Source organism: Schistocerca cancellata, chromosome 4 (assembly GCF_023864275.1).
Source record: "Schistocerca cancellata isolate TAMUIC-IGC-003103 chromosome 4, iqSchCanc2.1, whole genome shotgun sequence".
NCBI classification, from domain to species: Eukaryota; Metazoa; Arthropoda; class Insecta; order Orthoptera; family Acrididae; genus Schistocerca; species Schistocerca cancellata.
This window is the reverse complement of record NC_064629.1, coordinates 309,335,396-309,407,484: the sequence shown is the minus strand read 5'-3', so window position 1 is coordinate 309,407,484 and position 72,089 is coordinate 309,335,396.

The window sequence follows — 72,089 nt, the reverse complement described above, 5'->3', positions numbered from 1 at the left end:
AGTTCAAAGTTCAACATGATGGTTCACAAATTAGCACACATGAGACGACAAGTGGAAACTAATAATCTGTCTACCCTCAGCTCCGTAATACAAGTGAAATAGCTAGAGTCTTACTCTGGAGCACTTTCAGAACGCTCGAAATATGAAGTCCCTTGAGAAGTATGGTAGTGACCGTTTGCCACCCATAATCTATCACGTACTCCATCAAAAATCACATGATACCGTAGGCAGGTCTTCCTTCTTCCATAATGAACATCCAGATATACGGAATCGCTACTTTGAGCTCTCCACTTGTAAAGTTCCAGTCTCCACTTGACTCTCGTAGAGTTCCCTACTGTACGCTTTTCCACTGGCTGAAGGCCGTCAACACCAAAAATACATCGTCCTTAACATCTGTGGACATGATTTGAGTCAACTTGATCACTTACTGGACTAAACTAATGCATTTCTACGATATTTAAGCAAAGAAATATTATAAATATTTGGTTACCCTCAGATCATTAACAATACTTACAAATAAAGGTTTGTTCATAAATAAATAAGGTAGTATTCTTGTGCAAGTGCGCTTACATTTAAATGACAACGAATCATCGTTAAATATTGTTTAAACAGGTATTTTTGCCTTCTTGACAGAAGAGTCTTTTGTTTCTCTTATAAGTGTTCATTAAGACATCTGACTGACCAATTTTAAATTAGCACGGTATTTAATAGCACTTGCAGTCAGCGTATAAATAAAGTTACTGGCAAAATAGCAAACTCTTTACTAAATAGCTACACAAATATGACGATATGTGAGGTATTCATGCTGTATTCATTTGGTGCTTATTTGTGGAAAATACGAGATTCTGACAAACATTGGTGTAATAAGGAGATATAAAAGACGTTGTAAGTCAATAAATGTAATAGATACAGATGAGTGGGTTTAAAGGTTGACAACTATCACGCAATGCTATAATTTGAGATATCATTTGTTGAAATCGCAGGAAGCGTTGAGAGTTGTTAATTCAGAGGTTCATTGAGAAAATGTTTATTCAGCGTGGAAGATATTTAAACTATTGATGTGTCACTGGATGCACCTCATTTTTCTGAGATTGCAAATGTATTCAGATTTGCTTTACTACTTGAGAGTAAATTATTATAGATTCTTAAAGAGCAGTAAGAAGTCGTCTCTCAGCTGGTATAGTACTCCGTCATGTTTGGTGCATCTCCTGCAAAAAGGCCATGCGAATAACATCCGTTCAAATTCTCAGCTTTAAGATTTACCCGTTTCCTGCGACGCTGCTCGTTTCTGTACCTGGACTTTCCCGTAGCGGTCGCCTAGCCGGACCCGCAGCGGCGACCCCTGCGCCCTCAACCAGTTACCGTTCACCCGTACAACTTCACCTCCCCTCATAACACTACTGGGCGGCCGATTAGCTCGTCTACATATGCGTAACGTTACATATGCAAGGAATTTGTGTGGCATTCGTGTCTTTCCGACTTGCGGTGGTAAATGCGGAAATGGGAACTATGGCGAAGGAGGGTGAAATTATGGCGAGATTGTTGCCAAATGCTTCAGTTCTTTGTTTGGCAGCAGAAGGAAAAACACCTTTAGATATCCAACGGACAATGAATAATGTGTATAGATCAGCATGTGTGTTGAAAAGCATCGTTGTGGAATCGTGTGCGACAAGGGGTGCTGCTGCTTCATCATAATGCACGTCCGAATATCTCAAATGTCGTAACGAAGTTACACCAACTCAAGTGTGAATCAGTCGAGAAACCGTCCAATTCTCCTGACCTCTCCCCATGTGACTGTCACGCTTTCGGTCCCTTAAAGAAGACCCTGAAGGGTCGACGGTTCCTATCGGATAAAGATTTGCAGCAAGCAGTTACGGACTTCTACATGCAGCAGGACACGGTGTTTTACCAAACGGGTGTCTTCAACCTGTGGGATCATTGCCTCAATGGTCACGACAATTTTCGTGACTGGCGTACCGATTATGGACTGTACGGCCTTCGAACGGAAACTTTCTGATCGCAGCTTATACGTAAATGGAGAAGAGAGGAATAGAGAACCATTCTGGCAACAATATGGAGAAATCCACTGATAGAAACGACTTTGACAAAAGGCAGAGTGTTATGGGCCGGCGCCTGGGAACAAACATTTCAGAAAGGGTAGAGCTCGTAGGCTGTTCGCGTGCTACTTCGTGATAATCTATGGAAAGTGAGTGCATGACGGTGAAATCACCAGCAGGTGACAAGGTGGTGGATGTTCACGCCTCATCACAGAACGTGGAGGTTGTAGGCTTGCCCGCTCTGTGAAGCAGGATTGGCGGCATTCTGTGGCGGATCTGACGACAGAGTACAACGTTGGTGCAGGCACAAATGTTTCGGAGCAAATTGTTAGCGTTCAAGCCGAGCATTAATACGGACTACCTACATCCCCTCATGCTTGATGTTTCCCCTGACGGCGATGGCATCTTCGAATAGGATAACTGCCCGTGTAATTTGACCAGAATCGTGCTACAGTGATTTTAGGAGAGTGAAAATAAACTCACGTTAATGTCAGGGCCACGTAATTCGCCTGATGTGAACTTTGTGGATGTCATCAGGCACCAGCTCCGCGCCCAAAAACCATCGGCACACAATATACGACATTTTCTGACACGTACGTATAAATCTGTTGTCACATACCTCCGGAAACATTACAAGGACGTGTCGAATCCACGCACAATCGATGCTTCATTGCGTTCCAGAGATGTGCGAATACGATATCAAGCAGTTGCTCATGATGTTTTTGGTTCATCAGTGAATGTAGAACAAGAGAAATACCCTCTAACTACAAGAAGAAAGTAATAATTCCAACTCCAAAGAAAGCAGATGCTGACAGATGTGAATATTATCGAACCATCCGTTTAATAAGTCATGTTTGCAAAATGCTGACGCGAATTATTAACAGAAAAATGGAGAAACTCGTAGAAGCCAACTAAGGGAAGATCAGGCTGGTTTCGGGAGAATTTTAGGACGTGTTTTAGATAAAAGATAAAGAAACGGCAAATCCTCATTTAAAGTATTTATAGATTTAGAGAAAACACTTGACGACATCAACTGGAATGACATCTTTGAAACAACGAAGGTAGCAGGGATAAAATATAGGCAGCGAAAGGTTAGCTACAGAGTCACTAGATAACCGGATTGCAGTTATAGACATCGAAGGACATGAAAGGGAAGTAGCAGCTGAGAAAGCGAAACGGGATCCTAGCCTAGCCTCGATGTATTTCAATCTGAACATCGAGCACGCAGTGAAGGGAACCCAGGCGAAATTTGGGGAAGAAATTAAAATTCAGAGAAGAAATAAAGTCTTTGAGATTTTCCTGTAAAACTCTAATCCTATTAGAAACGGAAAAGACCTTGGAAGATCAGCTCGACGGAGCTGATAGTATCTTGAAAAGAGATTATAAGATGACTGCCGACAAAAGTAAAACAAGAGTAATGAAAAGTAGTCTAATCATATGAAGCGATGCCGAAGCAACTGGGTTAGGAAACGAAACGTTAAAGGCATGAGGGTCAGTCGAAAGAAAACGAGACAGATGGAAAAAAGTAAGCAAAGTGATCAGTATTTCAAAAGTAATCGACATAACTGTTAATAAATTTATCCTACTAAGAGACAAGACGGTCAATGCCTTTACATAAAAATGGTTGCGGTTACCTATGGAGCCACGATTGTACCCAGGCATTCACCTCTTGAAAGCAAATCGGCGGGTACGAATGACTTTCTTCAGGGGTCCAAAATATGGAGAGAGTGGGACTGTACGATGGATGTGTAAGGGCTTTCCAGGAAAACTTCTGCAACGTACTCGAAATAACCTAGGCTACATATGTCTCTCTGTCCGTCTGTTAAGAGCTCTTTTCATAGGAACAGGGATAAGTATAAAGTTGAAATTTGTGTCAGCTACTAAGGTTCTATGGTCCCTTAGCGGTGTAAAAAATTTAAGCTTATAAGTCAATGCAATCAGAAGATAAGGCCAAACATGCCACATATTTTGATACTCGCAAACTTAGTCATCAAAACCTGCAGATGAACCCTCTATTTGCATATCGGGCGTGGTGCTCCAGTGCCGCTTCGCTTGCAGTGCCGGACAATACTCTAAATTCGAATTGGTCTTTGTGTTCGTTTAAGTGTGGTTTTGGTAGCTGCGTTGTCCGCTTCTTTTGTTTGAATGGCGTCCAGGTCTATTCCACGAGAAGGTATAGTGAGTTTTTCTTTTGATAAGTCGATCCATCATGTGCAGTCTAGTTCTCTGGAAATCCACGTTTGTTTGGTAGATACTGCTGGTTTGACTTCGTATCAGGTACACACAGTGTATTTTGACACTGAAATTTATGTTTTCTTTGTTAAGTTTGTGAATCACTTACAAGTAGAAAAATTACTACTTAAACATGATTCCCAGGTTCCCTTCCGTCAGAGAGATGATTCAGTTAGTACAGTCCTTCTTACGAACGCTGACGATGAATTCACGAATGTTCATGTGTTCAACCTGCCTTCCGAGGTAGATAACGTTTAACTTAAAAACGTTTTGCTTATGTATGGTGAGGTTAAAAATATTCGCCTTGAACGATGATTCACCCAGCACAGACTTCAGTTCGTTCCGTAGAAATGTAGGTGAAACAATATCCCGTTTCATTTATAAGTATGTGGTTACCGTAAACACGTTACACACAGCATTTAACGAGATTGGTCATTTTCGTAGCGTGAAAGCCTTTTGTTTTGCCATCTTCTTTTGAACAGTGGGGTAGGTTAACGGCGTTGGACCTCGTAATCAATAGAAATGAGTCAGTGGCTGTGCAATCTTCTGCTAACGGCGCCCACTGGACGGATTTGAATTTCGCTGCGGCTGATTTTCCGCCGTTACGGCCGAAGACAGGTTCTGATTTGACACAGATACTCAAGTGATCCAAAATAAGAGGTATCGTACGAAGATAGCGTCTGCTGATGTCGATCCCACAGTCCTGCCACCCTCCCTCCCCTAACCCCAGCCCCGAATCTCGTGCATCTGCTGATTGTGTTTATGGTAGAGATGGTGTGAGGGCTATTGATACGAGAGTTCAGATGGAAGGTTCTGGTGCTTCTTCTATTTGCGCGGTTGTTTCCCCTGAATTTCTCCAGAGGTCGGAATACTCCGTTTCGATTCCCCTGTCGCCTGTTCCGTTCGTTTTCCCTTTTGGGTCACAGAACCGTCGTGTCCCCTTGTCTAGTACTCCCAACGGCGGCTATATTTCCTTGCTCTTAGGGAAGCCGGACTAAGGGTTAGTTTCACATGATTTGTCTCCCGTGACGCTCGGTCTGCCGTCTGATTGTCATGTTGACGGTTCCTCCTGTGCAGACAGCTTTTGATTCAGGGCCAGCAGTGATCGACTTGTATGCTGTGAACGATCCGCTCTTATCGCCGGCGGCGGAGGATAGCTAGACACGGGGCTGGCGTAAATAACGAATCCAGCCGGATCGTGCTGTCGCAAAGAAAAAAACAGAAGTATAAAATTTTAGCAGGACGTGGCACCACTCCCCCTCCCTCAGATTCGCCGATGGATGTGACGAAGGATTGTGACGGACGAGGGATGGAATTTTTTTTTTTTTTTTGCCGTTTTCACCTGTTCTTATTCGAATTTATGGCTCAAGCTTACACCTTTGTTACCCTAAATGTTAGTAGAACTGAATGAAATTTACGTTTTGCTTCGTTGCTTCCGTTTATTTACAGTATGATTCTGGTACGGGAATAAATTGTCGTCTTTTTGACCTCACTTTGGTTGTTTTATATACACCTTGTTGTTCGAGTCACACAATGGCGCATACACGAGTTTAGAAAGAGGAGGTTTGTAAGTAGGCTGTGGGCAGCTGGATGTTAACAGCGCGTAGCGTTGCGCAGTTGGAGGTGAGCCGCCAGCAGTGGTGGATGTGGGGAGAGAGATGGCGGAGTTTTGAAATTTGTAACACTGGATGTCATGAACTAATATATATATTATGACTGTTAAGGTAAATAAATTGTTTGTTCTCTATTAACATCTTTCAATTGCTAACTATGCCTATCAGTAGTTAGTGCCTTCCGTAGTTTGAATCTTTTATTTAGCTGGCAGTAGTGGAGCTCGCTGTATTGCAGTAGTTCGAGTAATGAAGATTTTTGTGAGGTAAGTGATTTGTGAAAGGTATAGGTTAATGTTAGTCAGGGCCATTCTTTTGTAGGGATTTTTGAAAGTCAGATTGCGTTGCGCTAAAAAAAAATATTGTGTGTCAGTTTAAGCACAGTCATGTATAATTTGTTCTAAGGGGACGTTTCATATGTCGACCCTTAACCGAGGATACCTCACTGGAATCTTCTGATTTTTTCTTGTAGTTTGTGTAATTAGTGTAGATTTTGATTATTGCTATTGCGTAATTGTAGAGAGAATCTCCTTTATAGTTGCAGCCTTTCACTGTTGTACAGTAAAACAGTTGTGGCATGCATGTAGATTTGCACCAAGTATTTCGCAGCTGCGCTTGCAATTAACGAGATATTATTTTCAGTGCTATGTTAATGTGTTCTCTTATTGTTGCTCTTCAAATTGTGTTTTTCTGTGTTATCGTGTGAAATATTGTGACAATAATGGCGTGTGAAAAACGTAATACTAGGCTACAAAGTAAACTGAGAAATGACAGTGAAGACGAAAGCAGTGTGTTAGCGCCACCGAGTAATGAATTAACTAATGTTCAAAGTAGTAATTTGGTAATTGTACATAGGGAAATGGAGCGGGCTGCAAACAATGGTGTAGACAGTGAAACAATTAGTGAACAGGGAAGCATTATCGATCGATCGGTCGGCAACAGCTTGCCTCAGGAATCCAAAATTACAGGACACAATCTTGCAAATACTGTAGATTCAGGTTTTGCGTCCTCACCCTTTCCTCAAATAAGTCAAGACACATTTTCTGCTTTTCAAACTGCGAATATTGCCGGTTCAAATGTATTGCCGAATAGCACTGAGGAACATATTTCAGACACCAGTGCATTGTTATTACAATAAATGCAACAAATGGGACAAAAGCTTCAAAAGTTAGAAACAATGGAACAAAATCTTCAAAAGTTAGAGACAATGGAACAACACCAGAGACAAACACAGCAAAAGCTTCAAAAGTTAGACACAATGGAATAAAATCTTCAAAAGTTAGAGACAATGGAACAACACCAGAGACAAACACAGCAACAGTTAGACACAATGGAACAAAATCTTCAAAAGTTAGACACAATGGAACAAAAGCTTCAGAAGTTAGACTCAGTGAAACACAAGCTTGAACAAACACGTGAAGATTTAACTACTGAGTTACATAACATTGAATCGAAATGTCAAAGAGTCTGTAATGATGTAAAAACACAAATTTGTGAGCATTTTCAACCTATTTTTTCGCGGCATGAAAATGCATTACAGAATAACGAAGCAGCCATAAAAGAACTCCAAACTATTGTTCATGAAAATCACGACACCTTGCAAGCTAAAATTGACTCAGTTGCATCTGCCGATTCGGTTATGCAACTTGCAAAAACTCAAGAAAACTTAAAGGACACAGTAGATACGATTTCAACACAAATGGACACTCTGAAACTTGGTTCGGAAAAACACACTGAGGAAATAAGTACACTATCGGAGAAAGTAGCCGAACTTTCGGATCAGTTCACTAACTTATCTGCAAAGGTAGATGATGATCTGAATGACACAAGACCTATAGCCATCACTGACACAGAAGAGTGTGAACAAATTAGGATATTCAAACAAAATCAGAATCAAATTAATACGCAACACCAAAGAGAAATCCGGGAAGTACAAGATCAGCTGACACAGGTAATAAAAGAATTACGTATTTCAGAGGCCACTCGCGCTCCAATACGGGAAGAGGGACATAGAAATACGTAACAGCCACAAAATAATAACTCAGGGCACTTAGGAAATTATGAAAGAAATTGGCAAGGTACACCGAATTTTGAGATGGAACCGCCGACACGACGTAACAATGACCGATATGCTACTCGCCGACACGATTATTTTGACTATAAGCTGTTCATTACTACACGTAAATTCAAAACATTTAAGAATTCTGGCAACGACATTCATCCACAAGCATGGCTCCATCAATCCTCTCACTGTTTTCCTCCCAACTGGTCATTGGAGCACAGGTTAGAATTTATGTGTGGCTACTTGGAGAATGAACCAGCTGTAAGAATGCGATCGGTCATTCACAATTGTCACAGTGAAGGAGAATTTTACCATGCGTTCCTCTCAGCATATTGGTCTCAAGCTACACAAGACCGAGTAAAACATAGGATCATAATGATGAAACATTTCGAACAATCTGAATTTTCCAGTCTTGTGAAATATTTTGAAGACATGTTGCACAAGAATCAGTACCTGTCAAACCCATACAGCCCCTCAGAACTCATACGCATTTGCTTAATCAAATTACCTGAACATTTACGACATATTATTTTGGCAGGACGTTGCAAAGACGACATTGAAGCTTTTCAGGGACTGTTAAAGAACTGGAAATTGACACTGACAATCGCGGAACGCGAAAACAGGAGCACAATAATTACAGATCACATCCGTCACAATTCCGCGATGACAGAAACAATATACGACAAGGCTATTCTTACAACGCAAATCGTGACCAAAACAGACACCACCCATATGACAACCACTGGCAGAGTAATAGTTACAGAGAAAAATCGCATTTCCGTAGTAATGAATATGACAGAGACAATCATAGAAACAGACAATATGGCAACCAGAACTATTATTATCACGGGAGACAGAATAACTTCAGACGCAACGGTCCACTGTGCAGTGATAATTCAGGGAGAAATTCTCCACCACTTAACCGTCAAGAAAGAAGCTACAGGAACTACCGACATGACGACAGACGATATGATCGTAACGACAGACTTGAAGTGCATCAGAACTGGCGAGATTCAAACAGAGCAGGGTATTCTCGTCACGGTGAATTTGTAGAAATTAGGTCACCAAATCCCAATAACGACGCGCGCCAACAAAGGAACAGACAATGACTCTCACCGCAGGCTGCCGCATGCGCCGGCTGGCTCAGAGAAAAATAACATAGACGCTAACCTTGAGAAATATTCCAGTATTCTTTACCGACGTATACCACATGATAATTGCGTTAAAGTTGAAACTCTGCATACTAGGAAGAGCAAAAGGCTACACCACATTTCACATGTAAAACCATTTATTGGGAGATAATCTGCTTTTTAACTTAGTCAAATGGCTCTGAGCGCTACGGGACTCAACTTCTGAGGTCATTAGTCCCCTAGAACTTAGAACTAGTTAAACCTAACTAACCTAAGGACATCACAAACATCCATGCCTGAGGCAGGATTCGAACTTGCGACCGTAGCGGCCTTGCGGTTCCAGACTGCAGCGCCTTTAACCGCACGGCCACTTCGGCCAGCTAACTTAGTCTTTGCTATAAAATTTTTCACTTCACGTTACTAGTACTCTTTTTCAATCTTAGAAACTGTTAACATACAACTATGTTTTAAAGTTAACTATCCAGTCAAGAACCAAGAGAACTTATTTAAACAGAAATTACGAATGCATTGTTATTGTGAACAGACGACAGTGTTATTTGTACATTCTTGCTTGTTAGTTGCACGATTACGTAACGACTATAAGGCTCACATACTTAGAACATTTACCAGTACTGCTAATGAGATTTTAATGCAACATTTTGGTTTACTTAAAAATACATTCTGAATTAAAGTACTTTCAGAGAGATACCAGATGACACAGTGGTTAGTTTATGTGACAGCTACACGATTATATCACAACGTTACTAATGAGTGACAATTTACAATGTTACTTTTGTGGTGTATCTGTTTTATATCTGCACAGTTTTTCTGAATTCTTCTGGAAAGTAAAACATGTTTAATAGTAACTTTTGTGGTATAGCTACAATGAGACAGCCTTTTCCATAGCACAACAATACGTTACAGCACAGTAATTTCTTCATCACAACAATAAGCGTAATAACTAAGAAATCTATATGCAAAGCATTTCACTTTTGTTTATCATGAGGTAAGTATATTGACTTCTGCAGAACTTAGCTTTCGGAGGACAATAACTACGACACTTACACAGAGATTATCTTACAGCAAGACGCACATTTAGCGCTACAGGTCACGTATTTGAGTGATTAATTTTGTACTTAAAACATTTATTTTTAAAGATTTTTGAATTACAAAGAAAGTTTTCTGTGATACATTTCATTCCATTGCTGTAATCTGTAACACCTGAGGGCATAATTACAATAATCCTCAGGGGGGTCCACGCTTACTTTGTGTGCCATGTGTTTGGCAAGCACAAGGAGCCCTAGCTAATATGGTATTTGCTTATACAACTTTACACATCGGTACCATATTTCTCTAACACATAAATTACACAGCTATCTGATCATTTAACTGAGAGATAAACATTTTTTTTACTACATCAGTGACACATGTTTACGCAATTACACAGTTGGGTAACTTCACACTTATGAAATTGTATTTTGTCTGTGCTTTATGAACTGTTCATATTTTTTCGGAACCATTGTGATACTATGAGAGCTTTGAATGATGTGTTTGGTATGGGATCACGATTTTTGAAGTACGTTTGAGGTAGATGACACTACTGAAATCAGCAGAGAATTTTCTTTAGGTTTTGAAATTATTGGAGGAAGCTACGACGATTTTGAGAGTTGACTGAGGTGTTATGATGTTTTTATTATGACGACTATGTGTATTATGCTGTTGAGGTATGTTTATGATCAATAAGCTGATGCTATATGAGGAATCTGATTATGCTATGTATTTATTATGATGAAATATTGAAGTGTCGTCGCAAGATTGACGTGTCGACGAATATACATATGTGTAATAAGGTAAGGAGTAATGAATAGTGGTTAGGGACTCTGACTTGTGAAAAGGGATGTTGGAAACCAAGAATCGTACTTTAAGAGTTATGAAATGTATGTAAATGTGTGAATGTATCACAATGCCGACGAAAATTTTTTAGACATTGTTATATCAATACGATTTTGTTTCTACAGATTTGTAACGCAAATTCTTGACCTGTGAAATATTTTTATATGAGACTGCCACTGTAGCAGAAACTGCTGTCGTAAATATTTCAGTAAGAAAGGTAAGTGACCTTGGCGTAATGCGTTTTGGGCGCCCAGCTGAGAGGTAGTCGTCTGACCAATGAAAGCCATTAGGTGGAGAAAAAAAAAGAGGCCATTATCCTCGCCATTGACATTTCCTTTTTGAAAGCATACCGTGGAGCTCATAATTTATGATATTTACTAAAATGCCTAATGAAATGATGAGAAACATTTTACATCTATTGTCTTTGTAGTTGAGAGATCGCTCATTTTGTTTAATATCTGGTTTCCAGCTGTGTTGCAGCATTAGTTTTATAAAATAAACTTAGATGCATTTGCTAATGTGAACACTTTCTGTCAACAGATCTATTAAATAATTATTTTATTATCCACATTCTTCGAAAAAGGAGCTCTTGGAATGGAAAGAACAATAAAAAGGGACTAGTAACAGTAACTGCATACATAATTTTCTTGTCAAGTACATGGTAATATTTTTTTACGATAAGTTGTTGTGGTGCACCACTTTAATTACATAGACATTAAGATGTGAATATACATTTCCCTTATCTGCATTGTTGTTTTTACTGTAATATTTTTTCTGCTTGAGCTATGTCATGTCTAGGTATAAGTTACTGCTGTTTGCCAGGCATAGTGTTACTGAATTTGACTTTGTGTTACTCTGCTAAGCCAGTTTATTACGGATTTATTTTTCTTGTTTGCTGCTCATTGCATATTAGTTGTAATAATGCTGCTTGCTTTGCAAATTTGAATTTTTAGTCATTGCTGTTCATGTTAATTGTTTTGTGCTGCTGCATTGCCTCGTCCCTTAGTTTAGCATCTGAGCTCAGTAGATTTAAGTTAGCTTAAGAGGGGGTGGACTATATAAGAGAATGAGTTGCAATGAATTGGAAGAAATGCATTGAGAAGTTATACGAAAAAAGTACAGAAAGCAGGTATAGATAAGACTTTTGGGAATAATGATGAACCAAGGGAGATCTCCATGCAAAATACTGCAGTAAAACAAACCCTGTCCTTTCCTTTTGTGTTATCCCACTATGTGTTTGTGTACCCTTGTGTATTTGTTTTCTTCCTGTCTCTGTGTAGTTTCATAGAATTTTTTTTCCTTCTAATACTAAGCTACATTCACTATGATGAGGAATACTGTTTTCCTCAAATATAATTGGCATTAATAATATGTTATTTACCTTGTAAATATGCTTAGACATTATTTATTCTGTTTTGTTTTAATGCTCATGTGTGAAGTTGATGTTTCAAAATTTATTCGGAGTTTTGAAATTTGTATCACTGGATGTCATGAACTAATATATATATTATGACTGTTAAGGTAAATACATTGTTTGTTCTCTATTAACATCTTTCAATTGCCTATCAGTAGTTAGTGCCTTCCGTAGTTTGAATATTTTATTTAGCTGGCAGTAGTGGCGCTCGCTGTATTGCAGTAGTTCGAGTAATGAAGATTTTTGTGAGGTAAGTGATTTGTGAAAGGTATAGGTTAGTGTTAGTCAGGGCCATTTTTTGTAGGGATTTTTGAAAGTCAGATTGCGTTGCGCTAAAAAAATATTGTGCGTCAGTTTAAGCACAGTCATGTATAATTTGTTCTAAGGGGACGTTTCAGGTTGTCTGTGTTTTGCTCAAGCCTCCTCCATTTCCCATGTTAGGTGGAGATTTTAATTGTGCTTTACGTCATAGAGGTCAGTTTCCACATCATAACTGCTGAAACTTGCAGGCAGATTAGAACTGTGTGCCGGAGCGAGATTCGAACTCGGAACCATTGTCTGTTGCGGGCAAGTGCTCTACCGACTGAGCTATCCAAGCACTATTTACAGCCCGTCCTCGAAGCTTCAGTTCTGCCATTACCTGGTCTCCTACCTTCGAAACTTCTCAGAAGCTGTTCTGCGAACCTTACAGAACTAGCACTCCTGGAAGAAAGGTTCATTCTAGGTGTGCAAGGTCCGCAGAAGAGGTTCTGTGAAGTTTAGAAGGTAGCCGTGCGGGATTAGCCGAGCGGTATAAGGCGCTGCAGTCATGGACTGTGCGGCTGGACCTGGCGGAGGTTCGAATCCTCCCTCGGGCATGGGTGTGTGTGTTTGTCCTTAGGATAATTTAGGTTAAGTAGTGTGTAAGCTTAGGGACTTACGACCTTATCAGTCAAGTGCCATAAGATTTCACACACATTTAGAAGGTAGAAGACGAGATACTGGCAGAATTTCAGCTGTGAGAATGGGTACTGAGTCGTACTTGGATGGCTCAGACGATAGAGCACTTGTCAGCGAGACGTGTGGGAGCAGAAATATCCCACCTTGGTTAGATACTGCCGTCTCTTGTAGCCAAATGGACAAGTTTTATCTATCTGTTTCGTGATAGGATTTTTTCGGTTGACGTTATTCGCGCCTAATGACCTTTCCTTCGTGGACGACTACAGTTATACAGAATTTTTTGAAATAAATTTCCGCCCTTTGAGCGTTAATTGTTCATTTATTGTACATAGTAATAATTTCGGCTTTGTAGCCATTCTCAAATGCACGTTGAAATGTTAAAATATATCTGTCAAACACAGGCCAGATATATTTTAACGCCGGCCGCGGTGGTCTAGCGGTTCTAGGCGCTCAGTCGGGAACCGCGGGACTGCTACGGTCGCAGGTTCGAATCCTGCCTCGGGCATGGATGTGTGTGATGTCCTTAGGTTAGTTAGGTTTAATTAGTTCTAAGTTCTAGGCGACTGGTGACCTCAGAAGTTAAGTCGCATAGTGCTCAGAGCCATTTGAACCATTTTATATTTTAACTTTTCAACATGCTCTTGAGAATGACTACAACGCTGAATGAAATCTTGATTGTGCGCAATAAATTAAAATCAACAGTCAAATAGCGGAAATTCCTTTTAAAAAATTATCCGCATCTCCTCTCTGACCACTGTTGTGGCGGTTCCTGTAAACCTTGCATGGCAACATACGATACTGTTTCAAGAACAGTGGATGCTTAATATCTCTCACCGCACGGATTGCGCGCTTGACAACGTGGTTGGCGCCGTGGGGAAGCGTTGCTTCTGCTCCGCTGTGCGTTATTCTTCGCTGTTGAATTGGTGGACAGATTTAGCGAAGTCTAAGCTCTGTCTGTCCTTTATATTATACTGTGCTGTTGGAGCGAGGGACTCTAGGAAAACTTACGATTTTTGTTACTCTATTTTGCGTGAACTCTATGAACAAGCGGGTAACGCCCTTCTAGGGATCCAAGACGTTCGGCGAATTAAAACAAAACTGCTACAGCTCGTGCAGCATCGGATGGAGGGTTTACAGGTCAAATTTAAACCTCGGTTGCTTGTTGAAAGGAAAATGACATAGTATCAGCTGCTTCGACGTCAGTCGCGACATCGTCGCTCCCTATTTACATCTCTCACATTTGCCGAAGGCCTCCAGCTGACTGCGTAAGGTAATATTGTTCTCGCTCTCCAGCACTACCACGTGCAGCTATATGCAGTGGGTGACAATGTGAAACCATTTCCCGATGATGCTTATGGACCCCTAAGTGGGAGGATGACGCCTGCTCAGAACGTTGCATTTTTGGCCGCCTTTCAGACAGATGAGATGCTTGCTCTTGCTGATGCTTCTCTCTCACCTGGACCGGATGGTCTTCTCAGGGAATTCTATGTCCGTTTTTGGCCCCTCTTGGGTGCGACGTTTACGGTGGTGTAAAAAGAAGTTACGTGCCTGCAAGTTTCAATGTGAGTAAAATGGTATTAATACCGAAACAGTCTGGCCGTGTCACTGTTCATTCTTTTCGTCTTCTCACTTTGCTTGATTTTGACCGTAAAGCTGTTGCGAGAGCAATCAATAGCAGGTTACTTTCTGTACTAGCGAACGTGATTGGGGAGCATCAGAGTTCCCTTCCTGGTCTCTTGATTTTGACTCCAATGGCGGAGTACCGAGATGCGATTTCAGTTGCTGCAGTGACTTCTGTTAACTGTGCCCTTGCTTTTCTGGGTTTTAGCAACGCATTTGACCATGTTTCTCATAGTTACTTGTCTCGTGTGTTGGAGATAATCGGTTTTAATCCCGAAGCTTTTGTAGTTCTTTTCCACATGTCTTATGACATCGTGGATTGAATGGTCAGCTGACGCCGCCGATCGCGATTAGTCGGGGTGTGCCTCAGGGCAGCCCGCTTCCAGTGTCCTTATCTGTTCTGTTTCTGGAGCCACTGCCTCGCAGACTCTCACTTCAGTTATGAGGAATAACCCTTTCTGGTGAGATCCTCACCGTTTTGGCGTATGCCATCGACGTGGTCAATTTTTCTCCACCATAGTGAGAACATTCCCTCGTTAAAGGCAAAGTTAGATGGTTATTGTAGAGTCTATGGTGCACGGCTGAATGAGGGCGAAAGCAAAATTTTTACATTTCGAGGCTTTGATGATGTTACTGTGCCGTGGGGCTATTGCTGTAGACTGGCTTACGTCACTGGGGGTCACCGTCGATTGTTGCCATATTAAAATGGCGTCATTTAACTGGAAAACTATAACTGATGAGTTCCATGGGGCAGTAATGGAACACGAGTATGTTGTGTAAGGCATTTTACATTGCGCAATTGTGTTACAACCCCGTGAGCCCAGGGGTTATTATTTGTCAGAATGACAGAGAGGTGTGGTTTGGAAGAGAGGGGATACTGACGCCGAAGCGTGCACAGAAACACCGGAAAGTGTTTCATTGATTGCAACGAAAGTACACAGCCGGACTTGCACTGATCCAGGTGATGGTGCCGCGCGGCGTGCGTGCGTGAATCAGCACCAATGCCAATGGCCGAATCTGCTGCATCGGCGTCTGGTTGCGCAGCCCTGCAGACGTAGTGCTCCTAATCACACCACGAGTACGTGGCCGCCGCGTGTGTTGGCTGCACTGGCAGCCCGGGACACGGCTGACTGTTCCCTCAAGAGCAACTCGTGGACTCCGTGTAGAGTGCCAAAGGGAAGCAGCCGTCCGCCGTCGTCGTAGTGAGCCTTAGCGGCTCTGGCCGTAAGCCGAGAGCAGCTCGGTCAATGCAGCAGCCGGCGCCACCCATGCGGACGGCAGCTTGCTGTCCGCCGGACCATGTCACCCAGAGAGTGGAGGTCACAGCCCTCTCGCTCTTCGCACCGGTGGAACCCCAAGGTGTGGCCAACCCCGCCACAGCTATGGCGTGTCCGTGCAGCGGAGGTTGGTGGTAGTTTCAGCAGGCCGGTTGGCCGCCGATATCCATCACTAGAGGTAATCGTGGTTGGCCTGCAACTCGATAATTCGTCATTCTCTCCCTTTCTAGATGCGGGCAGAATGGCCACACGTCTGCCTGATTTGCACCTCCGGGCTCGCTTATTTATACATTTTTTTCCCGTCACCTACGACGTGGTTCCTCTGGAGGGGCCAAGTGGAATGCTCTTTAATACTGTAATTACAACGCCAGCTCCCGGCGGGGTCAGGGATTTTCACCTGCCTCGAGATGATTGGGTGTTTGTGTTGTCCTCATCATTTCATCATCATCCAGGAAAGTGGCGAAATTGGACTGAGCAAAGGTTGGGAAATTGTACGGGCGCTGATAACCACGCAGTTGAGTGCCCCACAAACCAAACATCATCATCATCATCATACAACGCCAGCTTTCCTTAGCTCCCTTCGGCCCCTTCACACGGGTCACTAGGCGCTGTTGTAACTGCAACGTATGGATTCTCCACAGCACGTCAGTGCCCTGTGCTGCCCTGATTACTTCACACTTGTATACAGGGTGTTACAAAAAGGTACGACCAAACTTTCAGGAAACATTCCTCACACACAAATAAAGAAAATATGTTATGTGGAATCATGTCCGGAAACGCTTAATTTCCATGTTAGAGCTCATTTTAGTTTCGTCAGTATGTACTGTACTTCCTCGATTCACCGCCAGTTGCCCCAACTGCAGGAAGGTTATGTTGACTTCGGTGCTTGTGTTGACGTGCGACTCATTGCTCTACAGTACTAGCATCAAGCACATCAGTACGTAGCATCAACAGGTTAGTGTTCATCACGAACGTGGTTTTGCAGTCACTGCAATGTTTACAAATGCGGAGTTAGCAGATGCCCATTTAATGTATGGATTAGCAAGGGGCAATAGCCGTGGCGCGGTACGTTTGTATCGAGACAGATTTCCAGAACGAAGGTGTCCCGACAGGAAGACGTTCGAAGCAATTGATCGGCGTCTTAGGGAGCACGGAACATTCCAGCCTATGACTCGCGACATGGGAAGACCTAGAACGACGAGGACACCTGCAATGGACGAGGCAATTCTTCGTGCAGTTGACGATAACCATAATGTCAGCGTCAGAGACGTTGCTGCTGTACAAGGTAACGTTGACCACGTCACTGTATGGAGAGTGCTACGGGAGAACCAGTTTTTTCCGTACCATGTACAGAGTGTGCAGGCACTATCAGCAGCTGATTGGCCTCCGCGGGTACACTTATGCGAATTGTTCATCCAACAATGTGTCAATCCTCATTTCAATGCAAATGTTCTCTTTACGGATCAGGCTTCATTCGAACGTGATCAAATTGTAAATTTTCTCAATCAACAAGTGTGGGCTGACGAGAATCCGCACGCAATTGTGCAATCACGTCATCAACACAAATTTTCTGTGAACGTTTGGGCAAGCATTGTTGGCGATGTCTTGATTGGGCCCCATATTCTTCCACCTACGCTCAATGGAGCACGTTATCATGATTTCATACGGTATACTCTACCTGTGCTGCTAGAACATGTGCCTTTACAAGTACGACACAACATGTCGTTCATGCACGATGGAGCTCCTGCACATTTCAGTCGAAGTGTTCGTACGCCTCTCAACAACAGATTCGGTGACCGATGGATTGGTAGAGGCGGACCAATTCCATGGCCTCCACGCTCTCCAAGTCTCAACCCTCTTGACTTTCATTTATGGGGGCATTTGAAAGCTCTTGTCTACGCAGCCCCGGTACCAAATGTAGAGACTGTTCGTGCTCGTATTGTGGACGCCTGTGATACAATACGCCATTCTCCAGGGCTGCATCAGCGCATCAGGGATTCCATGGGACGGAGGGTGCATGTATGTATCCTCGCTAACGGAGGACATTTTGAACATTTCCTGTAACAAAGTGTTTGAAGTCACGCTGGTACGTTCTGTTGCTGTGTGTTTCCATTCCATGATTAATGTGATTTGAAGAAAAGTAATAAAATGAGCTCTAACATGGAAAGTAATCGTTTCCGGACACATGTCCACATAACATATTTTCTTTCTTTGTGTGTGAGGAATGTTTCCTGAAAGTTTGGCCGTACCTTTTTGTAACACCCTGTATAGTGCGCTCTGGGCCGCGCCTTCTCGGCTGCGAGCCGTGTCGTAAACCTGTCTTGCGGAATCGTTTGATAAATATCAATATTGCCCGCGACTGCCATTCAGTGTGACAATCGGTTCCTTAACTACTACCTTCCCACCATAGCTGCACGAAATTTGCAAGGATTCCCCAAATCCACACCTGAACTTATTCTTGGTGCAGCATATGACAAGTTAGAGAATTTTATCTTGCCGTGAGCTATTTGGGTGCCGATGTAATGCAGCGGCCAATACCTACGACGTGGTCTTTGACCTTCATTGGGAGGTGGTGGCTTGTCCCAATCCCATAGAAATATTGTCGCGGCGGTTCCCCTGGAAGACAGTATTGTCAAATGGCTCTAAGCGCTATGAGACTTAACATCTGAGGTCATCAGTCCCCTAGACTTGGAACTACTTAAACCATGAAACTTCCTGGTACAGCACTTACCCGCGAAAGGCAAAGGTCCCGAGTTCGAGTCTCGGTCCCGCACACAGTTTTAATCTGCAAGGAAGTTTCATATCAGCGCACACTCCGCTGCAGAGTGAAAAATCTCATTCTGGAAACATCCCCCAGTCTGTGGCTAAGCCATATCTCCGCAATATCCTTTCTTTCAGGAGTGCTAGTTCTGCATGGTTCGCAGGAGAGCTTCTGCAAAGTTTGGAAGGTAGGAGACGAGGTACTGGCAGAAGTAAAGCTGTGAGGACGGGGCGTGAGTCGTGCTTGGGTAGCTCAGTTGGTAGAGCACTTGCCCGCGAAAGGCAAAGGTCCTGAGTTCGAGTCTCGGTCCGGCACACAGTTTTAATCTACCAGGAAGTTTCATATCAGCGCACACTCCGCTGCAGAATGAAAATCTCATTCTACTTAAACCATAATAACCAGCATTCGAACCTGCGACCATAGCAGCAGCGCGGTTCCGGACTGAAGCGCCTAGAGGCGCTCGGTCACAGCGGCCGGCGAAGACAGTATGGAACAATATTAGTCTTCCAGTTCATTCCGTGGCAGTGGCCTCTTCTTGGTAGGCGGCCGCTGTGACCGAGCGGTTCTACGCGCTTCAGTGCGGAACTGCGCTGCTGCTATGATCGCAGGTTCGAATGCTGCCTCGGGCATGGATGTGTGTGATGTCCTTAGGTTAGTTAGGTTTAGGTAGTTCTATGTTTAGGGGACTGATGACCTCAGATTTTAAGTCCCATAGTGCTTAGAGCCATTTGTACCATCTTCTTGGTATGGAGTCGTAAATAATTCGATTTCCACTAATGACCGTTTGCATCGAACGGAGGTCAGTGACATGGGTATATGTAGTAAACGTGCCCCAAAAGATAACATCTACAATTGATTTACCTGCTGTGGACATTTGGTAAACTGGTAATGGTTCCGGAAACAGTTGGCTTTCCTTACCAGATCTGTTGACACCGCCTGCACCAATGACATTGTTCTGCGGCCTGCAACTTTGTTTTTCTCCCCAACATTAAAAAAAATACAAAAATGTGGATGCTTCGTCATTTTGTACACTACGTTGTCTCTGATGGTGAGGGAGATGACCACATGGCATTTCGCCAGTATATCCATTTTGAGTACTGGTGCAACCAGCAATTTCACCGCTATCAGGATCGCTTAGCCAAAATGATCACCCTAACGTTTTAGCAGCAGGGCACTGACTGAGATCGGATGCGGGAGCCGTGGGCTTGTGATTGCGTGCTCCGTTGCCCAACTGCATAAAGGCACTCATGTGAGACACGACTCGATTACAATACTGGCTGATGGATAATGGGCACGTATTAAAGAGATGTACAGTATGAAAAAAGTATAATGGGTAGAGTTTTGCGTTGGAAGGCTCGAGTTGGATAATTCCTTTACGGGTAAAAAAATCGGTAGAGTGTCTGTGGAAAAGAGTGGTTCAGTACCAGATTACAAATACAAACGTCTCTAGTTTGATTCCCGTTCAAATCTTAGGATTAAAAAAAAAATGGCAGAGTGTCTGGGTAGAAACTGAAAGGTGATGGGATCGAACCTCAGTTGGGTCACATAAAAAAATGGAACAAAAGGGGTAAATCGCGTGCCTGGAGACAGAGAAGTCGCGGAATCGGATCTCCGCCGGACCACGATCTTTCATTCTTCGTTGTAACCTCGACTTCACGTGCCAAAGATGCCGGCACGGTAGCTCAGCATGTTCGGTCAGAGGGTTAGCTGCCCTCTGCAATAAAAAACTCAGTTAATGGATCAACGACGAACTGAAAAGGGAGTCTTGCGACGTCCTCCTCGAACAGATGCAACGAACGAATACGAACAAAATGAGGGCCGGCACGGTAGTTCAGCGTGTTCGGTCAGACGGCTGCTCGCCGTCTGTAATAAAAAAACTGAGCTAAGGAATAAACGATCAAAAAAACGGATGTCTTGTGACGTTCGAACAGACCAAACGCAACGAACCGTACCAAAAACTAAAAATAAAGTGAGGAATTAACAGAGAGACCACACGTTTCGCAGTCCACTTTAAACTGTGAGTCATCTTTCCTCGGTTGGATGGCAGGGGTAGTTAGGGTCATGCAAGCTTCTAAATTGGCGTCGAAATAGAAATACTTGTACCAGGCTACTGAGTAACACGAAGTTATTATTACTGTCTATATACACTACTGGCAATTAAAATTGCTACACCAAGAAGAAATGCAATGATAAACGGGTATTCATTGGACAAATATATTATACTAGAACTGACATGTGATTACATTTTCACGCAATTTGGGTGCATAGATCCAGAGAAATTAGTACCCAGAACAACCACCTCTGGCCGTAATAACGGCCTTGATACGCCTGGGCATTGAGTCAAACAGAGCTTGGATGGCGTGTACAGGTACAGCTGCCCATGCAGCTTCAACACGATACCACAGTTCATCAAGAGTAGTGACTGGCGTATTGTGACGAGCCAGTTGCTCGGCCACCATTGACCAGATGTTTTCAGTTGGTGAGAGATCTGGAGAATGTGCTGGCCATGACAGCAGTCGAACATTTTCTGTATCCAGAAAGGCCCGTACAGGACCTGCAACATGCGGTCGTGCATTATCTTGCTGAAATGTAGGGTTTCGCAGGGATCGAATGAAGGGGAGAGCCACGAGTCGTAACACATCTGAAATATAATGTCCACTGTTCAAAGTGCCGTCAGTGCGAACAAGAGGTGACCGAGACGTGTAACCAGTGGCACCCCATACCATCACGCCGGGCGATACTCCAGTATGGCGATTACGAATACACGCTTCCAATGTGCGTTCACCGCGATGTCACCAAACACGGGTGCGACCATCATGATGCTGTAAACAGAACCTGTATTCATCCGAAAAAATGACGTTTTGCCATTCGTGCACCCAGGTTCGTCGTTGAGTACACCATCGCAGGCGCTCCTGTCTGTGATGGAGCGTCAAGAGTAACCGCAGCCATGGTCTCCGAGCTGATAGTCCACGCTGCTGCAAACGTCGTCGAACTGTTCGTGCAGATGGTTGTTGTCTTGCAAACGTCCCCATGTGTTGACTCAGGGATCGAGACGTGGCTGCACGATCTGTTACAGCCATGCTGATAAGATGCCTGTCATCTCGACTGCTAGTGATACGAGGCCACTGAGATCAAGCACGGCGTTCCGTATTACCCTCCTGAACCCACCGATTCCATGTTCTGATAACAGTCATTGGATCTCGACCAACGCAAAGCAGCAGTGTCGCGATACGATAAACCACAATCGCGATAGGCTACAATCCGACCTTTATCAAACTCGGAAACGTGATGGTAGGTATTTCTCCTCCTTACACCAGGCATCACAACACCGTTTCACCAGGCAACGCCGGTCAACTGCTGTTTGTGTATGAGAAATCGGTTGGAAACTTTCCTCATGTCGGCACGTTGAGGTGTCGCCACCGGTGTCAACCCTGTGTGAATGCTCTGAAAAGGTAATCATTTGCATATCACAGCATCTTCTTCCTGTCGGTTAAATTTCGCGTCTGTAGCACATCATCTCCGTGGTGTAGCAATTGTAATGGCCAGTAGTGTACTTAATGAAGTGTGCACGGAACCCTCAGAGCGCGAGTCCTACTCGCACCTGTCCGGTATTTTTCTATCTCTCTCATTTTCATTTGACTGCCCTTACAATAAATGAATTTTTCTATATAGGCAACAAAATAACTGACGATGGCCGAAGAAGAGAGGATATAAAGTGCAGACCCATAGTAGCAAGAAATACGTCTCTGACAATCGGAATATATCAACTTAGAATATAAATTTTAATATTAAAAAGCCTTTCTGAAAGTATTTCTTTGGCGTGTAGCCCTGTAAGAAAGTGAAACATCGATGATAAACAATTCAGACAAGAAGAAAAGCCGGCTGGTTTGGCCGTGCGGTTCTGGGCACTTCAGCCTGGAGCCGCGTGACCGCTACGGTCGCAGGTTCGAATCCTGTCTGGGGCATGGATGTGTGTGATGTCCTTAGGTTAGTTAGGTTTCAGTAGTTCTAAGTTCTAGGGGACTGATGACCATAGATGTTAAGTCCTATAGTGCTCTGAACCATTTGAACCAAGAAGAAAATAGAAGCTTTTGAAATGTCGTACTACAGAAAAATGCTGAAGATCGGTAGATGGGTTAACCAATGAAGTGGTACTAAATCAAACTGAGTAGAACAGGAACTTCACTTGGCTGAATCAAAGACTCAGTCGATAGGACACTTCGTGAGGCATTAAGGATTCGTCGTTTCCGTAATGGAGAGAAAAGTGGGGTTTCAAAATTGTGTAGGGATAACGAGACTTGTCTGCATTCAGTAGGTCAAATGGATTACGGTTGAAATAGTAATGTAGAGATGAAGACTCTTACGAGAGATAGAGTAGCGTTGAGAGCGGAATCAAATCAGTTTTCCGACCGAAGTACAACAAACTTCATGAAGTCCGTTAAGCGATTCATTTTGGTTCCACTTAGCGCCCACTTTTGAACTTTCTTTATAACATGTACTACCTTGCAGCATGTGTTCAACCAAAACACATAAGAAACGTCTCATTTAACCTACCTGGTATTCTCGGTCGAAACACGAGGAGTTAAGTTCTAATATTTACAAAAAAGTGGAAACGACGTTTCTTGACGTCGTACATTAATGGTTCCATGAATAATAATATAAAAACCAATAAACAATTACATTAGTGCAGAGTCTGTATTTCACAGTGTCTGTAAAGTTAGATGCAATGTCCCTTCGCACACTCATGAGTGTTGGAAGGAACAAATACTTCTGATGGTTTATAGCTGTATTAAATCAAGAAATGTATTAGCAGACTGCGAATATGGGACTTCCACAGCTATACAATTTACTGGAAACAAATGAACATTTGTGCTGGGCTGGGAATCGAACCTGAATTTCCCATTTTGCGCAAATGGTCATCGCAATAGCTTCGGCTCTCAGAGCACGCTTAACGGGTAGATACAAACTTCCATATGTGCCAGTGTCTGCTACCCATAGTGCTCGCACAATGATCTGATTCTAGCACGGGGAGAAACGTATTTAGTTTTCTCTTCAGGCTGCCTTCGCTTTGGTATGAAATACTTTACTGCAGTGTCACTACTTGCATCGAACATTCTCACATTGTCAAATATACACACTGCACTAATATATTTCATACCAAAGCGCAGGCAACCTGGCGAGAAAACTAAATAAGTTTCTCCCTGAGCGGTAATCACATCATTGTGCGAGAAATATAGGAAGAATACACTGGGGCATATGGAAGTTGAGTCTATCTATGAAGCGTGCTTCATAGGCGAAGCGGTTCGCTGGTTAGTTCGCTTCGTGCTCCGAGCGGGAAGGTTGCTAGTTTTCAGCCGCAACACAGCGTCGCCCGCGTCTGGACAGCTTTTCCTCAATAGTGCTTGCATCTTCGTGTGTGTTACATCGTCGTTTGGCCATAGCGTCAGTTATTGTTATTGTTGTTGTTGTTTTGTGTGTGTGTGTTCGCGCTGGTAAGGGCGTAGTCCGCTCCGCAATATCGACCATGATTTCCAAACGTGTTGTGAGAAAAGGTATTGCAAGCTTTAGTTCTGGCATATCCACGCTTTCCGTGCATCCCAGATTTTGGACATTCATAACTGCCTCGTTGATAACATTCACGTAACGTATGATCAGGTTCATACTACCTATTTTGAAGCTGATAACTATGTCTTTTTCGTTAAGTTTTTGGATCCCCTACAAATACATAGGCTGCATTTGCATCATGGCTTTCATGTTCCCTTTAAGCATCGATACGGTTCCATAAGTATGGTACTTCTTCTTAATGTGGAACTGGGTTACATAAATGTCCGAGTGTCAGTCTCCCACCATGATTTGAGGACAGTTTACTTAAGGTGGTCTTGCTTCCTTATGGTGATGTGAAGAGTGCACGACGCGAACGCTGGCCCAATCAACACCGGTTGACATGCTTTAGCAGTATCCGTTCAGTGGAGATGGTAGTGAAACGTAACATTCCTTCTCCCCCTCTCCCCCCCCCCCCAATCTATTGGCCTGTGGATACCGCACCGCGACGGGAAATCGTACTGAATTCCTCATATGAACAGCGTCGCCGGCTACTGTGACCGAGCGGTTCTAGGAGCTTCAGTCCGGAACCGCACTGCTGCTACGATCGCAGGTTCGAATTCTGCCTCGGGCATAGATGTGTGTGATGTCCTTAGGTTAGTTAGATTTAAGTAGTTCTAAGTCTAGGGGACTGATGACCACAGATGTTAAGTCCCATAGTGCTTAGAGCCATTTTTTTGAACAGCGTCGAAAATTGACGTTAGCTGATCTCGTTTCTACTACATACTGGATTCGTGCCACGTCTTCCGAGGGTGAAATGGAACAAGTTGTGGACGCGCAGGTTAGTGCTCCTGAATTTCCGCCCTCGCTGCACTGCCCTGAAATTGTTTAGCCGACGGTGTCCGTGTTACAACACGAGAGACGTCGTACACAGACTGGCGAAGAGTCGACTGCGTCTTCTCCTCCTCCCCCCACCCCTAATGAAATAGGTTTGGTTGGTTGATTTCGAGGAGGGGACCAAACAGTGAGTTTATCGGTCCCATCCGACTAGGGAAGGATGGGGAAGAAAGCTGGTCGTGCCGTTTCAATGAAACCATCTCGGCATTTGCCTGAAGCGATTTAGGGAAATCACGGAAAACAAATAGGTTTTGTGGTTGATTTACCGATGGGGGCGGGGTGCGGAAACAGCTGCTGATGTCTCTATTCTCCATGTGTTCCTCCTGTGTTTTACGTAACACTTACGGGACCACCCACTGGTGGGGCAGTCGAGGGGCCTTCGTGGGTATCAGCGATTCAACGGCAGCAATCTGAGGCGCCCCTAAACCAGCCTGATCCCATGGTGTCACCCATTCAGGAGAGATCGAATCAGACAACTGTTCTTACTCCCGTGGAGGCGATTGGTAGCCAGGAAGTCACGAATGTTTTGTTGCCTGTCTCCCTCTTGTGCGACGATCTGAATTGCAAGGATACCAATCTGCTGCAGAGTGGACCTCTGTGGATCCTTGTTGGTCACCTTTATTGGTTAACGTTCAAGAACCGTCTACAACCACGACTGCAGGTGCCTCGTAGTTGGACGCGCGGTGGCTCGTAAAGAGAAGAAAAATAAAGATTCCAGAGGCGTCGGTGCTAGCCTTTACCCTGGGCCTCTTCAGTTGATTCAGCAATGGACCCTTATACACACTGATGTCGTAATTAAGTATCTCGGCGGCTCGAATTTTGTTTCTTGTTGTTAAAGTATGCAAGATTATACACTTCTTTATTTGAATGTTAATCTAGTGGAATCGGAACTGAGGCTCGCTTCTATGCGTCAGCTTATCTATGATTCCTAAATGGATGCCATATTTTTACAAGAAGTTCAATTCACTTGTATTTCTCTGCATGGTTGTTACACTGTGTTTAATGTGGCTCACGAATGTTCCACGGCGACTGCCTTGTTTTTACGGAGTGAATTCCCATGGAAGGGGATGAAGTTCTTGATAGTGGTAGAGGAATAGGGCCGCGCGGGGTTAGCCGAGCGGTCAAGGGCGCTGCAGTCATGGACTGTGCGGCTGGTTCCAGCGGAGGTTTGTGTCCTCCCTCGGGCAGGCGTGTGTGTGTTTTTGTCCTTAGGATAATTTAGGTTAAGTAGTATGTAAGATTACGGACTGATGACCTTAGCGGTTAAGTCCCATAAGATTTCACACACATTTGAACATTTTTGAGAGGAATAGGATATACTTTTCTTCACCTGGCCTCGATTATCCTTTATGCGCCACCCGGTCCCAGACGCACTTTGGAAGGAAGATCAGGTTTAACGTCCCGTCGACAGCGAGGTCAGTAGAGACGGAGCAAAAGCTCGGATTGTGTCAAGGAGATGGAAGGAAATCGGCCGTGCCCTTTCATAGAAACTATCTTGTGATTTTCCTGGAGTGATTTAGGAAAAAAAAAGCCTAAATCAGGGATGGCCGGGCGCGGGTTTGAACCGTCGTCCTCCCGAATGCGAGTCCAGTGTGCTAACCACTGCGCCACCTCGCACGGTACGCATTTAGGACCGTTCCCGACTTTATGAGGAAGATGTAGTTTTTTTGTTACGGAAAAGTCTACAGAGTAGTTTGATAGGTGGTGTTTTTCTTTGTGTGTTGCGTCCTGTGGATCAGTGTTACAATTTTAATTTCTGTCGGGAATTGTGAGATTAGATCGTTCCTTGAAACTGGAAGACGTTTGGGTCTGTAAATATCCGACTGTTGTCAGTTCTATCTCTTTTTTCTAGTTCTAACACTAGGTTTCACAGATATATTATATCTCACTGAATGCGTGTTTGGATTATGGTTGCTGACGTCGCCCCCACCAGCTTCACGGACCACTGCGCAGAGACTGTTACTTTAAATCACGCGCGACAGTCGTTGAAATTTTATTTCTATCGCATTGGATACTGAATGTGTTGCATTTGGAGAATCCCTTACTAGATGAGGTGACCCGGGAAGTGTGGAACCGCAGTCTCCATTCAACGGCATGGTACGGCTCTGTTTTGGAATGGTGGGTTCAACTTGCAAAGCCGTGGTGCAGACAAACAATGATGCGATTTTTCGCTGACAGAACGCGGGAATTTTGGAGTACGCAAGCATTTTAGTACTCTGTCTTACGTGATCTTTATGATGCGCTCATCAGGCTCCGATGGGACGTCAGGTGTGTAATGGCGCAATTGTTAGGCTGAAGCTGCGTCAAATGGAAGGGTTCAGGACGCAATCCAAACCGTGGTTTCAAGGTAGCGGATGAAATGCCTTCTCTATATCATCAGATTCGACACCAGACTTGTAATAGACGTGCGACGTGTGTTACGTCACTCAAGGCGGAGGATGGCAACGTGGTGACGGTAAAGAAGGACACTGATATTTTATTTTTATTTGCACGTCTTGTTCCGTAGGACCAAATTGAGGAGCAAATCTCCAAGGTCAAGGAACGTGACAGTACATGAAATTACAACATAAAAGTACTAAAAGATAAAATAATATGTTTATGCACCCAAAAAAAGTCAAGCCATAAGTTTAAGTAAACACAATAAACAATATAACATAGGAATCAGCATAATTTTTCTAGGAACTCCTCAACAGAGTAGAAGGAGTGACCCCGTGAGGAAATTCTTCAGTTTAGATTTGAAAGTGCGTGGATATCTGCTGAGATTTTTGAATCTTGTGGTAACTTATTGAAAATGGATGCAGCAGTATACTGCACACCTTTCTGCACAAGAGTTAAGGAAATGCGATCCAAATGCAGATTGGATTTCCGCCTAGTATTAACTGAGTGAAAGCCGCTAATTCTTGGGAATAAGCTGCTATTGTTAACAAGAAGCGACAGTAAAGAATACATATACTGAGAAGACAATGTCAGAATACCCAGACTAGTGAATAGGAGTCGACAAGAGATTCGCGAACTTACACCACTTATTGCCCGAACTACTAATTTATGAGCCAAAAATATCCTTTCAGAATGGGAAGGGTTACCCCAAAATATAATATCATACGACATAAGCGAATGAAAATAAGCAAATTAGACTAATTTCCGTGTCGGACGATCACTTACTTCAGATACCATTCGAATACTACAAATGGTAGCATTAAGTCTTTGAACAAGATCCTGAACGTGGGCTTTCCACAACAGTTTACTATCTATCTGAACACCTAGAAAGTTGAACTGTTCAGTTTCACTAATCATATGCCAATTTTGTGAAATTAAAATGTCGTGTTATGTTGAATTGTGTGTTAGAAACTGTAAAAATTAATCTTACTTTTTGTTTAGTTAGTTCATTTTCTACAAGACATGAACTTATGGCATGAGCTGCACTATTAGAAACAGTGCCAATGTTGCACACAAATCCTTTACTACCAAGCTAGTGTCATCAGCAAACAGAAATATTTTAGAACTACCTTTAATACTAGAGGGCATATCTTTTATATAAATAAGGAACAGGAGTGGCCCCAACACTTATCCCTGGGACACCCTCCACTGGACCATACCACACTCAGACCCCGCATCACAGCCGTTCTCAACACTGAGAATAATGACCTTTTGCTGTGTGTTGTTAAGGTAAGAGGTGAACTAATTGTGAGCTACTCCCCATATTCCATAATGGTCAAACGTCTGGAGCAATATTTGGTCATCAACACAATCAAACGCCTTAGTTAAACCAAAAAATATGTCTACTGTTCGAAGCCTTTCGTTTAATCCATCCAGTAACTCACACAAAAAAGATAATATAGCATTTTCAGGTGTTAAACGACTTCTAAATCCGAACTGTACATTTGATAGCAAATTATATTATCCTTACATACACAGCCTTTTCAATAACTTTAGTAAAAATTAATGGCATAGAAATATGATTAAAATTGTCTGCATTATCCCTTCCTCCCTTTTTATAAAGCGGCTTTACTACTGAGTACCTTAATCGTTCAGGAAACTGACTATTCTTAAAAGAAAAATTACAAATATGGCTTAGGGCTCAAGTGTGCAACACAGTATTTTAATATTCTGCTTGGCATTCCATCATATCCATGAGAGTCCTTAGTCTTCAGTGATATAATTATTGACTCACTCTACCTCTTGTATGTATCACAGAGGAGTATTTCGGACATCAATCTCAGAAATGCATTTTCCAAGCGAGTTACATGATTCCCTGTAGAAACAAAGTTTTTATTTAATTCGCCAGCAATGCTCAGAATATCATTGTTAAATACTGTACATGTATCTTACTTATCAGTAACAGAAATATTTTTACTACTAACTGACCTTATATTGTCGACCTTGTGCTATTGACGAGACACTTTCTTCACAACTGACCATAGGGTTTTAATTTTATCCTGTGAATTAGCTATTCTATTTGCATACCACACACTCTTTGCCTTCCTAATAACATTTTTAAGCACCTTACAATACGGTTTGCAATGGGCTTCTGTAGCTTGATTGTGGCAACTTCTAACATTTTAATGTAATGCCCGCTTTGTTCATAATATCCTCATCCCACTAGTTAGCCACACAGGTTGCCTTTTACAGCGTTTAGAACGTTCTAATGGAAAGCAACTCTCAAAGAGCATGAGAAATGTGTTAAGGAAAGCTTTGTATTAGTCACTTGTGTTATCGGCACTATAAATATCCTACCACTCTTGTTTCTTAATACGGTTTAAATGACTCTCTGTTGCCGTTGTATTAGCTTTCCTACATAGTTTGTAATTATATGTGACATTTGTTTGAGTACAAAAGCCTTTCAGTGTTAAAATTTGTGCAACATGGTCTGTAAGACCATTCACCCTTTTACTAACAGAATGCCCATCTAGGAATGAATAATCAATAAAAATATTGTCTATGGTTGTGCTACTGTTTCTCTGCACCATGGTTGGAAAAAAACACAGTTTGCATCAGATCAAATGAGTTTTGGAGATCTACCAACATTCTTTTTCTTGCACAAACGTATACAAAATTAATACTGAAGCCACCACATATAATTAATTTTTGGTACTTCCTATAAAGTGAAGCAAGAACCCTCTCCAGCTTGTGCAGACATGCTCTGAAGTCAGAGTTATGGGACCATTAACCAACAAAAATTAGAAGTTCAGTTTCACTAAATTCAACTGCCCCTGCACAACATTGAAATATCTGTTCAGCGCAGTGCCGTGATACATCTACGGACTCAAGTGGAATACTGTTTTTTACGTAGATGGCCACTCCCCCACTTCGCAAGGAACTGCTTGAAAAACAGCCAGCTATTCGGTATCCTGGTGAAGGAAACCTATGAATTGTAAAATTATTTAAGTGGTGCTCCGATATACCAATAATGTCAGAGTCAACGTCTACAAGCAGTTCACTAACGTTATCTATAATACCTCTTATATTTTGATGAAATATGCTAATTCCTTCTCTATTTGGATACCTGACCCCCTCTGAAGGTGATTCCTTTGTTAGAGGGACTTCCTTTAAGCAGGTACACCTATCAGTTGACTTCAGTCTAAAAGAGGTGCAGCTCTAACACCAACTACTACACGAATTTTTCCATGAGCATATTGCATGCCATCCATCAGTTGTATGCTAGGCCGCATGAAGTACCCGTTCCTATCGATGTGGCATCCGATTAGCTTCTTCGGACTCTAAGTCGTAGATTTACGCACATAATGCTGCCTTTCTAGATGATTTCCATTGCGACGATATTTATGACTTTATTGTCAGATCCCCTTCTCGTAAATAATTGGGTTGGGTAGTCTGCCAAAAGAATTTTATGTGCGTTCTTGGCGTTTGTTAGGTACTGCACTTAACGTTGCTCTTCAACGAAGTTTTGAAAGAGGATGGGGGTGGTGCCCGACTCTTTTAAGGCTGGTAAAATTGTTTTAATTCCTAAATGTTTTGATCAGGGAGAAAATTATGAATTTCTTTCAGTTACCTTATTTAATTCTGATTATAGGACAATGACGAGGGCTGTGACTAGCCAGTTGTCTTTGTTCCAGGAGAAAGTTGTTGCTGACCATCAAAATTGTATTCCTGGTTTTACTATTCTGACACCAGGAGCTGACTGTCTGGATTTCGTATCGGTAACCGCTGTTACTTCTGTTCCTTGTGCTATGGCTTCTTTGGATTTTGACAAGGCATTCGACAATGTCAGCCACGGCTTCCTGTTGCAGGTACTGACGCCCGAAAGGTGTAATATGTATATGTCAATGGCTGATACCTCCGATTAACATCCGTAGGGGATTTCCTCACTGAAGTCCTATTTCAGTGTTGTTTGTCCTATCACTTGAGACGCCGCTCATTTATAAGGATGGACACTCTTGAGCGACACCATCTCGAGGCGGACATACGCGGACGATGTTCTGGCGTTACTCCGCTCTCCTGGGAACATTACATTGCTCAAGGCTACCGTGTATGCCTTTTGCCTTATATATGGTGCCCGCCATCAACGGAGGCAAATGTCGTTTGATGAATTTATGGGACTTTAATAATGCTGTCATTTCGTGGGCAGTAGTGGTCGAGCGACATAATTCTTTGAAGCCATAACTGGTCGTTCCCCAATTAAAATGGATAAGATACTAGGGGAACATAGAAGGTACACTCCTGGAACATGAATGGCTTTCGCCTAACCTGCTTCGGGAAGTTTGGATCCTAAATACCTCCGTCTTGTGCAAAGCATATTACATTGCTCAGATCTTTCCTCTTCCCTCGATGATGGATAGGAAACTAAAACAGCTATCCAATCTTTTTTTAATGAAGCATCATATTTTTCGATTACAATACGAGGTGGTTGCGCCTGCACGTTCACTCGAGAATTTAGAACTTTCCCATATTCAAACGTGTTTCTTCAGGGCACCATGTCGACTCTCTTACATGGAATCCACACATTCACGTCTCGGTTGCTTTGCTGTCTGTGGCCGGGCATTCTTGATCCACCTGTCGATGTTCACCTATTGAACTTATGTCCATGGATTTAATATTGCTGTCATTTACTTAGGGGCTGATATTCTACAGAGGCCGCATCTCACTATCAAATTTTAGTTAATGCGTGGGGAAGGGATAGATTGTATGGCGCCTGTTGAACGAGCGTCGTCACAAATTTCTTGGAAGACGATGTGGTTTTATCCTAGCCTTCATATTCTACCAATGGCGGTAGCATCCTCGTGGTATCGAGTGGTCCACCAATGAGAGCCTATTTCGTACAGGACTTACTGTCACGGATCTCTGCAGTCGCTGTCCCTTCGTAGACACGCTACAACATAGTTATATCTGTCATGGTCACGAAGGGAACTGGCGCTGGCTTAAAAGACAAAGTCTCTGGATCGATCGGTTGAGACCAACTTTTTCCACTGATATTCTGTTGCCTCCAGATTCGTCCTGCTTCCCGAAGGCAAAGTTAAATATAACTGCATGGCCGTTGGGCCATTATACTCAAAACATTGTAGATGTAGGACTTAATACGGCTCCACTCGCCTTCCTTCAATATTTGTCCATTGCGTATTGGAAGTGTTTGTGCCACCCACGGTATCACGACTCATTAGCAAATACGTTGAACCCTGCATTTCGTCGCCAGTGTGTCAGTTGAGTTAGCTGGTGCTTGTGGCTTTCTAGTCATGAATTCTATTCAGGTATATTGTTTCACAGTTTATTTCATTTTTATGGCCCTGTTGGTCTTGTTTAAATCAAGAAATAAAAAGGTCGTGGTGTTAGACTACCAAACCGCTGGTCCGTGTTAGAGTTTTGGTTGTCGTTTTATTACGTTCGAGTTTTAATCTGATAGTATTCTGATAGTGGAAATACCATTCCTTCCATGTTATGAAGTGGAACATCGGGAGTTGTACGACTGATAATCAAATAAGTGTGTATAATGTATTGACAATTAATTTTATCGTAAGACATGACGCGCTAGATAAAAAGGCGATCAAGGGGGGAGAAAGTGGTTAAGGGAAGCGAACAGCTTGCAAAAAAAAAAAAAAAAAAAAAAAAGAAAGTTCAAATGTGTGTGAAATCTTATGGGACTTAACTGCTACGGTCGTCAGTCGCTAAGCTTACACACTACTTAACCTAAATTATGCTAAGGACAAACACACACCCATGCTCGAGGGAGGACTCGAACCCCCGCCGGGACCAGCCACACAGTACATGACTGCAGCGCCTCAGACCGCTCGGCTAATCCCGCGCGGCTAGCTTGCATAAAGCGTGAAATCAATGTTCGAGTCCCAGTACGGCAAAAATTTTCATTTGTTTCCAGTAAATTGTATAGCTGAGGTGGTCCTGTATTCGCAATTTGCGAATACATTTCCCAATAAGTCATTTACTGGTTGCTGTTTTCCGTACAGTTCTGGAATAAACTTTCCGTTCTTATTACAATGAATTTCCTTAAGGCTAAACAACTTCTCTGTTTCAATTTGCTACCAACTGCAGGAAGTATGAATATCGAAAAAGCAATTCACTGTTTGCTGTTTTCCGTGCAGTTCTGGAATAAATTCTCAATTTTTATTACAATGAATTTCCTTTAGGCTAAGCAACTACTCTGTTTCAGTTTGCCGCCAAATGCAGAAAGTATTTATTATGAGAGCAGTCAAATGAGAACCGTACTTCCACCACAATGGGACCATGGAAGGTTCCATTCAAAAGCAATCACCACACGGGTTAAGACATCTGTCCCACTGGCTTACGTGACGATCAGTTCCAGTTTCGTAAAACGCGAGCAGCCGCCGACGGATCCACAACCTCACCCTTTCTTGTACTTCCTCATCTGACTGAAACGAACCTCCACGTAAGTCTTTCTTTAGGTCACCATAGATGTGAACAGCACACGATGAAAGATAGGGCTGTACGATGATGTGGCAGTGTTTCCCAACGAAATCACTGAAAGGTATCCTTCGTCCAATTAGCAGTGTGGAAGCGGGCGTTGTCGTGCAACAGGATGATTCTCTCCACAGCATTCCTGGGAGTTTCAACTTGATGACGCCCCGTAGATTCTTCCAAGTGTCTTCACAGCGCTGCGCATTGATTATGATTCCACATTCGAGGAACTCGACGAGCAGAGGCACCCCGTAGTCAGAGAGAAGGTCATCATGATCTTACCGGAACCTATGCGAACAGCTTTCGATTCTTTCGCCAGGAAGGAGGAGGAGGAGATTAGTGTTTAACGTGTCGTCGACAACGAGGCCACAAGAGACGGGGCACAACCTCGAATTAGAGAAGGATAGGAAACGAAAGCGGCCGTGCCCTTTCGAAGGGACCATCCCGGCATTTACCTTGCTGGTTTTTCCGTTTGTCCTCGATCTCGAAATGGTGGCACCACGTTTCGTTCCCAGTGACGATATGTGACGGGAACGCATGCTCTTCGTCGTGGTACAGCGGAAGATGACTCGGACGTGACGCAATTCTATCCATATTTTGTCCCACCATCAGGTGATGCGGGACCCAAGGCGCACAAATTTTGTGGTAATGGAAGAGGTCTTTGATGATGGTATGCACGAGGCGATGACTAATGCAAACCTGAACACAAATGCCACCCACTGATATTCGTCAGTAATTCCGGATAAGGGCATCAACAAGCCCGATTACCTCAGGGATAATGGTTCGACGGGATGTGCGCCCTTCCCGGAATGTCGTCTGCCACTCGTGCTCACATGCCAGAGACATGCAGTGTTCACTGCACACAGCGGACATTCGACGATGAATTTCACATACTACAGCACCCTCTGTCACCAGAAAATAAACCACACTTGTCTTGCTTGCCTCCAAGTCAACAACTCTGCCGGCCGGGCTGGCCGAGCGGTTCCAGGCGCTACAGTCTGGAACCGCGCGACCGCTACGGTCGCAGGTTCGAATCCTGCCTCGGGCATGGATGTGTGTGATGTCCTTAGGTTAGTTAGGTTTAAGTAGTTCTAAGTTCTAGGGGACTGATGACCTCAGCTGTTAAGTCCCACACTGCTCAGAGCCATTTGAACCATTTCAACAACTCTACGAACACAGTACACCAGTCCGTTAACAACCAAAGTCATAACCCCAAAACTGCGTGCACCTTTGATGTGGCGCTATGCCGTTACACTAACACAGTGGTGGCAGTATTGAAACGTAACAATACTGCGGCCATCTGTCGCGTGGACTGTGTTTTATGGCAGGTGTTGGGTTTTCATTTAACTGCCGCTTATACATTTGTATCACATTTTCTGGCCTCTGGAAAGTTCTCGGTAGTATACTGCCTGGCAAAAAAAGTGAAGCACCCAGCGCATATAGTCGATGTCAATATAACTACATCACAAACGCACCAAACACGGTTATCCAAATGATTACAGTTGCAAATCTCTCTGACAGCCAGAACAGCCAGTAGAGTGCGTTAGTGTTGTTCGTGTTTAGTGTTGTGACCAGAAATGGTAGAGTGTATAACGGGTGTAAATATCGTCTGATGTGAGTGACCACTGTGGAAGACACAGATGCCACGTATTTGTGAGCTACAGCGTTATCAGCAACTGACAGTGTTTGAAAGTGGCATCGTTGTGGGTTGATATTTGGCTCGCTAGTCGAATCGAGGAATATCTAGATCTATGGGGCATTCGGATACGGCAGTAACCCGGTGTTGGAATATACACTGAAGAGCCAAAGAAAGTTGTACACCTGCCTCATATCGCGTATGTCCCCCGCGAGCAAGCAGAAGTGCCGCAACATGACGTGGCATGGGTTCGACTAACGTCTGAAGTAGTGCTGGAGGGAATTGACACCATGAATCCTGCAGGGCTGTCCATAAATCCGTAAGAGTACGAGGGGGCGGTGACCTCTTCTGAACAGCTCTTTGCAAGGAATCCCAGATATGCTCAATAATATTCGTATCTGGGGAATTTGGTGGTCAGCGGAAGTGTTTAAAATCAGAAGAGTGTTAATGGATGCACTCTGTAGGTTTTCAGACGGGATGTTACGTCAGAGCCGTATCTAGACATATCAGGGGTCCCGTATCACTCCAACTGCACACGCCTCACACTATTAGATAGCCTCCACCAGTTTGAATAGTCCCCTGCTAACATACAGGGTCCATGTATTCATGAGGTTGTCTCCATACTCGTACACGTCCATCCTCTCGATACAATCTGAAACGAGACTCGTCCGACCAGGTAACAAATTTCCATTCATCAACAGTCCAAGGTTGGTGTTGACGGGTCCACGCGAGGTGTAAAGCTCTGTGTCGTGCGGTCATCAAAGGTACACGAGTGGGACTTCGGCTCCAAAAGCCCATATCGATAATGTTTCGTTGAATGTTTCGCACGCTGACATTTGTAGATGGGCCAGAATTAAAATCTGCAGCAATGTGCGGAAGGATTGCACTTCTGTCACGTTGAACGATTATCTTCAGTCGTCGTTGGTCCCGTTCTTGCAGGATCTTTTTCCGGCCGCAGCGATCTCGGAGGTTTGATGTTTTACCGGATTCCTGATATTCACGGTACACTCGTGAAATGGTCGTACGGGAATATCCCTACTTCATAGCTACTTCGGAGATGCTGTGTCCCATCGCTCGTGCGCCGACAATAACACCACGTTCAAACGCACTTCAATCTTGATAACCTGTCGCTGTAGCAGCAGTAACTGATCTAACAACTGCACCAGACACTTGTTGTCTTATATAGGCGTTGTCGACCGCATCGCCGTACTCTGGCTGTTTACGTATATCTGTATTTGAAGAGGCATGCCTATACCAGTTTCTTTGTCGCTTCAGTGTATAAATAAAGAAGAAGAGTCAAAGAGCTTCCCATAGTACTATGGTAACATAGGTTATTCAACCTATGTTACCACTTCCACCGAAATATAAACTTCATATTATTAACTGAAATACAATATTAAGTACGTATCGTCAAATTTGCTAAAAATGCATTTTTTGTAACATTGTTAATTCCAAAAATAATGGTAAGTGATATAGATTTTTTTGTCGTTACATCTAGATTCAGCACACTAAACACCACAAAAGTAACCCATTTTAATTAAATCAGTTTTTTGAACGTTGGTGTGCGTAATCAGCAATACATGCATTATAATCCTGACGGCGAACAGACAATCTGTTAATATTGTTGTCTGGAAATAAAGCTTGATAAAAGTTGTTGTATCTCTCAGGTCCAAGCTGCTGTCTGCTTCATTATACATCATGTAGGAAGTTCCGGTGATGGAATAGCAATGTACTAGGATCTCCCACGTGGCGGAAGGGCCTCCGACAATCCTACCCGAGGTACGCTAGTCTTCCATGGCCTGAAAAGAGTAGTTAGGCAAGTGAACGGTGTTAAATTGCAGCAGATTTATGGCCAAAGCACGTTCAGTCAAGGACAGAGCACCTCTTAATCTCCGAGTCTGGAACCAACACGACCATTTCGCGTACCGATCATACAGCAGGGACTTCATGTCAATAACAATTTCATACTTAATACATTTATTATATCCATATTACATTTATTCGGTAGTGTAACATACACCCCCCCCCCCCCCCCCAGCATTACTATAATATTTGATACCCGGAATTTGTAGCCGGGTATGGGTACTTTCTGTTACACAAAGAATAAAAATCATGCCACCATGGCACCTTTTCCTGTTATGTAATTGTACTATATAATACTATGAATGATATTTAAACAAAATTTACGAATAATTAAATAATATGTAAATATGTAACGTAATAATCACTATGAACCATCAACATTTACTTAGAACTATAATAATCAGTATGTAATTAATTTGATTAGAAGTAGTTATAAATGTTAGCATCGTTATTACTTTCGTTAATTAACTGCAATTATATCTCGAAAGTTCAGTTTGGAAAACGTTATTGTAAATCGATCAAAAGGCAAGAACCAAATTTAAATTCACGTAATTTAAAGTGCTATGTAATTTCAAACCCAAATTTGTAAACCAAAATTAATACCATTACTAAAATAATTAATTGATCATTGTTAGCACATGTAATTAACTCCATTACTTACGTTTGGATGCATATTTCAGAGTTATGATCCAAAAGAGGTTAAACAACTTTTGTGTATATTACGTAAATGTTAGCAATATTTCCCGATCGATAATCCATTTGTATTTATTAAATTAATGAAACGCATTATTGTTAAAATGTCATATTTAATTTTCAATCTTAAGTTGTACAATTTCTAACCTAAAACTCATCTGTAATGAACTAATATTTTATGCTGCAAGTAATCTGATTGTCAACCTTTTGTATATTTGTAACTTTTAATTGTAACTGTTAATTTCACAATGGTGTAAAAATTGAAGTAATGAATACTCATTGTTTGGAATATATATAAGCAAACGTGGCAATGCAGAGTCAGTTCGCCTAGGGGTTCGCTTTGTAGTCAAGTCTTTTCGGTCAGTAAGTCAGTCTGTCAGCTGTTGTTCAAATGGTTCAAATGGCTCTGAGCACTATGGGACTCAACTTCTAAGGTCATCAGTCCCCTAGAACTTAGAACTACTTAAACTCAACTAACCTAAGGACATCACACACATCCATGCCCGAGACAGGATTCGAACCTGCGACCGTAGCGGTCGCGCGGTTCCAGACTGAAGCGCCTAGAACCGCTCGGCCACCCCGGCCTGCTGTCAGCTGTTGGATTGTGAAAGAGACTATATGTGAAGTTTGACGTATTCTGCAATGACTTTGGAAAAATGTTATCATCAACAAATAAACCTCCGCAAATTGTATGACCTGGAGTTTTAATTAGGAGGAATCACCAGCTACCCGACTCAGGCAAATTACAAGATAAGTACAACAAAAATACTTTGTTATGCATCGCCCTTACTTACGTCCACTCCAGGTGCAAATATGTAACTAATTATATTAACGCACCGGTAAATAAATGAAATGCATTCATAAAGTAAGGGAGATGTCATAGTAGAGTAACTGACTTTTACTCAACCTGATTGTGAAGAATGGAGTGATTTTGCTTTAATATGAAATTTATTATGTCTTATCTTCACACACGAGGATTATTTACTATATTTATGTTTGTTGCAAAAAATTATCTTGCTCCATATTTGAGAAACAGCATTTGCTGGAAACAGCAATAATATTCGTTCATCAGAAAATCTGGACTAGGTAGAACCCAATTGCTCCTGCAGCCATACATATTTATTTTAACTTTACACGTTAAAATTATTACATAATTAAAGAGTTCACAAAGAATATTCTAAGATTGAGAACTTTGCGAAGTTCTTGTGGCAATCAGTCTAAAACCGATTTGATGCAGGTGTCGATGTTAGCCTATCCTACGCAAGCATTTTCATCTCTGCATAACGTCTGCAACCCACATTCCTTGATGCCTCAGGATATCTCCTATCAACCTACCCCTTCTGTTAGTCACTTTGTACAGTAAATTTCTTTTCTCCCCAATTCCACTGAGCAGGGGAGAGTGTTGTACCTTGGAACACTTTACAGATATTGGCCTCTAGTCATCCCTGTAATTTAAGTTTAATATATTTTCTTATTCCATTTTTAAATGAGGACGTTCACTTTATATAGACTAGAAACTTTCTCAGAAATTAGAAAACTTACTACGGAAAATTAAGGTTTTACCATGTGAGAAACCATATTCCAAGGCACAACACGATAATGCACCTACAAACAAATACTCGATTGAAATTTAAAAGCGTTGCAGTCGAGAAATAATTTGAATACAGTATTTAATATTGTATGTGTTACATTATTACTCTGCTATACTCCAATAATAAGTGAAATCAAATCAAGGAGAAGTATTAGCAAAAACCACTTATTAGATAAATACAGTTTGAGATAGAAGCTGTTGGAAACTAACCAACAGTTCTCATTTTCAAGACATGCGAAATTTTCAAGACGTTAAAGAAACTAAGTTCATTTGCAAGGATCACATGTTTCATGATAAAAGGCCTTCTTATTTTAAAGGTACAAGATGTCTTAATGTCCACATATTATATAAGTTATTCTAAAACTATGTAGCATTTTGCTCACCATAAAACCTTGTACCTGAAGAATTATCAACCTATTCCAAATAGCTTTAACATATTATACACCACATCAATGTGTAAAACCCGAAATATTTAGAATACCGTGAAAAACACAACCTCGTATCTTACAACAATAAATACTGTAGAAAATGGCGGAAACTGCATATGACGGTGTCTCCTTCCTGTGATTCTAAAAACAGATTGAAGTAATGGTCAAAAGATATCATGTTCCTACGTAACTGCCCCCCCCCCCCCCCCATGTACGACACTCTCCCTTACCACCTCTTTAGTTATCCGATCTACTCCGCACGGCGATCTGCAACGCCTATATAAGACAACGAGTATCTGGTGGAGTTGTTAGATCGGTTACTGCTGCTACAATGGCAGGTTATCGAGATTTTAGTGAGTCTGAACGTGGTGTTACAGTCGACGCACGAGCGATGGGACACAGCATCTCCGATGTAGCTATGAAGTAGGGATCTTCCCGTACGACCATTTCACGAGTGTACCGTGAATATCAGGAGTCCGGTAAAACATCAAATCTCCGAGATCGCTGCGGCCGGAAAAAGATCCTGCAAGAACAGTACCAACAACGACTGAAGAGAATCGTTCAGCGTGACAGAAGTGCAATCCTTCCGCAGTTTGCTACAGATTTCAATCCTGGGATATCAACAAGTGTCAGCGTGAGAAACATTCAACGAAACATAATCGATATGGGCGTTCGAAGCCAAAGGCCCACACATGTACCCTTAGTGACTTCACGACACAAAGCTTTACGCCTCGCCTGGGATACGTCAGTAGCGACATTAGACTGTTGATGACTGGTGACATATTGCCTGGTCGGACGAGTCTCGTTTCAAATTGTGTCGAGCGGATGGACGTGTACGGGTATAGAGACAATCTCATGAATTCATGGAACCTGCATGCAACAGGGGACTATTCAAGCTGATGTAGGTTCTGTAATAGTGTTAGGCGTGTGCAGTTGGAATGATATGGAACCCCTGATATGTCTAGATACGACTCTGACGTAACATCCCGTCTGAATACCTGCATTCATTCATGTCCATTGTGCCTTCCGACGGACGTGGGCCACCAAACTCCCCAGACATGAATATTATTGAGCATATCTGCGATGGCTCGCAACATGTTGTTCAGAAGAGATTTCCACCCCTCGTACTCTTACGGATTTATGGAACAGTCCTGCGGGATTCATGGTGTCAGTTCCCTCTAGCACTACTTCAGACATTAGTCGAGTCCATGCCACGTCGTATTGTGGCACTTCTGCGTGCTCGCAGTGACCCTACACGATATTAGGCAGGTGTGCCAGTTTATTTGACTCTTCAGTGTATAAGTCCCTCAGCATTACCTGATTTAATTTGGCTGCTTTCTATTACCTTTGTTTTGCAATTGCTAATGTTCATTTTATAACATCTTTTCAGTATACTATCCAGCTCATTCAATCTTGGATATAATTTTCAAAAAAACGTTAAACAGTGTGCCACATGTTTAGATAATCACACTACAGTCTTTTATAATTTTCACTTTTCTGTTTTCCTTCTGCAGATGCAACATCGAGCTATTAGTTTCATTCAAGCGGTGTTGTACAAAATGCTTGATTAGTTGTGACTTCATTATTACTGTGTATACTTGCATGGATAATGCAGACTCGTAGAAGCCCTGTAGGTCTGTACCCACGAAGGGCAAACGTTGAGTACCAGCGTCTACGAAGTGTGCCACATCTTATTATGTGGTACAGACTTTTTGCTTCCGAAAAACGTTGTGGGTCTCATTATCAGCACAGCTCCTTCCTCATGACAATTCCCAGCAACTTGCTACAAATAGGCAGTTATACAGTATAGTTTAAACAAGAAATACGTATTAAATAGAGGCGCAGAATGCACCGAGACATTACGTATGGCAGTATCTAATATTCTAAATCAAATGTGTGGCATATTATTTCGTCTATGCTCGGAAGAGGCAGCCTGAAGTTAAAAGAGATGGAGAACTGGAAGAACGTTAACTATGGAAATAAATGAACCAAACGGTAATAGCGAGAAGGATAATTCGAATTATTATCGTACATATTACTGAGTACAAAACTAATGCAAGGGAATATTATTCTACTGTATATCTGAATGCACAGGTGTAAGAGAAGAGAGGTAATGCTCCGTAGATTGTGACAAATGACGGGCACCTTTGGGACCATAAGCTTTGGAGTTGTTCAGCGACTGCCCTGCCGGGAGCTGGTGGAATATGTGTCGATCTTGGCTTAACCGTCTGTAAAACGAGGCTGGTAAATAGATAGCATCTCTTAATGTGGTACTGAAAATAAGAAATATTAATTCTAACTACACGCTTATATACTTCACATTTATACCAATCTGCAGAAGGATATTCGGAGCACACAAAAGGTTTACTGTTGGGATCAGGAACAAGCGCCAAAGTGGCGGAATGTGGCTGTCCACAAAGGGGACCTCCATCCCGTCAGTGACGGGGACATCCTCTTGCCACATTGACCAAGCATAGTCCAGACTCTCCATTCCTTTGGAATAGTTGCCTGCTTTGGTTTACTTAAGCGAGCACGAGACTGGTCAAAGATAACGAGATTACATATGCACTATCTATAGCCTCCTGCACCTATCTTTATGCAGACGACGCACTCTCTCTCTCTCTCTCTCTCTCTCTCTCTCTCTCGCACACACACACACACACACACACACACACACACACACACACACACACACTATCCAATTATAAACAAATCAAAAACAGTACACACTTTCAAAAATGTCGCTGCACAGTAGTTTGCTTCAGTTTTGTGGTGTATACCGCCATACTTGAACAGACTTTAAAATGATCGCTGCACATATGTGAAATCTTCCGGAGACGCTTCACACTCTTTTGTGGGAAACAGATCTCGAAACCGATATCAGATGTAATATCTGATTTTACACGCCACAATGATTATATTTGGAAGTCTAAATAAATATCTCTGTAACTCTAAACAGGACACTCACAACTGTTAGAGTTTTAGCTGCTTGTTTGAAAGCACTGCCAGAAAGAGACAGAGAGAAACTTCTGAATCCTACAACTACTGTGGTGTTCATCGCTTTTCTGAAACGGTGAGTGCGCTTAGTTTATATTTTCTGCTGGAGTCAAGGACGTTATTTTCCTCACTTCTGGAAGCACACACTAGTGTCTAAACACAGACGGGAAAATCAGAACAATTACACGAACAGAATTCGAAGCACTGTTCTGCAGACGAGAAAAATGGCTGGAATTTTCGGTGAATTTTCGATGTGCTGCAGCTGCTGGTCTGGAGATGCTCTAAAGTCACAGCAGAGGGTGAGGGACAGCAGTCCGCTTGTCCAAACCAGAGGAGGATGGTCTGCTTGGACTTGTCTCTGAACACTCGAACAAAGAAAACATCACTTGACACTTAGACGTCACAGAACTTTCGGTAGATTCCTTGCCCCCGTCCTGTTCGAACGAGTCTGTAGAGACTTCTATGCCCCGACAAAGGATGTCTTGTGACCCTCTGACGTCATGGAACTTCTTGTGACTGGATCATTCTGATTGGTTCTTACTGAATGTACCCGCCAAACTACTGCTATTACTGGTGTGGGAGCACTGTCCGCCATTTTCTGCAGACAGACAAATTACGAGACTATTTTGTACAGATCGAAAAAAACACACAGCAGTCATATTGCACTGAGGTTAAAGTGGTCTACAGGTCATGAAATACTGAAACTATTGCCAAAGAGACTTCCTCAATTACAGCGCACAGCTTCTGTTGGGAAAAGCTCGAATTTTTCGGCGTGAAGCCAGTCTCCAGCTGGGCTGTATTATAACATACCATATCAAAGTAGTAAACACAATTCGTACCCTACGTCATACAAAATCATCACTTCTGCGTCCTGCATATAACTTTCGGTCACCTAGACACCCGTACATGTACCACGAAGACAGACAGATCTTCCAAAAATCATAAGCCATAAGCACATGTTCCGTAAATAGTCCTCATAGCTCTAGACATTTCCCGCGAGGTCGGTCGGTCATTCACTGATGTCAATGGTCACGAGTCAACTCCCCCATGTACATGCTGGCGTGATGGACGATCAGAGCATCCTCCATGGACAGCGGCCTCTCTCTGTACTGCTGTACAAAGGCTTGGCTGGTACCCCTCGGCACACAGGCATTGCTGATCCTGGCCCAGACCTGCTTCCTTGCTTGCTGCCATGCTTTTTTACAGCCATCTCCAGACTGTGGGATTACAAGAACATGTATCTTTTCACATGGTTTTCCAGAGTGTCATACCGTTTACGCTATAGTTCTCGATATCAAGCATATAACAGTATGCTACCGATCACTTGCACAGTAAAATTCCAAAGATAAAGAGTGGAAAATACACTCCTGGAAATTGAAATAAGAACACCGTGAATTCATTGTCCCAGGAAGGGGAAACTTTATTGACACATTCCTGGGGTCAGATACATCACATGATCACACTGACAGAACCACAGGCACATAGACACAGGCAACAGAGCATGCACAATGTCGGCACTAGTACAGTGTATATCCACCTTTCGCAGCAATGCAGGCTGCTATTCTCTCATGGAGACGATCGTAGAGATGCTGGATGTAGTCCTGTGGAACGGCTTGCCATGCCATTTCTACCTGGCGCCTCAGTTGGACCAGCGTTTGTGCTGGACGTGCAGACCGCTTGAGACGACGCTTCATCCAGTCCCAAACATGCTCAATGGGGGACAGATCCGGAGATCTTGCTGGCCAGGGTAGTTGACTTACACCTTCTAGAGCACGTTGGGTGGCACGGGATACATGCGGACGTGCATTGTCCTGTTGGAACAGCAAGTTCCCTTGCCGGTCTAGGAATGGTAGAACGATGGGTTCGATGACGGTTTGGATGTACCGTGCACTATTCAGTGTCCCCTCGACGATCACCAGTGGTGTACGGCCAGTGTAGGAGATCGCTCCCCACACCATGATGCCGGGTGTTGGCCCTGTGTGCCTCGGTCGTATGCAGTCCTGATTGTGGCGCTCACCTGCACGGCGCCAAACACGCATACGACCATCATTGGCACCAAGGCAGAAGCGACTCTCATCGCTGAAGACGACACGTCTCCATTCGTCCCTCCATTCACGCCTGTCGCGACACCACTGGAGGCGGGCTGCACGATGTTGGGGCGTGAGCGGAAGACGGCCTAACGGTGTGCGGGACCGTAGCCCAGCTTCATGGAGACGGTTGCGAATGGTCCTCGCCGATACCCCAGGAGCAACAGTGTCCCTAATTTGCTGGGAAGTGGCGGTGCGGTCCCCTACGGCACTGCGTAGGATCCTACGGTCTTGGCGTGCATCCGTGCGTCGCTGCGGTCCGGTCCCAGGTCGACAGGCACGTGCACCTTCCGCCGACCACTGGCGACAACATCGATGTACTGTGGAGACCTCACGCCCCACGTGTTGAGCAATTCGGCGGTACGTCCACCCGGCCTCCCGCATACCCACTATACGCCCTCGCTCGAGGTCCGTCAACTGCACATACGGTTAACGTCCAGGCTGTCGCGGCATGCTACCAGTGTTAAAGACTGCGATGGAGCTCCGTATGCCACGGCAAACTGGCTGACACTGACGGCGGCGGTGCACAAATGCTACGCAGCTAGCGCCATTCGACGGCCAACACCGCGGTTCCTGGTGTGACCGCTGTGCCGTGCGTGTGATCATTGCTTGTACAGCCCTCTCGCAGTGTCCGGAGCAAGTATGGTGGGTCTGACACACCGGTGTCAATGTGTTCTTTTTTCCATTTCCAGGAGTGTATATGTCTAGAAACTGGAAACCTTAGCGACGTGAAACGAGGTGGAACATGCTGCAAACCACTGAGTAACTAGAAACTTATCTGGGAAGATCTTTACGTGAAAACTCGGAAATAGAGGAAACTAGTAGTTCCACTCGTATTTTTTAAAGGAATACCGATGGCAATGATATAACAGATTCCAAATCATCCTTCTACTTTACAAAGTCAACTAAGGTGTTTCTCATGTCTATAGAACCAGTAAAACGTCTCTTCCACCTGTCTTTCACCATCTAGATGCACACACCACAGTCGATGTCCTCTCAACCAAATGAAGATGGGAAATATGTAGTAGCAGTCAACCGGACAATTTACAAGGGAGGAAATAATTGTCCACCGCAAAAACACGCTCACACTGACATGAAAAATTTTACTAATATTGTTGCACAATAGACTGAAAACATTTTTAGCTCCAACGTAAGAAATCTTCTTCAAAATGGTACTTCTAAACTACACTCCTGGAAATGGAAAAAAGAACACATTGACACCGGTGTGTCAGACCCACCATACTTGCTCCGGACACTGCGAGAGGGCTGTACAAGCAATGATCACACGCACGGCACAGCGGACACACCAGGAACCGCGGTGTTGGCCGTCGAATGGCGCTAGCTGCGTAGCATTTGTGCACCGCCGCCGTCAGTGTCAGCCAGTTTGCCGTGGCATACGAAGCTCCATCGCAGTCTTTAACACTGGTAGCATGCCGCGACAGCGTGGACGTGAACCGTATGTGCAGTTGACGGACTCTGAGCGAGGGCGTATAGTGGGTATGCGGGAGGCCGGGTGGACGTACCGCCGAATTGCTCAACACGTGGGGCGTGAGGTCTCCACAGTACATCGATGTTGTCGCCAGTGGTCGGCGGAAGGTGCACGTGCCCGTCGACCTGGGACCGGACCGCAGCGACGCACGGATGCACGCCAAGACCGTAGGATCCTACGCAGTGCCGTAGGAGACCGCACCGCCACTTCCCAGCAAATTAGGGACACTGTTGCTCCTGGGGTATCGGCGAGGACCATTCGCAACCGTCTCCATGAAGCTGGGCTACGGTCCCGCACACCGTTAGGCCGTCTTTCGCTCACGCCCCAACATCGTGCAGCCCGCCTCCAGTGGTGTCGCGACAGGCGTGAATGGAGGGACGAATGGAGACGTGTCGTCTTCAGCGATGAGAGTCGCTTCTGCCTTGGTGCCAATGGTGGTCGTAAGCGTGTTTGGCGCCGTGCAGGTGAGCGCCACAATCAGGACTGCATACGACCGAGGCACACAGAGCCAACACCCGGCATCATGGTGTGGGGAGCGATCTCCTACACTGGCCGTACACCACTGGTGATCGTCGAGGGGACACTGAATAGTGCACGGTACATCCAAACCGTCATCGAACCCATCGTTCTACCATTCCTAGACCGGCAAGGGAACTTGCTGTTCCAACAGGACAATGCACGTCCGCATGTATCCCGTGCCACCCAACGTGCTCTAGAAGGTGTAAGTCAACTACCCTGACCAGCAAGATCTCCGGATCTGTCCCCCATTGAGCATGTTTGGGACTGGATGAAGCGTCGTCTCACGCGGTCTGCACGTCCAGCACGAACGCTGGTCCAACTGAGGCGCCAGGTGGAAATGGCATGGCAAGCCGTTCCACAGGACTACATCCAGCATCTCTACGATCGTCTCCATGGGAGAATAGCAGCCTGCATTGCTGCGAAAGGTGGATATACACTGTACTAGTGCCGACATTGTGCATGCTCTGTTGCCTATGTCTATGTGCCTGTGGTTCTGTCAGTGTGATCATGTGATGTATCTGACCCCAGGAATGTGTCAATAAAGTTTCCCCTTCCTGGGACAGTGAATTCACGGTGTTCTTATTTCAATTTCCAGGAGTGTATTTTTCCCCTCAACGAAAATTATACATTGGTGACTCGAAAACGCGTGATTTCCAGAAGGGCTTACACAGAATGGTTGGATGAACACTGTGTTTCTGGTCAATGAGCTGCTTTGTCGTATCTTGCGATTGCAAGACAGAGTGGTATGTTCATAATGCTGGTGTCCGGTTGGCTACAACGTAGGGTCGTATCTTCGACCTCAGGAGACCAGCCCTGATGTATTCTGAAAAAATTGTTGAATTGTAAGAGAGAATGAGGTTGTTTCTTTTAGGTCTTGATCGACACTATCATATAATTTTTGATATTGACTTCACCTTATACCCATTCTTCCTCTACTTCTTTTAGCCCATCCTCATTTATTCTCGACAAGAAACAAAACTTTTTCATGTTGCTTGCAGAGAAGTATGGGTTTTTGTTAGTAATGAACTTTTCTTAAGTGTTTAAGGATTGAAAGATTCCAGCGATATATTGCAAAGGTTTATGGATATACAACAGGGATAATTTTTCACTTCATTTGAGAGGATACAGTTTCACCCCACACCTATTTATCAGCATCGTTGTTCTTATCAGAATGAAATTCTGAGAAATTAATTTAATTCATCGTTAGCGGTGATCGAAGTAGAAAAGAAAGTGGATTCTACGATATGAGTTTGCACATCCTATCCCAGTTGAGCCTAATGTTGTCTAATGTCTAACAGTTGTGAATGTCCTGTTTAGAGTTACAGAGACATTTGTTTCGACTTCCAGATATAGTCATTGTGGCGTGTAAAATCAGATATTACATCTGATATCGGTTTCGGGATCTGTTACCCACAAAAGAGTGTGAAGCGCCTCAGGAAGGTTTCACAAATGTGCAGCGATCATTTTAGAGTCTGTGTTCAAGTATGGCGGTATACACCACAAAACTGAAGCAAACGACTGTGCAGCGACCTTTTTGAAAGTGTGTTTAGAGACATATTCAGTTGAATTTAGAAATTCCTGAAGCACACCAAGCTCAAAGACAAGGAAAGGCTGTGGTATTTCCCGCAAAAGTACTCGAAGTGTCTCAGGGATGGTTTCATAAGTGTGCCGCGATCTTTTCTATTAGAGTCTGTATTCAAGTGCGGTGATGGTATTCCTCGGAGCTGTTTAAATATTCTTGCGACATCTGCAAAGCTCTCTCTCTCTCTTTGTTTGTGATTTCCCTAAATCGCTCCAGGCAAATGCCGGGATGGTTCCTTTCAAAGGGCACGGCCGACTTCCTTCCCCGTCCTTCCTTAATCCGATGAGACCGATGACCTCGCTGTCTGGTCTCCTTCCCCAAACCAACCAACCAACCTCTCTTTGTTTGTGCAGAGGTACATTTAGTTCCTGTGATATCTTCGGGCTACGTATGTGACAATATTCCGCACATTGCTTAAACACCAGAGGTAATAATTCCCAAAGCAGTTGTTGTTCAATGACAAAGGGTATCCGCACGCAGGCGATGGGAAGGAGGAAGACTGCGGGTATTTCTAACGGGGCAGGAAGTACGCGGCCGCCCCTGTGGCTACCGCGTGACGGTGCCGTGAGCCCGGCGCATGGCCTCTCTTCCAAAGGATGCAGAGACTCTGGGGTGAATGTTCGCCTCTTGTGGTTCGGAAGACTGACTCGACTTTTATCAAATGATCTACAGTTACAGCAAACACATTTATCAGCATGAGTTGAGAAGTGTAACTTAGCCCCATCCTGCTGCATCTTCATTATTTGATGAAGCGTATTCGTCTTCACCAAATATCATTGCTTTCCAAACACTGTGCAGGTGGCTATGGACACAGGCCTCAGCTTCAAGATTACGGTTAATATATTCCTCCTTCTCTAGCACAGATATCTCATCCATTGAACACATAGTACACACAGTAAACAATTACGGCCATCCTGCCAGTCCAGCAGTTAGATACAGACTGAGTCCTTTCCTCACCATTTTTTCTCCAAACCACGATCTTTGATTATGTCATCGGAGGGGAGTGGGGAGGGCTGACAGCGTCATCTGGCGATGATGTCGTGATCTAGGTCAGTTGGACTCCAGACCTCATGGATGGAGCTACTGCCAATAGCAATTCAAACTGATTAAATAAACAATGCGTACAAAATAAAGACTTACATCCATTTTATCTGGCAGCCCAGCACAGAATGGGTCCTTTTCCCGCCGATTTACAGATGGAATGGGGAGGGTGGAGGGGAGGGGGAGTGGAGGGGGCAGAGTTAGATTAATGGAGGTAGCCCAATTGAGCTATTTTCCCGCAAAAATTTGAACTTCCCACCATGACTTCACTGCGTCGTTGACACATCTATGCTTGCCGTCTTGGATTAGTCATTTGAATAAATTTGGAAAAATGCAGAGTTGGGTGACACCAGCTTTGTGCCTTTCCAATAGCCCATATAGCTTTCTTCCGACCCCTTGGTACCTGATCTTTTAGGGACTTCATTCTTTGGCTTCACTACCCATCTATTTATCGTCTGACGGTAACGTTTTCTGTCTAGTGTGTCCTATTTTCCTATCTGTGTCTTTTCCAAGTCATATTTCACTTCTTCTATTCATGGAATGTTCTTCAGTTTGGCAGTGCATGTCAAAATCTTGTGAGTTAGCCTTGAAAATGGGAGTCTATGAATGTGTCCATAGAATTTCAGCCTTCGTTTCCTGATATCTGCGGTAAGGTTGGACAGTTCTTCTGTTGATTTGTGCGATTTTCCTCATGATCTTTCTTTCCTCGTTCAAGATGTTCTCCAGATCGCCCTTTCTATTAAGTACCAAGGTTTCGCTTGCGTACAGCACTTCAGGTTTAATCACTGTATTATAATGTCTGATCTTTGTATAAATGGACATACATTTTTTGTTGTAGATTTCACGCGTTCTCCCATATTCTCGTTTGAGCTTTTGTAACCGAACTTTCTGTGCTTCCTTTTCCAACCCTGTTGGTCCTATGATCTCACCGAGATATTTGAAGTGCGGAACTCGTTTGATCTGCCCGTATTTCGTGTTCAGTTCCTGAATGTCTAATTTAGTGCAAATGAACTTGTTCTTCTCGAATGAAATTTGTAGTTCAGTTTTCTCAGCACATTCCTTGAGGACTTCAATCTGTTTGATAGCTGCATTTTCGCAGGCCGCTAGTATCGCTAGGTCGTCTGCGAAACCTAAACAATTGACCTTGATGTCATCATTCTTTCGTCCGAGTTGATTGGGTTTCCCGTTATCCTGGGTTTTCCATTCTTTCTCCCATTCTCGAATGACTTTATCCAGAACAAGGTTAAAGAGCAGTGGTGGCAGTCCATCACCCTGTCGCTCACCGGTCTTTATCTCAAATGGCTCTGACAGTTCGCCCATGGATTTCACTTTTGACTTCGTGCCCGTGAGTGTTTCCTTGATGAGTCTTAATATTTTTCAATCAAGTCCTTGTTCTTCTGACATGTTAAAGAGGGACTGTTGATCGACCGATTCATATGCCTTCTTGAAGTCGACGAACATACAGATGATCGGAGAGCTTCGTGTTCCTCTATATATCAATAGCGTCTTCAAATTGAAAATTTGTTCAACACAAGAATGCCCCCGTTGGAAACCGGCTTGATAGTCACCAATTTTGTTTTCTAGCTGTTCTTGTGTCCTTCGAAGAAGGCGCGCGGATAGAATTTTGTAGGTGACTTGAAGGAGAGAAATCCCTCTGTAGGTTTTGACACCTGTTGTGTCACTTTTCTTGTTTAACGGATGGATGAGTGCACATTTCCACTCTTCAGGTACCTTTTCCGTTTTACAGATGTCTATGATGATTTGTGTGAGCTCCTCAAGTGTATTTGGGTCTATGTTCTTCGATACTTCTGCAACTATACCATCTTCTCCAGATGCCCTGTTATTCTTGAGTCAGAAGATGTGTCTATGGATTTCTTCTTTGGCAGGTGGTGGAGATTCTGGTTTTACTTGTGCGGGAGTCTCTTTGGGCCATCTTGATGTGGGCTCCTGGCAATTGAGTAGCTTTGAGAAATATCGAGCAAATTCTCTACAATTGTCTCGGTTGGCCAGCACGAGTTTGCCGTCTGGTTTTCGGAAAAATGGACTACGCAGAGTGAAAAGGGGGAAAAACACCGACATGTGTGTATCACTAGCTTTAACGGTCAAGAAATTCCCCCCCCCCCCCCCAACCGCACATGTATCTCCATCGCACTGTGCATAGACTGATTTGCACAGCAGTCGTGCCGGCCGAAGTGGCCGTGCGGTTAAAGGCGCTGCAGTCTGGAACCGCAAGACCGCTACGGTCGCAGGTTCGAATCCTGCTTCGGGCATGGATGTTTGTGATGTCCTTAGGTTAGTTAGGTTTAACTAGTTCTAAGTTCTAGGGGACTAATGACTTCAGCAGTTGAGTCCCATAGTGCTCAGAGCCATTTTTGAACCACAGCAGTCGTCGAAGAAACGTCATCTAAACAGCGCTCACACACTAGTTATAGCTTCTCTGGTAGCAAGAAGCTGTTTGATAGGATACCAACATGTCACCTGGAGAGAGCAGCATCTACCCGTACAGTATTAATACCACGAAGTGCATTATTTAGTAGCAACAACACATGCTACTTCTACTAACCGCAATAGTATCATCAAGTGTATAGTGTTGAACATTCTACGGTCGCAGTTTCGAATCCTGCCTCGGGCATGGATGTTTGTGATGTCCTTAGGTTAGTTAGGTTTAAGTAGTTCTAAGTTCTAGGGGACTGATGACCTCAGATGTTAAGTCCCATAGTGCTCAGAGCCACTTTTTGTTGAACGTTAAGATTTTATCACGAATCCACCTTCCTCGTGGTTCACACATATCTTTACAGCTACGACGATGCCCCATCTATGACACTGACATTGATGATGAAGCATAAATCATCTAAGTACAGCGATGAGTCCTGCTCTGAGCCCCGATGATCAGCGAAGGCGTGTCTGTAGATGTCGTGCACAGCAGTTGCATACCAGCCTGAACGTGGCCCGTCATACGGCCCAGCATCCAGGAGTGACCGTCTGGAGTGCCATTTCATTTCATAGCAGGATCCCTTTGGTTGTCATCCGCAGCACCCTTATAGTGCGGCGGTACGTCGACGATATTCGAAGCCACCTAGGCTTACATTTCTGCTAGATAATGCCTACTCACACACGCCGAGAGTTTCTGCTGCTTGTACTTGTGTTTGTCAAACTCCAACTTATTAGCAAGGTCGCCCGATCTCTCCCCAGTGGAGAACGCTTGGAGCATTATGAGCGGGTTCCTGCATCCAACTCGGGAATTTGGCTATCTAATGCGTCAACAACATAGAATTTAGCACGGGAGGAGGACTTCCCACAACTGTATCAACCAACGCTAAGCAACTGTTTGAATAAGGGACGAAGGTGGACCAACTCGTTACTGATTTCAACTATTTTTGACGCTTGTTCTCTTGAACAAATCATTCAATGTTTCTGAAATTATAATCATTTTCTGGTCTGTGCATGTACATGACGCCTACCGATTTCTGTCCCATTCAGATAATTCTTCCGTGGTACGTCGTTTTTCCTTTTTTGTCTCAGTGTATTATACAGATGGGGTAATCGATAGACGGGGGCTGTAACGAGTAGATATAAGAGGAGTGACACCACATATATTTATAATAGAGATATAATTGTGCATTGTGTAGAGACATGGCGACAAGACGAAACTGGCATACTCACACCAGCTCTGTGTACGTGTGGGGAACCGGTAATGTTATTTTATTTTAAATGCTGTGGAATTCTCAATCTCAGTACATGTGAGTTGCAAATCATATGTATTAGGAATAGTAATAATATTTCAATTCATTGTAAAGTGGTACGAATCCAGAATCGAAAAAAGCGAAACACACTGACTGCGTTTGACGCTACTACAGATGAAATAAGGAGGAGTTTGTTGTAGAGCATAAAAAGGGGCTCTGTGGATAACATGGATAACATAATTTTTATCTACACGAACTAGATTAGATCCTAATACTATTGATTGGCGTTTCTCTAATTTTTAAACAAATTTATCGTAGAGTTAACCAATTTTTATTGTTCTCTAAAGCGGTATCAGTCGTGGGAAGTTTACTGCTTTCGATACATATATCATTGACGGTTTCAGAGAAGAGTGAATCCACGTTGGCGATGGACAGATACTGCTTCATATCTCATCGCCAGATCCTTTGTGGTAGATTAGTCTGAGCTGAATTTCCAGGGCCACCTGATTGTTCTATTTGCCATCCAGCGACCTGTTGTCTCGATCCTCTGTGTAACATTTTGCAGTCATACGTTGTTATTTAAATAAACAATTACTCTCTTGCTATAAAGTGACCTGGGTCTCTTTTAAGGGAATTTCCTCCATTAATATGCACTCTGGGTAACGTCACGAATACTGAAAAAAATCACATCCACCCTTTCGCTGGCCCTGGATAGTCCACGTCACAGTGTATATATGAAGTAGTGTAATTACAGCGATATTTAAAGGGTAATACTGGAAGGTTTGTCATCTTGAGCTTTCACCCAGTTGCTTTATATCATCTAATACACTGTGTTTTACATGTGGGGGCCTAAAGCAAAATATTATCTATCTGTCTACAATTCTAATTATTTAATGTGGAAATCTATTACAGAAACTCTTGCTGTTGGTGTATGCCCGTATAAACAAAATTTATCCTGAGCCATTTAGTACTACTATAAAGGGTGAATAAGCGCTGAACTGAGGACCTAAGCCTAGATTATTGTTTTATTATATCAAAATACATGTATTATTTCTACTTGAAACAATATCAAAATCATATATATTTTACGACGACCCTCCAGGATAGGGTGGCATTATTACTTTCTTCCCTATAGTTGTCCTGCTTGGGAGCAATTTCTCGCATTTTTTTTTTGTAGACATCAGGTTTGATACTTTGGGAAATATGCACTGCTAAGTACCAGATTTAGAAGGTCACGTGACTGGAAGTTTTATTGTCATGACCTATAACCGATGTCACTTTTCACTAATAGAGTGAATAATCATCATTAATAAAAAGCATTTGCTGTTAGTGGTCATACTCCCATGCTAAGACGCATTACAGAGTTTGTCCTACACTTTTACGAATACTAATGCATACTGATTTTCGGTCGAAACCGACAAATCCAGAGAATTATAATACATACTGTTGACTTGTCTAGCTGTGCATACATTCCATGTAATCAGGTCGGATAATTAGTTATAAAGCTATGCTCACTATGTTTAGTGTTTTATTTATTTAACCTGGAAAACCGATTACATGAGCTACCAAACAAAGCGATGCTGCAGTTCTACTGTGGCCTATATCTAGGCTGGACAATTGTATATACGTCATAAGCAAACCAGTTAGGAATATAATACCTTCCCAAAGGTTTCTTTTTCTATTCTATTTTGGCAGTGTTAAGAATATGTAGAATTTTTGTAACAGTAAATATGTGGATGCAGAGGACAATTATACATCTCGAGAGCGTCAGATTGTCTTGTTGGTAGAGATATAGAGCAAATTATATCTTCCTGATATGTAAAGGAGGAAATGTGGGTCGTGCAGTATTAGACCATTACCTATTACAAGTTTCGTATATGCAGCCTTATGATCGTTCTACAGCTTTTCCACTGGGGAAATAATACTAGCCTGATCATGACATTTTTAACAGACAACGCAATCACAGGGGTGTTATAAATTTAACGTATACAGGGTGTTACAAAAAGGTACGACCAAACTTTCAGGAAACATTCCTCACACACAAAAAAAGAAAATATGTTATGTGGACATGTGTCCGGAAACGATTACTTTCCATATTAGAGCTCATTATATTACTTCTCTTCAAATCACATTAATTATGGAATGGAAACACACAGCAACAGAATGTACCAGCGTGACTTCAAACACTTTGTTACAGGAAATGTTCAAAATGTCCTCCGTTAGCGAGGATACATGCATCCACCCTTCGTCGCATGGAATCCCTGATGCGCTGACGCAGCCCTGGAGAATGGCGTATTGTATCACAGCCGTCCACAATACGAGCACGAACAGTCTCTACATTTGGTACTGGGGTTGCGTATACAAGAGCTTTCAAATGCCCCCATAAATTGAAGTCAGGAGGGTTGAGGTCAGGAGAGCGTGGAGGCCATGGGATTGGTCCGCCTCTACCAATCCATCGGTCACCGAATCTGTTGTTGAGAAGCGTACGAACACTTCGACTGAAATGTGCAGGAGGTCCATCGTGCATGAACCACATATTGTGTCGTACTTGTAAAGGCACATGTTCCAGCAGCACAGGTAGGGTATCCCGTATGAAATCATGATAACGTGCTCCATTGAGCGTAGGTGGAAGAATATGGGGCCCAATCAAGACATTCCAACAATGCCTGCCCAAACGTTCACAGAAAATCTGTGTTGATGACGTGATTGCACAATTGCGTGCGGATTCTCGTCAGCCCACACATGTTGATTGTGAAAATTTACAATTTGATCACGTTGGAATGAAGCCTCAACCGTAAAGAGAACATTTGCACTGAAATGAGGATTGACACATTATTGAACCATTCGCAGAAGTGTACCCCTGGAGACCAATCAGCTGCTGATAGTGCCTACACACGCTGTACATGGTACGGAAACAACTGGTTCTCCCGTAGCGCTCTCCATACAGTGGCGTGGTCAACTTTACCTTGTACAGCAGCAACTTCTCTGATGCTGACATTAGGGTTATCGTCAACTGCACGAAGAATTGCCTCGTCCATTGCAGGTGTCCTCGTCGTTCTAGGTCTTCCCATGTCGCGAGTCATAGGCTCGAATGTTCCGTGCTCCCTAAGACGCCGATCAATTGCTTCGAACGTCTTCCTGTCGGGACACCTTCGTTCTGGAAATCTGTCTCGATACAAACGTAGCGCGCCACGGCTATTGCTCCGTGCTAATCCATACATCAAATGGGCATCTGCCAACTCCGCGTTTGTAAACATTGCACTGACTACAAAACCACGTTCGTGATGAACACTAACCTGTTGATGCTACGTACTGATGTGTTTGATGCTAGTACTGTAGAGCAATGAGTCGCATGTCAACACAAGCACCGAAGTCAACATTACCTTCCTTCAATTGGGCCAACTGGCGGTGAATCGAGGAAGTACAGTACATACTGACGAAACTAAAATGAGCTCTAACATGGAAATTAAGCGTTTCCGGACACGATTCCACAAGACATCTCTTCTTTATTTGTGTGTGAGGAATGTTTCCTGAAAGTATGTCTGTCTATCTGGCTGCGGCATCGTTGCTCCCAAACAAAAAGTCCGATTTTAAGGCAGTTTTTTTAAGTTAAAGGATAGTTTAATTGTGATGGTTCTTAGCCACATTCCATGAAAGTCTGTTCCGCCGTTTAAATTTCATCAGCTAAGCTAAGCAAAACTGTTTTCCGCCATTGCGCTCTTTTTATATGCGCTACGTAATACAGAAGACTACATCAACTTACGTTGTACCAGACTGTAGCGCTCAAAAATATCTAAATCTTGGGGAACATGTGTCTACCTTTTACGGTTGACCAAAAATGATGATTTTTGTCTTTTGAAGCCTGTTCCAGAACCTACAAAGCAGAAAAAGGAGACTGTGACTCAACTGTTAAAGATAAACATATGCTCTCGCAGGATTTTCTAAAGTTCTATTTGAGGTCTGTTATTCACTTTTAAATGAAACGGTTTTGCCCTAACTGCCTATTGCGAGAGAGCACAATGGCAGCCAACTTTCTTGCGACTTGAGTTGACTTATCCCCACTGCTTATTGCTTATGTTGCCTAAATTACTAAATATATACTAAAACACAGTCAATGAATATAGGTGTGGATTGAAAGAAGAAACGCGTAAGTCGTATAAATGAACAAAATATCAAAGAAAAGAAATATATCGTAATAGTAATTTCAGGTTGTCACTCAAAGCTGCACATGCGATATTGCATTGCCAAAATCTTCTAACTACAATAATATTTACGAAAACATATCTGTTGTCAGAATACTTAGATTTCAGGGAGGCAAGATCTCGTGTCGTAGTTTCGTGTTTCGTCCCGGAAACCAGCAGCTCACGAATAGATCTTTTAAATTTTTAATTTAAGTTTTATCATATATCTTCCTAGCTCCACCACAATGCCAGTACATAACATACTGCACGAAAGAACAACCAGAAAAACGACCACCCATCAACCACATCGTACCCCAACGGTCACAGATTTTATTTCAGAAAGTACAAAAAATAACATTTATAGCACATAGCTGATCGTAATGAAATCACCAATCAGCCGTGCGGGGTTGTCGTGCGGTCTAAGGCGCCTTTCCACGGTTCGCGCGGCCTTCCCGTCGGAGGTTCGAGTCTTCCCTTGGGCATGGGTGTGTGTGTTGTAAGTTAGATTAAGTAGTGTGTAAGCTGAGGGAACGATGACCTCAGCAGTTTGGTCCAATAGAACTTACCAGAAATTTCCGAATTTTTTTCCAAATCACTAATCCATTAATTAAAGAACAGAAATAACTGCAATAGTACATTTTACAACTTTAAATTCATTTCAACATCAATTCTTTTAATAGGTTAGTGAGAATATTTGCATTTGTTGTTTAGTCTGGTGATGGTGGTTAGTGGCTTCGCCGTTACTGGTTTCGTTTCTTGACTGGAGGCGAATAAATTTTGGCGAACTGTTCTCAGCTCTTGGCATCGTCAGCTCATGCACTAGAAAATAAAACAAATATTTGTCTTAGTTTCCGAAGCTGAGATTTCATACCAATGAGAGAAATTTGTGTCTGCTGCATCTCTGCACTAACTACCTAAAGGACGCCAACATTAGTGTAAAAACTTATTTAATTATAATTGGCATTTGAACAGATATATATTAGCATCTGAAATGAAATCTTGGCTCCACAGTAAGAACTCTGCTGATAATGAAATATTCTCAAACAAAAATATATTAAAGAGAGGAGAAAATGAAATTAATGTCATCCTTTAAGGAGGAAATCGCCGATGATTTCAGTTCGTTCACAGAAAAATTTCTTAACAGGCTAATCCTACGCTTACTACTATACAAACATACTTATGTGTACAATCAAATAATTATAATCCAATGAATGCAAGAGATACTTTCTATTCAACCGCTTCCTGAAAATTTGTTAACGACTCAGAGTAAAGGAAACAAAGAGCTAGAAAGACCTATGAAGTCAATCTTAAATATTATGCCAGGTCTATAGAAAATATGTCTCTCAGACTCTGCCTTTGTAATTGTAGTTTAGAAAACTGTCCGTTCAGTCCCAGCTGTAATGTTAATTTACTTACGATTTTTTCACCTTTTCAATTCATACTGAAATCATAGTCGTTCAAGTCATTCACCCATCAGTTGCCATCAATACCATATTTTCACCGTAGATACGCAACGTTTACAGTAAAATACCCCTGGGAACACGCCATCTCTGGTCCGGAATATCTTGAAAAAACTTTGATGTAGGCTGCAACTGTTTGCACCTTCATTAGAACTCTTCGTTTCAGAAATCACAGTCACTGGCAGCACAAGTCAGCCTTCCGGTACATCAGTTCACACTACGTTATTCATTATTACACCTTCCAATCAGACGATGTATTGTTCAGCAAGTCAAATCGTACAGTGCACGTGTTGACAGATATTTTACATCACTAGTACAAATCCGTTTATCAGCTTCCCGTTTAAAGAGTAAATCTGCCACGCAACCAAGTTAACTTGCGAGATAATGCGTTGACGCATTGAATTTTTAGCAGCACTTTCACAACCCAGTTCAACTGCAAGGTAATGCGTTACAGCACGGAATTTTAACAACAATTTACTTAGGTCCTCAGAAACAGTTCTCAAACCATGCGAGTGACAAGTAGAGCACACAATACTTAATCGTCTTTCCAGTACTCTACATACAAAGACAAAATGAAAATTGTTTTGTAATTACTATTACTACATAAACAACAATCGGGACACATTCATTCTCAATTAGATCACTACAAAATTCAGAGTCTATGCTACATTAGGTAATAAATGTTCTAAAATGCAATAGCGATTAATTCAGGTTCAGCAAAGCACCATATAGAAATGTCTATCAGATATGATTTCAGAGAGAAATAAAAAATACGATTGATAATTTCAGAGCCACATGACAGGTGAAAGCCAAATCATTAGGCCAAGTTTCTGTGACCCTTTCGTCAACCTTCCATAACAAACATCAAATCTCACTAACGCTACAGCCCTGGCTTCGCTTTACAAGTCTTTGTTGTACAACAACGTTTTGTTTTGATCTCCTTTTATGATGTGTCACTTGACTCTGTTGCTACACGGTACGTCGCCTCATGACTCGAAGCAGCATAAGCTAGGGTCCATTACTGTGCTATCAGAAGCACTCAAATCATACGTCATTCATCAATGAATCTTCAGATTAAACATAGATTCCAGGAACCATCTATACGACGTGATGGATATCAAAATTTCCACCGGATTCCCTTCTTTTAGCCCAGAAAAATCTAAATACTTATATCCTCCAGACTCTTCAAAATCATTAAAATAATGTAATATCCTTGTTTTGCCTCTTATTATATTGCATATTCTCATCCTTATCGATATCTTTTCACCTTCACACTACAGATATAGTATACTAGCAGTATTAGTCTGCAAGTTAAACATAAATTATCCCTTAATTTACCTTTTAAATATAAAGGACATCTAAAAAAAGTTAACTCACGAAGTACTACCCTTAAAACCAGTATCCGTCAAACAACACCATAGCCTGTGTACTACAACTGGCATAGTGTGACCCAACCATCTGTACTCTAACCTGTCATAAATTTTCATACTATGGTAATGCTTATTACTGTCTCCGCAATATGCCTACTTGAAAAAAATCTACGTCTACATATATACTCCACTAGCCACCAAGCGGTGTGTGACGGAGGGCATTATTTGCGTCAAAGTCATATTCCCCCCCCTCACCCTGTTCCACTCGCGGATCGCGCGAGGGAAAAACGACTGTCTGAACGTCTCAGTACGGACTCTCTAATTTCCCTTATCTTTGAATGGCGATCATTGCGAGATATGAAAGTTGGTGGTAATAATATGTGCTCTACATCCTCGGCGAAGATCGGGTTTTAGAATTTAGTGAGCAGCCCCTTCCATTTAGCGCGTCGTCTATCTGCAAGTGTGTCCTACTTCAAACTTTCTATCGCCCTCGCGATGGCTAAATGTACCAGTCACGAATCTTGCCGCTCTTCTTCGGACCTTCTCAATCTCTTGAATCAGACCCAACTGGTGAGGGTTCCATACAGACGAACAATACTCTAAGACTGGACGAACTAAAGTATTGTAAGAAATTTCCTTTGTGGGAGGACTGCATCGCATCAGGATTCTACCAATAAACCGCAACCTAGAGTTCGCCTTACCCGTTACTTGTGTAATCTGATAGTTCTATTTGAGATTATTTCGAATAGTCACACCCAGATACTTGACGGATGTTACCGCTTCCAAAGACTGAGCATTTATTTTTACTCGTACATTAATGGGGATTTTCGCTTTGTTATACGCAGTAGGTTACACTTACTAATATTGAGAAATAACTGCCAGTCATTACACCACGCATTTATTTTCTGTAAATCCTCATTGATTTGTTCACAACTTTCGTGTGATACAAATTTCCTGTAGACTACAGCATCATTAGCAAACAGACTAATGCCGCTGTGAATACCATCAAGCAGATCGTTTATGTAAATCGTAAAAAGCAGCGGACCTATTACGCTGCCCTGCACACCGGATGTTACGCTTGTCTCTGTTAAAGTCTCCTCATTCAGGACGACATACTGCTCTCTGTCTGTCAGAAAAGTCTCTATCCAACCGCACATATCATCGCATAGACCGTATAAGCGCGCGCTTTTTGGAGCAAGCGACAGTGAGGAACTGAGTCGAACGCCTTTCGAAAGTCGAGGAATATGGCATTAACCTGGGAGCCGGTATCTTGAGCCTATTGTATATCATCCACAAAGAGGGCCAGCTGTGTCTCGCATGACAGTTGTTTCCTAAAACCGTGCTGGTTTCTGCAGATGAGCTTCTCAGAGTCTAGAAATATAATTATGTGTGAACACAAAATATGTTCCATGATTCTACAACAAATCGATGTCAGTGAAATTGGCCGGTAATTATGTACATCCGATTTTCTACCCTTTTTATAGATTGCTATGACCTGGGCCTTCTTCCAGTCCCGTGGAACTTTCTGCTGTTCCAATGATCTCTGATAGATGATGGATAAGAATGGTGCCATATTTGTAGGTCCTCTACTGTAAACGAGTTTTTGAAATTCTTCCAATCCATATGTGGCATACAGCAAACCAGTGCTTAACAGTTTTGGTTAAAAACAGTCTTAGTTGCAATTTTAGTTTTTTATTTTCCAACGACGCGTTTCGCCTTATTTAGGTATCTTCAGGTTATCTTTTTTAGATGGACGCGAGAGGCACCAAGATCTGCATAACGCGTTCCCGTTTACAAGAGTGAGTTTTTGAAAGCTGGGTTTAGAATTTCGGCCTTCTGTTTATCATAAATACAGCTTTACATCCTCATACCTCTTATGTACTCTTCTTCAACAACTACTAAATTTCACTGTGATGGCAAACACATTTAGTCACAACCAATTCTCATCACAACTTACACAGTCTTGTCAAATGCTACTGCACGCAAACTAACTCAAGAGACAGGAGAAAAGCTGAAATCACACCCCCTCCCCACATAGCGCACAGAACTATAAAATAAAAAAGGACTGAATATAAGGAAAATGAACGAAATCCACAGCTACCACGAGAGTCTCATAGTAGCTCAGTATGTACCTCCGAAAGAGTGGTAGATCCTCTATGGGTTCTAGCTACCTCTTTGTGTATGAGGCTTGAGGCCTATTATGTTTCTGAGCCCAAGTTCTTTCCACGATTTGGGATATGTCAACCTACAGCAGCCATTGACTTGCGATTTATTTACTACCTCAAATGGACCGCGATAAATCACGCAAGATTTCTTTATTTTAACCTTCGTTCGCTTGAATGTCTCTTTGATATTTATCGAAAGAACATCTTCTACTTCAAAGCTGATAGGCTTGATCTTTCCAGTATGTCTCCTTCAGCTTCTTCTTTCCTCCTTTCCTGAGCTAACAACTTTTGTTCCAAGGTCTGTTCCCTAATCAACAGAAACTTTACTTCCTCTATAAAACCATCACTTGGTTTTTTCAATTAATGTAAGTTCACTTGGCGCTACTTCTGTGGATTTGTGCCAGAAGTTATTAATCATTTTCTTAAAGACAGGATATAGCAAGCCCTAGCTGAATGCTTCATGGAACAGTTTGTATTCCATGCCTGTTTAAATACTTCTTCATTCATTTACACCTTTACGTTGCAGAATGCACACATAAATCCGAACACGTTTTTGTTATGTCTTTCAGGGCTCACCTAATATGTTATAGCAACAATATGTGCCCCTTTATAGTACAACAATGCAGTTGGACTTCCTAACGTCGGAAAATAGCATATCCACGACCTCGTGTAGAAGCTTTACAACTCAGATGGCTCTTAATAAACGATATCTTCTCCTTTTCATTAGAGCAACTGGGTGAAACAGCTGTAAAGTCCTTCAAAAAATCAACGGGATGAAATGATTCCACTGGATCAAACTTTCAAAAATTGTTGCATTCAGCTAGAAAATTTTCGACTACCACACACTTACCAGTACATGACCCTGACTACAATACACTGATACACTGCTCTATTCTTCGCTTAACTTCTTTCAGCTCTCCAGTATATTTGGCTTCTATACCGTCATTGCCTCCAGTACATGGAGCCAGCACCTAAATTAACCGGTCTTCTAGCGATGATTTAACGTCAGTCCCCCATTCTTCTGACTTTTTGTGACTGCTAGTACAGTCATCGCCAACCGTCCTAATCTGTTCCTTGAGACGAATTTCCACCGCTTGGATATAACGCTATAGTCATTTTCCTGCTTCTCTGTTTTCTGGTCTAGCTTGCAGCCTCAAGAATTAACAATTTTTCTAAGTTCATCTGTCACCGAAGATATTTTATAATCAATGTCACTCTTAACATCTGTAAACTTCATGTCTGAGTGTTTCTTAATGCTGGAAAACATCTGATGTAAGTCTTTCTTAAAGCTAGCAAATTTTAGTCTGAGTCTTGCTTAAGGTAAGACAGGTCTCGCTTAAAGTAGTCTGAATCACGCTTGGCGATAGCAAACATTTGGTTCACAGTTAACAAGGCTGCTTGAAACCTTATGTTCTTATTAGACGAACTCACGTTGCCCACATCTGTCTTTGTCTCTCCTGTTTTAATTGTCAGCTTAACACTACTCTCTAATGCAGAGGCCAGCTCCGTTTCAGAATTACAGACTAGTGCATTCTGGGGCTGCTCTGCAGTGTTCAATAACAATTGGGGTTGCCTCTGAAATTATTGCTTTATCGGAGCACCACTTAAATATTTTGACAATTCAGTGTGTTCCTTTACCAGGATACTGATTAGCTAGCTGTATTTCAAGGAGTTCCTTTCCGGGGTGGGGGAGTGGCTATGTATGTAAGAAACAGTATTCCATATGAGTCCAAAGACGTATCACGGCACTGCACTGAACGCATATTTGAATGTTGTGCAGGGGCAACTGAATTTAGTGAAACTAAACTTGTATTTGTTGTCGTTTATAGGTCTCCTAACTCTGACTTCAGAGCATTTCTATTCAAGGTAGAGATGGTTCTTGATTCCCTTTATAGGAAGTACCAGAAATTTTTCATTACTAGATGGGCACTCTGTTATTAAAAGGGTGAATGGCCTTTCAGACCATGATGCACAAATTTTAACACTAAAAGGCTTTTGTACTCTAACAAATGTCATATATAATTACAAACTATGTAGGAAAGTTAATCCAACAGCAATAGCGTGTTTTTTAAACCTTGTCAAGGAACACGAGTGCCGGTAACACAGATGATAAATATAATGCTTTTCTTAACACATTTCTCACGCTCTTTCAGAGTTGCTTTGCATTAGAACGTTCTAAACGGGCTACTAGCAGAAAAAGGCAGCACAGGTGGCTGACTGGTGGGATAAGGATATCATGTAGAACAAAGCGGGAATTATATTAAAATGTTAGAGGTTGTCACAATCAAGCTACAGCAGCCCATTACAAACAGTACTGTAAAGTGCTTGAAAATGTTGTTAGGAAGGCACAGAATATGTGGTACGCAAATAGAATAGCTAATTCACAGGATAAAATTAACACCATATGGTCAACTGTGAAGGAAGTGTCTGGTCATCAGCACAAGATTGACGATATAAAGTCAGTTCATAGTAAAAATATTTCTGTTACTGATAAATCAGATATATGTACAATATTTAACAATCATTTTCTGAGCATAGCTGGTGAATTAAATAAAAATTTAGTTTCTACAGGGAATCATATAACTCTCTTGACAAATGCCTTTGCGAGATTGATGTCCGAAATACTCGTCCGTGATACAGACAAGGGTGAGAGTGAGTCAATAATTAAAGCACTGAAGACTAAGGAATCTCATGGATATGATGGAATGCCTAGCACAATATTGAAGTACTGTGCTGCACATGTCAGCCCTGTATTTAGCCATATTTGTAACTTTTCGTTTAGGAATGGTCAGTTTCCTGGACGATTAAAATACTCAGTAGTAAAGCCACTTTATAAAAAGGGAGAAATGGATAATGAAGACAATTTTAGACCTATTTCTATGCCATTAGTGTTTGCTAAAGTTATTGAAAAGGCTGTGTATGTAAGGATAATGGATCATTTTCTATCATACGGTTTGCTATCAAATGTACAATTCGGCTTCAGAAGTCGTTTAACAACTGAAAATACTATATTCTCTTTTCTATGTGAGGTTCTGGAGGGGTTAAACAAAAGGTTTAGAACGATAGGCATATTTTTTGATTTAACTAAGGCATTTGTTGTGTTGATCACAAAATGTTGCTCCAGAAGTTGGACCATTACGGAATTCGAGGAGTAGTTCACAATTGTTTCACCTCTTACTTTAGCAATAGACAGCAAAAGGTCATTATTCACAGTGATGAGAACGACTGAGTTGTGGGGTGTGAGTGGGGTACAGTCAAGTGGGGGGATCAGAGTTGGGGCCACTCCTGTTCATTATTTATATAAATGATATGCCCTCTAGTATTACGATAACTCTAAAATATCTCTGTTTGATGATGACACTAGCTTGGTAGTAAATGATGTTGTGTGCAACATTGGCACTGTTTCAAATAGTGCAGTTCGTGACATAAGTTCATGACTTGTAGAAAATAGCATTCCGTCTTCAGGCCACGAGTGACCTACCGGGACCATCCGACCGCCGTGTCATCCTCAGGGGAGGATGCGGATAGGAGTGGTGTGGGGTCAGCATACCGCTCTCCCGGTCGTTATGATGGTATTCTTGACCGAAGCCGCTACTATTCGGTCGAGTAGCTCCTCGACTATCGCTAAATGAGAGTAAGACTCAGTTTTTACAGTTTCTAACACGCAGTTCAACAAAACCTGACGTTTTAATTTCACTGAATGGGCATATGATTAGTGAAACTGAACAGTTCAAATTTCTGGATGTTCAGATAGATAGTAAACTGTCGTGGAAAGCCAACGTTCAGGATCTTGTTCAAAGACTTAATGCTGCCATTTTTACTATTCGAACGTTATCAGAAGTGAGTGATGCTTCGACACGAAAATGAGTCTACTTTGCTTATTTTCATTCGATTGTGTCGTATGGTATTATATTTTGGAGTAACTCTTCCCATTTTCAAAGGATATTTTTGGCTCAGAAACGGGCAAAATATCGTGTAAGTTCTCCAACCTCTTGTTGCCCCTGTTCACGAATCTGGGTATTTTGACATTGGCCTCTCAATATATATATATATTCCTTACTGCCATTTCTTGTTAACAATATGAGCTTATTCCCAAGAACAAGCAGCTTTCACTCAGTTAATAGTTGGCAGAATCGAAAGTGCATTTGAATCGGACTTCCTTGATTCAGTGCAGAAAGGTGTGCAGTATACTGCTGCATCCATTTTCAATAAGCTACAACTAGAATTCAAAAATCTTAGCAGTAATACACACGCTTTCAAATCGAAACTGAAGAGTTTCCTCATGGTGACACCCATTCTGTCGAGGAGTTCCTTGAAAAAGTAAGCTGATTCTTGGTGTAATGTTGACTGCGTTTACTTAAACTTATGTCTTGAATTTTTTCAGGTTCATACACATTTTGTTTTTATCTGTTATTACTTTTGCGTTGTAATTTCATGTACTGACACGTTCCATAAACTTGGAGATTTGCTCCTCAATTTGGTCCTACAGGATTTGAATGTGTAAATAAAATAAATAATAAATAAATATCTTCACTTTCAAATTCGGCTGGCGCCAGTCTTTCTACATACGCAATACCTATAGTTTCAAAAGTATATAAAAAGTTTTTATTGTTTTCCTTAGTCCTTATTTGACAGCTCGTTGTTACTCAATCCTTCCCCGACCCAGAATCTATTGTCGTTATTTTGTATCTTTCACGCCGTGCAGTGTCATATTACCTACAGCTGTTGATCACAGCGCTCTGCTTTTATTGCTTGACTGCTAGTCCCGAAAAATGGCGCTACGTTTTCCTGAAACTCTAGCACTGAAGCGCATTATTACACATTCTTTTTTGTTCTTTCAGACAAGTCGATAATTTACCTCTATTGATGTTGGTGTAATACCCCATTCGTGGTCACGCGGAAGTCGAAATTAGCAAAATTACAACTGCCAAGTCATTAATCGCAATCGGCTGGCGGGGTGAATAATTGCTTACTAACAGCTCGTTATCTTTCATGTTACTAGATATCTTTCACATATCCACCGATCATTAACATAGGCTAATATTCCATTTACATAACTCTGCGTTCTCATACTTCTTCTTTGTTCCAACACAGTGCTCGTCCATAACATTAGAACACCAAAGAACAAATAAAAAAAAGACCAGAGATTAATGTAGGAGACAGTGTTGTACTTGAAGGACAGTGTACACTGGAACACATGACATTTCCTGGTCGGTGTTTCAAACCAGGGCCTAATTTTAGAATCACAGGAAGTAATCGCTATAATTGTTAATTCATTTATCCCTATTTGAGACAAGACGACCAGTTCCTCCATAAAACGTGTTTGCGGTTGCATACGAAACCATGATTGTAACCAGGAGCGCACCTCCTCGTCCGAAGCAAATTGACAGCTACGAATGTCTTTCCCTCAGGACTCCAAAAATTTGGAAATCGCTTGGGGAAAATCGGGACTTAGCGGAGGGTGTGTAAGGGATTTCGAGCGGAACTTCTGCAGTATACTCGAAACACTATGAGAGTGGGCCACAGCACCATCACGAGGAAGCTGCAGCGGACATCAGCCAGTACAGTCCAACTTTTTGTACCGTGGAGTGACAGATGGAAGAAGTTGGATGTTGACCCATATTCGTGACCTGAGCTCGACATCCGACTATGTTGACTTAAAAGGGGATGTCTCGACATCCGACTATGTTGACTTAAAAGGGGATGTGTTTCTTGAAGTCTATGCGGACACTTCTCACGCCACTATTGACTTTATTACTCTAGGCACGGGATCATTATTCAATTCTCACGGGTAGGACAACACCGTAGTGAATTACGGCACGAGCAGACAATTCATTCGGGCATTCAGGTGGGACATTAAATACCCTAGTTATTGAATACCATAACCAGATGCCACAGTTTGAATATTGCTCACAACACAGTCAATGTGGATGAATTTACGTACACCTCTGTATTTTTCTACAACTGCGCACAAATGTCATTTGTTACCAACCTGAGAAATAGGTAGCACTGTATAAAGTACAACTGGCATGTGTCTACTATTGCTTCCAGCAATTTCAAATATTCGAATAACCATTTGAAAATCTCAAATGCTAACGGGTACAAGGCATTGTGGTCAAAAACGCGCTGAGCAGTTTTCGCTCTAGTGAATGTCGTCATTCTTACTCACAGTGTATTGTAGCCTCCCTTCGACAAGCACTGCCCAGCGATGTAAAAAAGCCAAGAACGGACTGGCTGCTCCGCTCGATATGCACTCGTCGAGAATTACAGTATGTCAGCTATCCACCCATGCCACTCGGACCTACCCAAACTTTCTGATATCACACTGTCTATACCAGGGCCGGAAGGATGTGTGGGCCAAGGCTTGGCCAGCCTTTACTTTGCTCGCTCATTATCGGATGTACCCGGAACACCACGAAGCTTCATTGAGTATTTTGATGTGGTATTTTTTCGTCAGCACAGTTCTCTTCAATTCGTCAGAATCGTGGCGTCAGCGCTATTTACCAACCGGTATTTGCTCGTTGGCTTGAAGGACGTTCACAAGCCCAGTGCCTGTTTGTATAAAAGGAGGCAGCCCAGCGATCTATCGTCACAAGCCTGTAAAGGAATGACAGATGATAGGAATGAGAACTCTCGACTAAACTGTCGCATAACCGACAGGTATTGCGAATTTTCTATGAAACGACATTACAGTACCATGCACAAGGAATTTAAAGACTTACTTAGTAATGAAAAAGCACAAAATTACAAAAGTCGACAGACGGGGTTTATTGTTCTGTGCATCAACAAGCCCTTTGTGCCAAATTTGCAGGCATGGAGAACGTGACAAAATTGATAGTACGAATAGCGAAATTTCTGAAACCATACACTTTAGTCCACTGTTAGGTGCTACAATTTTCGATCTAACTGAATGTAGAGTATGGAGACTACACATTACTGCAAAATACGTTAGTTAATTCAAGCGGCATGCCTAGAAAGATTTTTCCAATTAAAACTCGCTATTGTTGAATTTTTTAAGGCACCAGGAGCGCAGGAACGAAAATTATAACATCGGGAATGGACTGCGGGCCTCTCATTATAAGGACACTTGATTCTACACATTCCTCACTGACAAACTGCAAAGTGAGAACCAACGTTTCTCTCATTTGATGGGGATGCATTTGAAAAGAAGGGAACACACTCTGACAAACACAGTCAAGTTCCCTGAGATCACTAGCGTTAAAGAAAACGTGGCGTTTTTTAAGAATTCATCGTGGCCTTGAAAGAATTGATTCCTAAAACTTTTGGAGGCTCTGCCAATCCTAAACCTGTTTTAGAGACTGTTTGCAGTTTCAGTTGAAACCACCCGTATACGTATACAGGGGCAACTTACTGATCTGCAAGGTGATTCCCATTTCAAAGACACGTACCTTTAACATAAAAGCTGTGCAGGGCGTCTACATTGCTTTCCTCAGGTAGAGTCTCTACGTCTCCGTATAAGGTTGCAAAAGTGCTGCAATATTTCGATCAACGTATGTATTGTAAAGACCTTTTTTCGATTACGAAATTAAATAAATCACAATTACGAAGTAACCTGAGTGCGAAAATCTGTGAAACTTTATGCGTCTGGCCGTACATCGACAGTTTGTACCAGATAAAAATTATATTGTTTATTCAACAAGCCACAAATAATCAAAGATCAGTGAATATTTGTTTTGCTTTAGATCTATGTTGTTGATAAATGTGGAATATAAAACCATGTCGTATGCAATGCGACTGCAGCCACATTTACACTGAAGCACCAAAAAAACTGGTTTAGGCATGCGTATTCAAATACAGAGATATATAAACAGGCAGAATACGGCGCTGCGGTCGGAAAAGCCTATATAAGACAATAAGTGTCTGGCACAGTTAATAGATCGGTTACTTCTGCTACAATGGCAGATTATCAAGATTAAAGTGAGTTTGAACGTGGAGTTATAGTCGGCGTACGAGCGATGGGACACAGTACCTCCGAGGTAGCGATGAAGTGGGGATTTTCCCGTACGACCATTTCACGAGTGTAGCGTGAATATCAGGAATCCGGTAAAACATGAAATCTCAAACATCGCTGAGGCCGGAAAAGGATCCTGCAAGAACGAGACCAACGACGATTGAAAAGAATCGTTCAACGTGACAGAAGTGAAAACCTTTCGTAAATTGCTGTAGGTTTCAATGCTGGGTCATCAACAAGTGTCAGTGTATGAACATTTCAACGAAATATCATCGATATGGGCTTTCGGAGCCAATGGCCCAGTCGTGTACCCTCGATAACTGCACGACACAAAGCTTTCTGCCTCGTCTGTGCCTGTCAATACCGACATTGGACTGTTGATGAGTGGAAATATGTTGCCTGATCGGACGAGTCTCGTTTCAAATTGTATCGAGAGGATGAACGTGTAAGGGTATGGAAACAACCTCAGGAATCCATGGACCCTGCATCTCAGCAGGGGAGTGTTCAAGCAGGCGGAGCTCTGTAATGGTGTGGGGCGTGTGCAGTTGGAGTTATATGGGACCACTGATACGTCTAGACACGACTCTGACAGGTGACACATTGCGGCGGGGAGGGTTATGGATTGTGGCGTAAATGTTTGATTACTGTCTCTCGTCGTACTGTGCACTACCAGAGTTCCACCTACCTCAGTACGACGTCTGATCACCAGCCCGTTTCTCTGCTTACGTAGATACTGTTCAGACGGCGTTAAAAGCAGCGTTGAAGAAAAACACCGTCAATACTTACGTTTGCAAAGGCCACGTAAACTCTGGCAGCAACTATCCTGTAATATCTTGTAACAATTTTCAGGTGGAGGGCGGTTGCTTCATCTCTTTAGAAAAATGTCAAAATTCTGCAACAAGTTATTTTATTTCTTTAGGTTCAAAATAAAACTTGCCGTCAGCCCGTATTTAATTAACGAATAACATCACTGTCCTCAGCTCACAGTTCAGACAACCCAATACACACACAAGGCAGCC